Source organism: Pinus tabuliformis, chromosome 3_1 (assembly GCF_031772625.1).
Source record: "Pinus tabuliformis cultivar Carrire ecotype Pingquan chromosome 3_1, CPIR1, whole genome shotgun sequence".
NCBI classification, from domain to species: Eukaryota; Viridiplantae; Streptophyta; class Pinopsida; order Pinales; family Pinaceae; genus Pinus; species Pinus tabuliformis.
The window spans coordinates 703,186,793-703,258,881 of record NC_142301.1 but is presented as its reverse complement, the minus strand read 5'-3'; the positions used below and the strand labels follow the sequence as shown (position 1 = coordinate 703,258,881).

The window sequence follows — 72,089 nt, the reverse complement described above, 5'->3', positions numbered from 1 at the left end:
GATTTTCTCATATCACTTGGCCCTTGAGTCAAGTCACCAAGGGAGGAGCGAAAGCAAAATTATTTTGGTCTGAATCTTAACAGAAGGCATTCACAGAGTTTAAAGATTGCCTCTACACGGAACCAGTGCTTGCATTACCAGACTTGCAACAACCATTTGAGGTCGAGACAAATGCCTCTGACTATGCTATTGGGGCAGTCCTTACTCAACACAGGCATCCAGTGGCATATCACAGTGAGACACTTTCAAACACAGTCTAGAAGTATCCCACTTATGACAAAGAGATGTATTCCATTATGCAGGCCCGTCGACAATGGAAGCATTACATTTTGGGGAAGGAAACGGTCATCCACACAGACCACTGACCCCTATAGTTCATACATACCCAAGGGAAATTGCAGAATGATCGCCATCAGAAGTGGTCCACATACCTGCAATAGTTCCATTTGAATATCAAGTATAAGAAGGGTGGCACCAATAATGTTGCAGATTGCCTTAGTCGACCATCGATCATGGCGTTAACCACCGTGTTCAACTCTTGTGGGCACGAGACTTCTGATTGGCCACTTCTCTACAAAAGTGACCCAGAATTCGGCACACATACCAGACACTCTTAGAGGGTCAGCATGTTCCAGATTTTCACCTCCAGGATGCCCTGTTATGCCACTTGGGTCACCTTTGTGTTCCTTCAAGCGAGTGTGCCAAGATGATTTGGGAAGCACACTATAGTCGGGCTGCTGGGCATTTTGGGGTCGAGAAAATGGTGGCAATACTGCAGAAGTATTTCTATTGGCCGAATCTTCGACAGGATGTCGGGAAGTACACCAGATCATGCACTACCTGCACCATTACCAAACCGACCATCAAGAAGCAAGGCCTCTATACCCCGCTGCCTACCCCTAGTCGACCATGGGAATCCATCTCCGTGGATTACATGTCATGCCTTCCTTCCACTAAGCATGGAAATGACTGCGTTTTGTGGTTGTTGACAGGTTCTCGAAGATGACCATTATGGCAACCTGCAAGAAGAATATCACAGCAAAAGCCACTGCTAAACTCTTCTTTGAACGAGTGTGGGTACACTTTGGGATCCCATAGTCTATCATCTCAGATCGGGATAGTAGGTTCCTCAGTACATTTTGGTCCAATCTCTGGTCGATGCTGGACACCAAACTCACTAAGTCCACAACCTTCCATCCTCAAACTGATGGCTAGATAGAGGTTGTCAACAGGATGATCGTACACATTCCGTGCATGTATGTTATGAAACCAGCTCACAAAAAGATAGAAAATAGAGATCCACGCCTTAGAATTCAGCCTCTTCGAGGGGGCAACCTCCTTTACATTACATAAATGAACAATTCTTGGATGATACAAATGAAAATACCTCCCTTCTATATATAGGAGTCTAAGTGGTCCCAATACAATCAAAGCCTACATAACAATAATATTGTAGGGCACAAAAATAACAATAGTGGGCTTCTATGTGGCACAATAGTAACAATATGGGCACTACATGGGTACATCAATATAAATAAGGGGTATAACTACAATAGTAATGGGGTAATCACTAGTATTATAGGGACCCAACATGCCCCTCTCCTTCAAAAAAGTGTTGTCCTCAACGCTTGAGTAGTTCAGGATACTTTTGCATAAAATTCTCATCCTCCCATGTGGAATCTTCAGCGGATAAGTTCTTCCACTTGATAAGGTACTCTGAAATTGATCGATTTCGTAGCTGTCGAGTTCTTGTTTCTATAACTGCTTCCGGTTCCAATATAATTTTTCCTTCTTCGTCAAGTTCTGGCAATATTGTTTGAACTGGGAGCTTGTCGCCTATAACCTTCTTTAAGCATGAAACATGGAAAACTGGGTGCAATCGAGAAGCTGCAGGAAGCTCCAATTTGTATGCCATAGTACCAATCTTTTGCAACACCTTGTACGGACCATAATACTTTGGTGATAATTTATTATCCTTCTTAGCTTGCTTGAGGGACATTTGCTTATATGGTTGTAGCCGTAGGAATACCCAATCACCTACATCAAAACTTCTTTCACTGCGATGCTGATCTGCCTGTTGTTTCATTCTATTATGTGCCAACACAAGGTTATCCTTTAAGAGTTGGAGGACTTGTTGTTGATGTTCGATGTGATGTTCCACTGCCTGAACCTTAGAATTTTCTCTTAAATATGATGTGATGGATGGTGGTTGATACCCATAAAGTGCCATAAATGGGGTCATTTTTGTTGCTGTATGAAAGGAAGTGTTATACCACCATTCAGCCAGAGGCAACCATTTGACCCATTGTGTCTGTTTATCAGATACAAAGCAATGAAGGTATCCTTCCAAACATTTGTTTACTATCTCAGTTTGCCCATCAGATTGAGGATGATAAGATGAGCTATGAGCTAACTGAGTACCAAGACAAGAAAATAATTCTGTCCAAAAATTTCCAGTGAAAATGGGATCTCTGTCACTTACAATAATCTTTGGGTTTCCATGTAGCTTTTGAACTGTTTCCATAAATGCAGTAGAAACTGTACTGGCTTTAAATGGATGTGATAATGCACAAAAGTGTGCATACTTGGTAAGTCTGTCAACTACCACCATGATGACACTCTTTCCCTCAGACTTGGGTAAACCTGTGATAAAATCCATTGAAACCTCCTCCCAACGTTGGCTTGGAATGGATAAAGGTTGTAATAGACCCGGTGTCTTAATTGTTTCAACTTTATTTTGCTGGCAAACCAAACATTCCGCCACAAACTTTTGAATATCTGATTTAAGGCCATCCCAAAAAAATTCCTTCTTAACCCTGTGGTAAGTTTTTAAAAATCCTGAGTGCCCTCCTAAGGGAGAAGTGTGCAATTCCATAAGAATCTTTTGTTTTAGCTGGGAATTCTTACATAGGTATAAGCGATCTTTGTACCATAGCGAATCATTTTTCCAGCTAAATGTATCAGAAGTACTGGAATCTTGTTGTAGCTTTTGAATAAGTGCCCACACTTCTTCGTCGTTCTTCCATTCCTCCCTTGCTTCGTTTATCCAATCTGGTTGGATAATAGAAATGGCACACAACAATGCTTCCACATCCTCATCCTTTCTTGAGAGTGCATCTGCCACCACATTTTGCTTCCCTTTTTTGTAGATGATTTCAAAGTCATAACCCAACATCTTTGTGACCCACTTTTGTTGCTCTTCAGAGGATAATCTTTGTTCTAAAAAGTATTTAAGGCTATCATGATCCGTTTTTACCTTGAAGTGTCTTCCCATTAGGTAGGGTCGCCATTTCTTAAGTGCATGGAGTATTGCCAACATTTCCTTCTCATAAATAGCTTTTTTTAAAAACTTTCCCTTGATTGGACGACTTTCAAAAGCAATGGGTCTTTCATCTTGCATTAGAACAGCACCAATTCCATTTCCTGAAGCATCACATTCCACAATAAAGGTTTTTGTGAAGTCCGGCGTAGCTAAGACCGGTGCTTGGCACATTGCCTCTTTAAGATGTTCAAAGGCCTTTGTTGCTTCTGAAGTCCATGAAAATGAATCTTTCTTCAATAATGTTGTTAGAGGTGCTGCTATTCTCCCATAATTCTTAACAAACTTGTGATAATACCCTGTCAACCCAAGAAATCCTCGCAGATGCTTTATGGATGTGGGGATTTTCCATTCCTTAATGGCTTTAATTTTGCTAGGGTCTACCTTAACTCCTTCATGAGATACAATATGACCCAAATATTCCACCTCCTGGACTCCAAAGAAACATTTGGATCTTTTTGCATATAATTGTTTCTCCTCCAATAGTTGTAACACCCTGTCAACATGTTCAACATGATCCTTCCAAGACTTGCTGTAGATTAGTATATCATCAAAAAATACTAACACAAATTTTCTAAGGAATGGTTTGAAAATTGAATTCATCAAACCTTGAAATGTTGAAGGTGCATTGGTAAGGCCAAAAGGCATGACCAAAAATTCATAATGACCCTCATGAGTTCTAAATGCTGTTTTCGGAATGTCTTCAATCTTCATTCTAATTTGATGATATCCCGAATGAAGATCCAACTTGGTGAAGTAAATTGATCCATGCAATTCATCCAGTAATTCATCAATAACAGGAATGGGGAACTTATCTTTAATAGTGAGCTTGTTGAGCTCCCTATAATCTGGACACATGCGCCATGATCCATCCTTCTTGTGCACCAATACTACTGGAGCTGAGAAAGAACTTTGACTCGGTTGAATTATACCAGCCTCTAGCATTTCTGCAACCATACGTTCAATTTCACTTTTTTGGACATATGGATATCTGTACGGCCTGATGTTTGGAGGAACACTTCCTGGAATCAGATGAATAGCATGATCATGATCACGCATAGGTGGGAGACCTTTGGGAGTCTCAAATACCTTGGAATGATTGTCCAGGACTTTTTGGAGATCTGGAGAAATAGATGATTCCAATGTGGAAACATCTAGTGAACATAATTGTGCAATTACACCTCTTTGCTCCTTTTTTAGAAGCTTTGTCATTCCATTAGAGCTGATTATCTTTCCTGGTTTCCCTGCAATACCCCTTAATTCAACTTCCTTTCCTTCCACAGAAAATTTCATGAAAAGTTCTTGAAAATTAAAAGCTATTGTACCCAAGGATTGTAGCCATTGGACTCCTAGTACAACATCAGCACCTCCCATTGGAATGGAAAGCATTGGGCTAGTCAATACATATTCTCCCATGGATAGCTTGATATTATGGCACTTTCCGGAACAATTTATTGTTCCTCCATTTGCAATCATCACTTGACACTCTGGAGCTGGATATAGGAAGCAATTCAATTCTTTTGCTACCCTACAATGAATAAAATTGTGGGTGCTTCCTGAATCAATCAACACTATTACCTTTTTCTTCTTGATTTGTCCTTCTATCTTGATGGTTTGAGGAGTGGTAATTCCCGCCAATGCATTACAAGATATGGTCGGATTTATTTGTTCTTCATCTAGGCTTTGTTCCTAGAATATATCCTCTTCTTTTGACCTTTCTTGCTCCTTTTCTTCTTCCTCTTCACAATCTATGTAGAATAATTTCTTCTCAGCACATTTATGACCTTTTGTGTATTTGCTATCACAATTGTAACAAAGCCCTTTTTCTCTTTTTTCTTCCAATTGTTGTGGTGTCAACCTTGTAGGTTGTGGAAGACTATGGGCAACAACACTTCCTTCTTTATAGTTGTGAATGGTATGCTTCCTAGTTGCCATAATTTTGCTTTCCATTTTTCTTGCTAACCTGAATGCCTTCTCTAATGAATCAGGTTCCCAAAGGCGCACATCATGTTGGATATTATCCTTTAAAGACCCTATGAACACATCAATCCTATGATCTTCTGGAATATCTTTTACCCTTATGTTCAATTTTTGGAACTCCTCAATGTGCTCCATTATTGAACCCTTTTGTTTGAGACTTATCAATTGGCTAAAAAAAGTGTTGCTTTTTGTATCCTCATAATGTGCTATTAATTCTTCCGTAAAAATGGCCCAAGTGATAAATGGTTTACGAGAACAAAGCCATTGATACCATACAAACTGATTTGGTTCCAAATATAAAGTTGCCATACGTACCTTTTGTGTGTTTTGCACATTATTGAGATCGAAGAATTGCTCCATTTGTAATATCCATGTGGCGGGATCCTTGCCATCAAACTTCCTCATATCGATTTTTGGAACATGGTGAGTCTTTGATCCAACATTAGAGTCTATGGAATCATGATTAACATTTCTTTTGTTCTCATCATGAGTTTCCTTTACTACCTTTTCACCATTAGTGACCCTTTCTTGTAGCAACTTCTTCAATTCTTCCATGTTTGTATTCAAATCTATCTTCAAATTTGCCATCGAATCCTCCATCTTAGCTTCCATGCCCTTTATCTTAGATTCCATGCCATTTACCTTAGATTCCACGCCACTTATCTTAGCTTCTGTTAGCTTTTGTGAGCGTGACATTTGTTGCACTTGTTCCTGTAATCTTGATATATCATGTAGCATTTCTTCCTCTTCTTCATGAGTCATGCTAGAGCTTTCAGGTTCCTTACTAGGTGTTTGCATTTTCTTTCCTCGGGGCATCAGTTACCGATAATAATGTTTTACTATGCCCTTTCAATTCCGTTAAACCAAGCTTACACAAAAATTAAAAAAAACACCTTTTTTCACTTTATAGAAGCCTGATATTGAATCTGATGTATCTCTGTAATTTCGGATCATCCAATTCTGAAATTGCTACCTGTAGTAGCCTTCTACGTCCTCTTTCCAATGCCACAATTCTGAGCCAAATTGGATTCTCCAAGGAAGAGTTATGTGAAACCTCCCACGGTGACTTGCTTTTAGACTGGTTCAGTAGAGCGAAGTTGTACGACGTGCCCCGAGTCACTGTTTCGACCTTTGGATCTGAAAAACACCCACAAGAAACTACAGTCCGTCCTCTTTCTGTAACTTCTTACGAAACTTCAATCCGATGCTCAGAAAGAAAGTTATGACGATTTTCCCCAGGTCACCTGTTTTGAGTGTAATTCAGGAGTCATCAAAAAGACCAACTTCCTGAGATCATATATCTGAAAATATCACGCTAAAAGCTCTGAAATTTTGACCCAAGGTTCAACGCGATGTCTTCTCAAATGGGTTTTTTTTGCGACTTCTGAAACGTCACAGAAAAACAGTTATAGCGAAAATGCCACGATGACCTGTTTGGAGGAGCGAAACCCTAGAATCCAAAGCTCTGATACCAAATGTTATGAAACCAGCTCACAAAAAGATAGAAAAGAGAGATCCACGCCTTAGAATTCAGCCTCTTCGAGGGGGCAACCTCCTTTACATTACATAAATGAACAATTCTTGGATGATACAAATGAAAAACCTCCTTTCTATATATAGGAGTCTAAGGAGTCACAATATAATCCAGCCGACCTAACAATAATATATAAAGCACAAAAATAACAATAGAGGGATTCTATGGGGCACAATATAACAATATGGGGGTAATGGGTACAACAATATAAATAAGGGGTATAACTACAATAGTAATGGGGTAATCACTAGTATTATAGGGACCCAACATGCCCCTCTCCTTCAAAAAAGTGTTGTCCTCAACGCTTGAGTAGTTCTGGATACTTCTGCATAAAATTCTCATCCTCCCATGTGGAATCTTCAGCGGATAAGTTCTTCCACTTGATAAGATACTCTGAAATTGATCGATTTCGTAGCTGTCGAGTTCTTGTTTCTATGACTGCTTCCGGTTCCAATATAATTTTTCCTTCCTCGTCAAGTTCTGGCAATATTGTTTGAACTGGGAGCTTGTCGCCTATAACCTTCTTTAAACATGAAACATGGAAAACTGGGTGCAATCGAGAAGCTGCAGGAAGCTCCAATTTGTATGCCATAGTACCAATCTTTTGCAACACCTTGTACGGACCATAATACTTTGGTGATAATTTATTATCCTTCTTAGCTTGCTTGAGGGACATTTGCTTATATGGTTGTAGCCGTAGGAATACCCAATCACCTACATCAAAACTTCTTTCACTGCGATGTTGATCTGCCTGTTGTTTCATTCTATTTTGTGCCAACACGAGGTTATCCTTTAAGAGTTGGAGGACTTGTTGTTGATGTTCGATGTGATGTTCCACTGCCTGAACCTTAGAATTTTCTCTTAAATATGATGTGATGGATGGTGGTTGATACCCATAAAGTGCCATAAATGGGGTCATTTTTGTTGCTGTATGAAAGGAAGTGTTATACCACCATTCAGCCAGAGGCAACCATTTGACCCATTGTGTCTGTTTATCAGATACAAAGCAACGAAGATATCCTTCCAAACATTTGTTTACTATCTCAGTTTGCCCATCAGATTGAGGATGATAAGATGAGCTATGAGCTAACTGAGTACCAAGACAAGAAAATAATTCTGTCCAAAAATTTCCAGTGAAAATGGGATCTCTGTCACTTACAATAATCTTTGGGTTTCCATGTAGCTTTTGAACTGTTTCCATAAATGCAGTAGAAACTGTACTGGCTTTAAATGGATGTGATAATGCACAAAAGTGTGCATACTTGGTAAGTCTGTCAACTACCACCATGATGACACTCTTTCCCTCAGACTTGGGTAAACCTGTGATAAAATCCATTGAAACCTCCTCCCAACGTTGGCTTGGAATGGATAAAGGTTGTAATAGACCCGGTGTCTTAATTGTTTCAACTTTATTTTGTTGGCAAACCAAACATTCCGCCACAAACTTTTGAATATCTGATTTAAGGCCATCCCAAAAAAATTCCTTCTTAACCCTGTGGTAAGTTTTTAAAAATCCTGAGTGCCCTCCTAAGGGAGAAGTGTGCAATTCCATAAGAATCTTTTGTTTTAGCTGGGAATTCTTACAGAGGTATAAGCGATCTTTGTACCATAACGAATCATTTTTCCAGCTAAATGTATCAGAAGTACTGGAATCTTGTTGTAGCTTTTGAATAAGTGCCCACACTTCTTCGTCATTCTTCCATTCCTCCCTTGCTTCGTTTATCCAATCTGGTTGGATAATAGAAATGGCACACAACAATGCTTCCACATCCTCATCCTTTCTTGAGAGTGCATCTGCCACCACATTTTGCTTCCCTTTTTTGTAGATGATTTCAAAGTCATAACCCAACATCTTTGTGACCCACTTTTGTTGCTCTTCAGAGGATAATCTTTGTTCTAAAAAGTATTTAAGGCTATCATGATCCGTTTTTACCTTGAAGTGTCTTCCCATTAGGTAGGGTCGCCATTTCTTAAGTGCATGGAGTATTGCCAACATTTCCTTCTCATAAATAGCTTTGCTTAAAAACTTTCCCTTGATTGGACGACTTTCAAAAGCAATGGGTCTTTCATCTTGCATTAGAACAGCACCAATTCCATTTCCTGAAGCATCACATTCCACAATAAAGGTTTTTGTGAAGTCCGGTGTAGCTAAGACCGGTGCTTGGCACATTGCCTCTTTAAGATGTTCAAAGGCCTTTGTTGCTTCCGAAGTCCATGAAAATGAATCTTTCTTCAATAATGTTGTTAGAGGTGCTGCTATTCTCCCATAATTCTTAACAAACTTGCGATAATACCCTGTCAACCCAAGAAATCCTCGCAGATGCTTTATGGATGTGGGGATTTTCCATTCCTTAATGGCTTTAATTTTGCTAGGGTCTACCTTAACTCCTTCATGAGATACAATATGACCCAAATATTCCACCTCCTGGACTCCAAAGAAACATTTGGATCTTTTTGCATATAATTGTTTCTCCTCCAATAGTTGTAGCACCCTGTCAACATGTTCAACATGATCCTTCCAAGACTTGCTGTAGATTAGTATATCATCAAAAAATACTAACACAAATTTTCTAAGGAATGGTTTGAAAATTGAATTCATCAAACCTTGAAATGTTGAAGGTGCATTGGTAAGGCCAAAAGGCATGACCAAAAATTCATAATGACCCTCATGAGTTCTAAATGCTGTTTTCGGAATGTCTTCAATCTTCATTCTGATTTGATGATATCCCGAACGAAGATCCAACTTGGTGAAGTAAATTGATCCATGCAATTCATCCAGTAATTCATCAATAACAGGAATGGGGAACTTATCTTTAATAGTGAGCTTGTTGAGCTCCCTATAATCTGGACACATGCGCCATGATCCATCCTTCTTGTGCACCAATACTACTGGAGCTGAGAAAGAACTTTGACTCGGTTGAATTATACCAGCCTCTAGCATTTCTGCAACCATACGTTCAATTTCACTTTTTTGGACATATGGATATCTGTACGGCCTGATGTTTGGAGGAACACTTCCTGGAATCAGATGAATAGCATGATCATGATCACGCATAGGTGGGAGACCTTTGGGAGTCTCAAATACCTTGGAATGATTGTCCAGGACTTTTTGGAGATCTGGAGAAATAGATGATTCCAATGTGGAAACATCTAGCGAACATAATTGTGCAATTACACCTCTTTGCTCCTTTTTTAGAAGCTTTGTCATTCCATTAGAGCTGATTATCTTTCCTGGTTTCCCTGCAATACCCCTTAATTCAACTTCCTTTCCTTCCACAGAAAATTTCATGAAAAGTTCTTGAAAATTAAAAGCTATTGTACCCAAGGATTGTAGCCATTGGACTCCTAGTACAACATCAGCACCTCCCATTGGAATGGAAAGCATTGGGCTAGTCAATACATATTCTCCCATGGATAGCTTGATATTATGGCACTTTCCAGAACAATTTATTGTTCCTCCATTTGCAATCATCACTTGACACTCTGGTGCTGGATATAGGAAGCAATTCAATTCTTTTGCTACCCTACAATGAATAAAATTGTGGGTGCTTCCTGAATCAATCAACACTATTACCTTTTTCTTCTTGATTTGTCCTTCTATCTTGATGGTTTGAGGAGTGGTAATTCCCGCCAATGCATTACAAGATATGGTCGGATTTATTTGTTCTTCATCTAGGCTTTGTTCCTGGAATATATCCTCTTCTTTTGACCTTTCTTGCTCCTTTTCTTCTTCCTCTTCACAATCTATGTAGAATAATTTCTTCTCAGCACACTTATGACCTTTTGTGTATTTGCTATCACAATTGTAACAAAGCCCTTTTGCTCTTTTTTCTTCCAATTGTTGTGGTGTCAACCTTGTAGGTTGTGGAAGACTATGGGCAACAACACTTCCTTCTTTATAGTTGTGAATGGTATGCTTCCTAGTTGCCATAATTTTGCTTTCCATTTTTCTTGCTAACCTGAATGCCTTCTCTAATGAATCAGGTTCCCAAAGGCGCACATCATGTTGGATATTATCCTTTAAAGACCCTATGAACACATCAATCCTATGATCTTCTGGAATATCTTTTACCCTTATGTTCAATTTTTGGAACTCCTCAATGTGCTCCATTATTGAACCCTTTTGTTTGAGACTTATCAATTGGCTAAAAAAAGTGTTGCTTTTTGTATCCTCATAATGTGCTATTAATTCTTCCGTAAAAATGCCCAAGTGATAAATTGGTTTACGAGAACAAAGCCATTGATACCATACAAACTGATTTGGTTCCAAATATAAAGTTGCCATACGTACCTTTTGTGTGTTTTGCACATTATTGAGATCGAAGAATTGCTCCATTGTAATATCCATGTGGCGGGATCCTTGCCATCAAACTTCCTCATATCGATTTTTGGAACATGGTGAGTCTTTGATCCAACATTAGAGTCTATGGAATCATGATTAACATTTCTTTTGTTCTCATCATGAGTTTCCTTTACTACCTTTTCACCATTAGTGACCCTTTCTTGTAGCAACTTCTTCAATTCTTCCATGTTTGTATTCAAATCTATCTTCAAATTTGCCATCGAATCCTCCATCTTAGCTTCCATGCCCTTTATCTTAGATTCCATGCCATTTACCTTAGATTCCACGCCACTTATCTTAGCTTCTGTTAGCTTTTGTGAGCGTGACATTTGTTGCACTTGTTCTTGTAATTTTGATATATCATGTAGCATTTCTTCCTCTTCTTCATGAGTCATGCTAGAGCTTTCAGGTTCCTTACTAGGTGTTTGCATTTTCTTTCCTCGGGGCATCAGTTACCGATAATAATGTTTTACTATGCCCTTTGAATTCCGTTAAACCAAGCTTACACAAAAATTAAAAAAACACCTTTTTTCACTTTATAGAAGCCTGATATTGAATCTGATGTATCTCTGTAATTTCGGATCATCCAATTCTGAAATTTCTACCTGTAGTAGCCTTCTACGTCCTCTTTCCAATGCCACAATTCTGAGCCAAATTGGATTCTCCAAGGAAGAGTTATGTGAAACCTCCCACGGTGACTTGCTTTTAGACTGGTTCAGTAGAGCGAAGTTGTACGACGTGCCCCGAGTCACTGTTTCGACCTTTGGATCTGAAAAACACCCACAAGAAACTAAAGTCCGTCCTCTTTCTGTAACTTCTTACGAAACTTCAATCCGATGCTCAGAAAGAAAGTTATGACGATTTTCCCCAGGTCACCTGTTTTGAGTGTAATTCAGGAGTCATCAAAAAGACCAACTTCCTGAGATCATATATCCGAAAATATCGTGCTAAAAGCTCTGAAATTCAGACCCAAGGTTCAGCGCGATGTCTTCTCAAATGGGTTTTTTTTTGCGACTTCTGAAACGTCACAGAAAAACAGTTATAGCGAAAATGCCACGATGACCTGTTTGGAGGAGCGAAACCCTAGAATCCAAAGCTCTGATACCAAATGTTATGAAACCAGCTCACAAAAATATAGAAAATAGAGATCCACGCCTTAGAATTCAGCCTCTTCGAGGGGGCAACCTCCTTTACATTACATAAATGAACAATTCTTGGATGATACAAATGAAAATACCTCCCTTCTATATATAGGAGTCTAAGTGGTCCCAATACAATCAAAGCCTACATAACAATAATATTGTAGGGCACAAAAATAACAATAGTGGGCTTCTATGTGGCACAATAGTAACAATATGGGCACTACATGGGTACATCAAAATAAATAAGGGGTATAACTACAATAGTAATGGGGTAATCACTAGTATTATAGGGACCCAACAATGTACAACACAAAGCATCCGCACACATGGGACGAGATCCTCCCCTATTTTCAGCACAACTATAATCGGGCTCTTCATAGCTCGACTCGCCACAACCCTTTTCAGGTGGGCTTGGGATTCCAGCCACTATGTCCCATTGATGTGGCCATGCCATTTGCAGCTACTCACGCATATTCGGCTCATGTCCAGTCCGAAACAGATAAGGAAAACAACTTCATTGAGCACATCCAACATATTCGCCAGCAGGTCCATGACATTCTGGAGAAATCAAATGCCAAGTACAAGCAGCAACATGATCAACATCGGGTGCCACACAAATTTCAGGTGGGCAACAAAGTCTAGTTGCATTTGCAAAAGGAACGCCTTACTGGAGCCTATCGGAAACTCAGACCACTTTGATATGGTCCTTACACCATTACCAAGGCTATGGGAGACAATGCATTTGAGCTCAACATTCCCACATTCCTTAGCCTGCACCCAGTGTTCAATGTGGACTGCCTTCAGCCATACTTTCCACCATTACTAGACACATCGGACATTGCAAAACAACTCACACCCACAGAGTTAAATCCAGATTGCATGGAACAAGCTGCAACTGATCGGATCATGGACACACAAATCAAGCAAACTCTCTAACAGAATATCCAACTGTATCGATTTGTCAAAGTAGGCCAACTCCTTCACCAGGGCAAGTGGCTCACCAGGGACCAAGTTCAACAGAAGTTTCCTCATCTCATGGAGGAACTCAATGCAATGGGAACCATTGCTTCCTAAGGGGGGAGGAATGATCCAGGTGGATATTGGTGGCCACCTACCAAGTCCACTTGGACCCCCATCATTGTTTCTTTTAGCTTTTCAGTTTCCTTAATTGTAGCACAGTTTACTATTTTTAGCAGTTTTTCGGGTCCTGAACTTCCGGAGCCATTTTGAGGCCCTAAACGATGTGTTTTGGGAAAACTAGGAGCAACATGGTTCCAAGGACAGGACCATGTTGCTCTTCCCAAAGTTGTAGTTCTTGTTAACACCCAGGTTGTTCCCTATGACTCCCAAGGGAATACGGTCGGGGTAACCACTAACCAATCTTTGGATCACTGTTTCTAGCCAAACTGTGATCAGAGAGGGCTCTCTCTTTATGATTTGTCTCTGTTATGATGGTATTTTAGGCTAGGTATTATGCACAGGTTTTGTTTATGTTTTGGTTGAAGAGTTTCTTTCAGGTCTTGTGATGTAGTGTTCAAAGAGTCAAATATCATTGGGCAATGGAGTCTATGGCTGTAGGTGTCTAGAAACCTTGAGGTGAATTGGTGAAACTTACAGGGCCATTTGGATACTTCATACAACAAAATTTTTTATTTATAACATGAACAGGTGAAACAACCAGTGAAAGCATTTAAGAATTTTCACTAAAGTATTTAAGAATTTCCACCAAACTAGGTATGAGAAACGGATAGATGTCTCAGGAGCAAACTTGAATCCCTGGGAATGTCTATCACTGCAAAAGATATAGTTTTAAAGTGCAGCAATTAAGAATTACATTTCATTCACTGTATCTGAAGAAAACATGGATAATAGCTTAGATTGAGTTCAGGGTAATCAGTGATTAAATCCTGGAACTATTCTTCTACTTTGCTATTAAGTGTAAAACATTTAAACAATAAAAGAGAACAAAAGACTCGAAAACATGTAATACAGAGGTTTAAGAAAAACTTATTGTTTTATGAAACACTCTGGAATCCTGCAACATTCACCATTCATCACAATGCATCAAGGTATGCCAAGCTTCGGAAATTTCATTCACCCTTTGTATTATTTCTCTGAGAATTTTACAGCAAGTGAGATCCCCAAAATGAAAATAACAACAACCCCTTAAGCTTATGTGCGGGGCGAATATATACTTACAAAACTTACAAAAATATCTGAGTTCTAAGTTATCTCAGACTTAATATTCTCACCAACTTTTGAGATATTATTATCAGAAATTTATTACAGCATTGAATACAAAATAAAGGCGTCTTGATGTTCTGTCAGAAGATATTTTGGCTTTTGGGAGCTGCTGAGTCGGTTGGGATATTTTGATCAAATGCTGGAGAACTCGACTTTATAGCTCGTGCGCTGTATTTTTGGGTCTGCCACCTGTGATTGTGATTGCTGCTGTGGTGACTAAATAGCCCTGCTGAGTTGGCTCAGCATCTGTCTTTTCCTTGTAGATTTATCCACCAAAATTATGCCTGTGCATGACTGCTTCATAAACTGGAGAAAATTAACGCTACAGGTTCTGGCTTGATAAGATTATCTGTGTCAAATTCCTCCAGACTTCCTGTGTGGGCAATTGGTGCTTCATGATTGCCTCCATAGTTTCATCTGCTTCTGTATACTTAAAGAAATTTGGTGGTGCATCAAACAGGTGATCAATTTCATTCATAATAAAAAACAAGTTGTCCACCCTATCATACAAATTCTGCCCTGATGCTGGCCCTGTTTCTGCTGAGGTACTGGGTTGTTTTGCAATTTGTGCTGCAGCATGGGCATCAACCCTTTTGATGTAGTTTTCCAGGGTGAGCAGTCTTCCTACACTGCTTAATATGCTGGGGAGGCCTCTGTTCTGTAATGCCAGGAATCTGTCCAGGAATTTGTTGATTTCGGTCTGCATATCCTGTGTTCTCCTCTCCAGCGTTCCAACTAGGCTTCGTAGTGTCAGGACTCTTTTAACTACTGATATTGTCTCAGTCTTGTTAGCAATTCCCATGGTAGCTAGTTGAGAGCTAGTTTTGTTATTTAAAATATTGATCATTCTGCTGGCAGCATCTGGCATGTGGCCAAGGCTTGCTCTAGCTCTGTGTATTTCCCTGTTTGCCTTTGTAATGAGTACTATTTGCTCATCCATAGTCTCAATATACTGCCACTGATTGGTGATGGACCGACCAATGTTACCCCAGAGGACTGCTTTTAACTCTACTGTTACCTTTTCTAGTGAGAGCTCCTTTTCAAGTTCAGTTATCCTCTTCTTTAGAGCTTTTACTTCTCGTTCCTTTGCAGCCTCACTCTGCTTGCTCTTATCAAGTCTTTCATTTACTTTAGTCAAAGATTTTTTGACTTCATCAAGCTCTTTCATTTGAGACTCAAGAACTTGGATTTCGGCTTGCAGCTTCTGCATATCCAGACTAGGAGTCTGCTCTGTTGTTGGTGTAGCTGTTGCTGTAGTTGGTGTTGTAGGCCCTGTCTGTTGAGGAGGAGGAGTAGTTGTTGGAGGGGCTTCCTCAAGATTGATTATTTCAGGAGGAGGCTGGGAGGTTTGGCCCTCTTCTTTTTGCTTTAATGCTGTCTGTAGTGCTGCCTTTGCAGCTTCTGATTCTCCTAGTTTGTCTTGAATCCGAACCAGCTCCTTGTACAGAGATATCATTAGATCTGTGGCATCCTTTTCCAGCCTTTGCTGGGCAACCTCATCTGTTTGCGGATGGATGGTAGCTGGGAGCTTGATTTTCTTTCTTAAGGCCGCCATGTCTGCATCCCTTAGCTTCAACAGTTCTTGGATACCTTTAACATCTTTAGGATCATGTCCTATTTCTATGATTACATCTTCCAAGGACTTGATTCTGTTGTCCTTGGCTTGTGATGATGCTCTCTCCAATTCCAGCTGAGAGGCTGTATTATCAAGGCTGCTTTTCAATTTGTAATTTTCCAATGTTTCATCTGCCAAGGAGGCATACACCATTTCACCAGTTTGTTTATGCAGTTCGATTTTATCCATAGGGTGTATGTCTTTGGCCAGAATCTCCATGTTGGTTCTCAGGTAATCCGAGGTAGATTGGGGATGCAGAGTTGTGGGCATGAAGTGACTCATGATCATTTTGCCTTCACTTACATCAAATGCAGACATGAGTCTTTGCTGATTAGTGGGAGCCAGGTTCAGCAAATGATTGTACAGCTGTATTTTAATAGGATCACTCCTCCTTTTAATGTCAATAAATTGTTGTTTGATGCTTACCTGTCCTTCTCTGTGCTGGCTGGAGGAGCTGACCTCTCCTCCTATAGCTCTATCATGTTCATGCTGGAATGAACTGGCTGAAACTTCTCCGCTGGGTGGGCCCATGCCCATTGCTTGTCTTATTGCTATGTCATCCTCTGGAAAGTCATTTAATCTTTGTCTTTTCTCTCCCTGATTGATGGATGAAGTCAGGGGAGTCTCTCTATCTCTTTTCCTGGTTAAGTCCTCCTTTTGTGGGGTTTGGAGGACCGAGGTATCAAAAGTAGTTTCTGCCCTAGGAGGCACTATTTCCTGAGCCTGTTGCTCAGTGGAACTTGGAGCATCAATCACTCTTTCTTGCTGCAAGGGCTGTTGTTTGTTATATTGTACCTCTTCTTGCTGCTGCCCTTCTCCCTGCTGCTCCATTTCTTCCTCCTGCTGTAGCAATGTCTCCACTTGTTCTTCTGTCAATGGAGGTGGCTGCTCCACCTGCTTCCCTTTATCTTTGCTGGCTGTCTGCGGTGCTTTCCCGGCAGTTTGCTGCTGTGTTGTTGATGATGTAGCAGCTGCTCCAAGCTGCTTTTTGTACGAGAGGGGAACCTGTCCACAAGTTTCTAAGTCAGCTTCCTTTTGAATATTTCTAGCCTCTCTCTCTAGTAGCTCTTCATCAGTAATTTCCTCTTCTAGGGTACCTTCTTCCCAACTTAATGCATTGGCATACTGTTCAATCTCAGGTTGTCTCTTGTGTGCATAGCTACCCAATTTGTATTTTATCCTCCTAAGGGAGACAAAATGATTGGGGTCATAGGGTATCCATTCAAAGCTAGTTTGCAGTCTGAGGCCCTCTAGGATATTGTTTGCCTCTTTCCACCCCTCCTCTTTTCTGTTGTATAGGAAAGGACCCAGCTGGCTCCTTACTTTTAACTGTGACTTCTTGTTCTTGCTCTGAAAATGGAGGTAGTCTGAGTTCCCAAATTGTCTGAAATATTCCAAGGCAAAAAGCCTCATGGGGACATACCTTGGCAACCTAAAAGGGTTCAACTCACAGCCATATATTCTGATGACTGTGTGGTTTTGGTAGAGGTACCAATTACCAATGCTATAGGATTTATTCAAATGGAGAATTCTCCTCATGTCATCAGTTAGTCTTGGAGGAGGAATACCATGCAATACTGTCATGGCTGGATAAATGAATAAGTCAATGAACTCAGAGTATGTGTAAGGTGATACAGAGGTATGATGAAAAACAGAGGTCCAGAACACCACTGACCTTGGATTTCCCTGGGCATTGAGTTGCTTCAAAGGAAAAGAGAAGGTGGCTGGCTGATAAAACAAGAATAGGTGGTATATGTATGAGGTATACCTGAATAGTCTTTCCCTCTTCAAGTTCATAAACTGGTCATGGATTTTATCCGCAATGTATGTAGCATAATCATAATGTACAGCTGGGGGCTTACCAGGAGAGAATAGAGAGAGCATTGCCATTATGGTTTCATCCACATCCTTCATTCCCTTGAATCCTAGGGCATAGCTGATCAAATCCACTAACATCCTGCCCAATTCATTCAAGTACTGATATCCAATAGGAGGAGTTCTGACGGATTCAGAGCCTGGTTTTACAAACAGCTGATTGATTTTAATGAGTTGGTCACTTGACAGCTTGCTCCCTTTCTTTATCAAATTCTGAATATGGAGGGGGGTCAATTGCTTGGCAGTATGGAAGTGCAGCATCTCATTTATACTCTCTGGGGTGATATGGAACAGGACTGAGCCTGTGGGGCTGATGACAACTCTTTGGCTTGGGTCATAGCATTCCTGGCAGCTGTAGACCAACTCTGGCATAGGATTTACCTGGGGGAGATTGTAGATGGGCAAGTTTGAGTCCCAAATCCCCAAGATGTCTGCTCCACTCAGGTGCTGGGCTTTCAACTCATTCAGCATCTGAATATTATATTTGGAGCCCATAAGAAACCAGTCCAGCATTTGATAATCCATATCTCCCAGGGCTTTCCATTCTAATTCCTGGTGAGGAGCGTTGAGGGGCTTGATATTCAGAGCAATAGGAGTGTCCATGGTTTTCTTTAAGCTCAACAACTGTAAGTGAACGGCTTAAAAGGATTAGCACAGAACATAAGTGATTTTTGTAAAAACAGTTTGAGTTTCAGGTACCAGAGGAGGAATTTATACAACAGCAATTGAAATACTGTTTATATCAGGAACAGGGCTACTGTCTGGTCTCACTATGTCCTCTTCAGCAGGTGAATTCAGTAAACAAAAGTTTTTGGGAATGCGCAGAGAATACCCTTTTTTTAGTGAAAATACAGGCAACAAGGCTCAGCTGGCGTTTTTGGACTTCACACTTACAAATGGGGTATATACAGAGGGAAATGGCTGCTGAAATTATGAGTTTTATCGTCTTTTTAGCCCTCTGAGTAATTTTATTTTCAACTGCAGGCGTATGGAGGATAGAAAACGGAAAATACCTGGTAATTCACGAGCAGAGGTCGTGCACGCGTGCAAGGTTGGTGCTGTGGAGGTCGCCTTGGTCAACTGAGCAGGTTGGCAGATTTCAGGACGTAAACGGTCATGCAGAGGAAACAGTAGAGAAATGGATAAAAAATGGAAAGAAAAGGCGTTTTTTGGCTTAATATGGGCTTTTTACGATTTTGGCGCTTTTTTAGTGATGACGTCAGCATGACGTCATTGGTGACGTGGCGGTATGCTGTTGGTCCATGGGGGATGGTGCGGTGGCAGCCACGTCAACGGCGAGGTGGACAAATAACGGAGACAAGGACAAGCGGACGTGACGTGGCGATATGATGTTGGACAACGGTTGGCGGTTAGGACCGTAGCGGTTACGGTTAAGGCTAGCCGCTACGGTCTCTCGGGGCGGTTTGGGTACGGTCCCGGAAGTGTCAGGCCTTGCTCCGAGAGCCTTCATCGTGCGACGCGTGGACTGGCCCTGACGTGACGCAACGTCACGTTCTCGGGCGCTAAAGGTCCGCTGCGGGGGCTGCTCCGATATCACTGTGGATCGTCGGATCCTTAGGATCTGATCCGACGGTGGGCGGAGCAACAAAGTGCTCGGGTTATATGCGCGGGCGGAAAACTTCAGTTTATGGGTTTTTTGTAAGGTTTTTTCAATGTATTTCAATTAAATTGAACCCGCGCGCTGATGCTTGGAATAAACGCCAAGGGGGGTTTTGGACCTTGGTAATTTTTGCAAAGAGGGTTTAGGGGTGAAAGGGGTTTTATGTGTATTTTCAGCAGAGAGACTGTGAGGGTTGAGGGAGAGGATTTCTGCTCATAACCAGAGGTCAGAGCACATCCAAGACAAGGTTGACCACAGTCCCAGGTGGACTGAAGTCCCCTTAGACCATTTACTTGGCTATAATGCCAAAAGGAGAATATGTAGATATTGCTGGGATTTATACACCATGGTGTTTAATACTAGTAGGGGAAAAGGTAATATAGGGGATTTACATAGTAGAATTAGAGTTAATATGGATGAGAGGGTGAGTGGAGGGGGAAACCATTTAAGTTTATGTGAAACAAACTTGGTTTTGAGAGTAGATCAAAATGAAAAGATTTTTAGACAAGAAATGTGGCTTTTAAAGATTAAGAACCACCATGAAAACTTAGTCATTTTCATGAATCTAAGCTGATGGAGGAATGTTAGAAATGAAATTGGAGGGGAATGAGGGAAATTAGTCATGCTTCCTGCTGTAATTTGATGGAATTAACCACTTTGTCCATTGATAGATTTTGCCTTGGCAAAACACCTTTTGACATATGTGCAATGGTGAAAATACCCTTTCTGCAACCACAACTGCTTACCCAGCTATTTTCCTAGCATTTTTTGTTTCTCCTTGGAGGGTGCACTTGGACTTGCAAACCCTTACTTGCCTTTTCTTTTCATTGGCTTTTTCTTTATTCTTTTCTATCTACTTCTACCCTTATCTCTTCCAAGGTCCCAGATTGAGCTGTTGGGAACCTTTTCTTCTCTACCTGAACTACTTGTCTGCCAAGATTAAACAATTTGGACAGACTCCTTTCTCTATTCTACAACAGAAAATTTAAACATGGCATGATCCAGATTAGACTTTTGGACCATCCATCAAAACTTTGAGGCCTTACCAAGTTATTGTCACAAATCAAACTTTGTAGGAAATATGTGATGTTTGAGTCATCAAAGCAGAGCATATTTAGACCTTCCATAGCCAATCATGAAATATGAAACCTATTGGTATAGGTAGCTAACAGTTCTCATATAGATATTTCTAACGAGATATTGTGCGCGTCAAACAGAGATCATATGCCAAAGTTATGACCCCGGGAAGTTGATGTACCAATTTACCCAAACGGGGCCTACAGTTTGGCATTTCATCTTCTAGGGTTAGGTTTTTTGATGTTTAGGGTTTTCCATTGTTTCTCAACAATAAATAGGTTTTCAAGCCTCATTGTAACACAACGCAGAGGCATGTAGCTGCCACATCTCTTCTCAGAGTTAAGCTACCATCGCCGTAGCTGGTTTATTTCCATTGCTATTTGTAAGCATATTTCAGTATTTTACATTAATGAAATGAAGTATTATTTCCACTGCATCTCTGTGTTTATGGTTATCTTTGTGATTTGTTGCGTTCCTATTCAAATCCGGATCAAAAATACATGTACCCACACATAGTACAACGCAACTAATACACATGTCACGATACCGTGACTACACAATGCACATACTTAGTACCACATGCCCGTAACACAACATGTACAACATGTACATGGCACCACCTACACAACATGTACACAATCCCATATGTACACTGCACCATTGTACAACATGTACACAATACCACATGTACACAGTACCACACACACGACATGTACGCGACACCACCTACACATAGCACCACTTGTACAACATGTACAAAGCACCACATGTGCACAACACCACTTGTACAATCATACACACCACACCATATGTACATAGCACCATCTATACCCAACATTGAATATGCAACATGTACATTATATACAACCTATGCACAACAATAGTACCTCACATCCAAAAACACATTGTCTCTACCAAGAAACCTTGCTTCCATTGTCTTATCCATGCTTTATCCTAACATGTCGTAGGCCACACTGATTTCATTTCACTGATGTATCCTTCCACCTTACTTGTCATAACATAAACAGAGGCATAATATAATAATACAATATAAATTCATATTCACATGATACTGACCTCATATATTTGTCATGACTACTCTTCCCACTTGATTCCTCATAGCTAGGAACTTCTTCATGTCATTTTCTTGCATAAGAAATCATTCTGCCACAAGAACGATTCTTGATGATCTATCAAACAATGACATAGATACATGGATACATAGATAGATATATGTAAACATTAGCATAAACAATCATGATACTGTCAGACAACGATAACATATAAACATCAGTATAATCACGATCACAACAAAATTACCATATATTATAAGATCAAGGTTAAGAGATCTCCCTTTACGTGTGCAACATATGAAAAACATTGAGAACAACCGTTCCCAACATAGCCAAGGCATCTGACACCTCAGATATGTTTACTTTACCTTTTCCTGTTACCTTTCTCATGACTATACTGCCAGTGTCCATCTACACCAATGGACGCAACCAACCCAACCGACTGTCATAGTCTTACCTTCGGTTGCGCTTACTCATGCACCGAGCTTCATTTAGGTTTTACCTGTTGGGTACCATACGGATCTCCCTAAGCTCCATTAACTTTCTTCTTTCCCAACCAATTATCAAGACTCAAAAAAATAAAGGAAAGACTGAGAAGAAAAGAAGAGGAAAACCTTGGAAAGCCAACAACAATATGACACCACAAACAAAGTTCCATGATCATGCACTATACGTAACAAAACTGAAAATAAAGTGCAAGAAAATCACAAAATTCCAAAAGCACAAGGCTAACAATAGACACCATGAATCAATCCCCATGGATCCCAATGACTTCAAAGGAAAGCTCAACCTAAGCCTTCTTCAATATTTCATGGCAGTCTCTTGCCATGCAATCCCCCGCATCATACTTCCATCAACACATAATGTCAATGCATAACTAAACATCACAATACACTAGTTACCTTACCTTGTTGTTCCAAACACGTTACTTGCAACTAAACACATCCACATCATCTCTCAAGGGACTCCAATTCCCTTGGTAGATCCACCTATAACTAGAGACTAGCTAATATACTTGTCAAATACATGTTCATGAATATAGCACATACCCACATAATTCCGACGAAATCAAGGGTAAGAAGACTTCCTGTATGCAAAGCATTCATTCATTTATAATTAGGGTTTCCAAACATAGCCAAAGGAATTATTGTCCAATTCCTTTCTTTGACCTTTTTCTTGCTGCAACTGAGTGTTACTATGCATTGTCACATCACCAACTATTAGTGATACAAACACATCAACTATTACCTTGTCAAGATAATACCAACATGCTTCCTGCAACTACTCACACATGTCAACCACATGTTCCAAATATGAAGACAATCATATCTATAAATTTGAAATCAACATTTAGCAAGACTAACAATCATGTCATAATCCATAGTCAACTCATAGTCATTAGACATAATGCTACAACTATCACCTTCTTACATGAAAGTACATATCAATTGTCTCAACACATATGTATTCATACAATCATCTTAAAACAAGATCATTTCTTCATGCAACCCTCTAAACTCATACTCATATCATGCAATTAATAAAACATTCAAGCAAGCTATGAACACACCATGTCAGCTAAATCAACTAGACCACATAATCAAACAATCAAGTACCAAATATACGGCATAAGGAAACTCATACCTTGATGTATCTCAGGGGAGGCGATCTTGTCTGCACAAGCAATCTTGGTTAGCACGATACAACTTCACAACATATCAACTCAAACATAAATCATGATATCCATAACAATAAATAACTAACATGTTCACATCGTAAGCTCATAAGCATTTATCGTTCATGCATAACAATCACATATGTACTATCAGTCTAGATTAGTACGACATCATATCACAAATATGTCGGCTCATACTTGGATATCGCAACCATAACCATCTACATAGGTAAAACTAGGATGAAGTCACGAAGTCATGAAGTAGTGAAGTACAACTGACACAAGGATGGCTGACTCAAAAAGGGAAATAGGCTACTGTAGATGGCCAACACAGGCTGAGACTTCCCTTGAACACATAGCGGCACGACACAAGAATGACTTGGCAGCATGACTAATAACCACCAGGTGATATCTCGAAATGGCAGGAGGCATCGAAGCACGCTCCATATGACTGGAAGAGTAACCAGTCAGAGGAGTAAAGAGACTCATATGGATGGTACGACTCCTAAGCAAACTAAAACCCAACAGTAAGATAATGGGACAGACATGTGTTGTGTTCAAGGGTGATGCAACTAATTTTTCCATTTTGATGGCTAATGGAAAAATATGTTCCCCCCTTCTATTTTTTATAAGTTCATTTTTCGTAAAGTTGTCCCCCAAGCCAAAAAAAGAGATAAAAGTATACAAGGGGGAACCTCCTAGCCATAGTAGACTAGGGTATTCATTTTTCATAACTATTCTATCCTATTTCAGAAAAGGGTTAAACTTATATTGGGTAGATGACACTTCAGATACTTTAATGAGCGTGAAGTAGACAAGTTCACTCGGCAATCTTTTCTAAATTAAGGAGTCTGAAAAGAGCTTAAAGGAAACTCCTTTTGGAGGAAAGAGTGGTATAGAGGGTAGCATTTGGTTCCAGTAATGATGGAACTGCTCATGACGTAAAGAGGACAAGAGGTGAGCTACTAGGACCACTCACTGTAGCGGTTCCTCCAAGAAAGGGTAAACACCAAGTGAAAGTGGGTGGTAGCCCAAGAAGATGATGATGATGGAAGAGAGAAACCAATTCTCATCGTGCAAAAGTAGGTTGATAAAAAATAGCAATCACAAGGGATAAAAATGGTGGAATCCTCTTGGGGTAAAGCCAGAAATATGATGAAGAAGAGGACATGAGGATCAGATTCTAGGTCATGGAGGGTCAGAAGGAGGAATTCCAAGAAGGAGTAAAAAATGACTGCATGGACACCATCTTGGCAAAAAGGTGCTAACTAGGGTATCCATGATTAGGTAAGCTCTACCGCCAGTTTATGACATGCATAAAGGAAGTGGAAAAAGTCACAACTTGACGGAGTTACACCGAAGGCATAAATATGGCACTCACGGTCAAAATGCAATGGTGATAATGATATATGACCTACCCCTATATGCCAAGCTCAAGAGAAATGAACCTAAGTTCCAATGGATGTTGCAATAGAAGCACCACCCTGTCCTATAAAAACCATCTAGAAATACTAGACCCATGGTTAAATCACATAATGAAAGACATAAATATGAATGAGGTAAAAACATGACCATGTATTTTTTGGTTTGTTTTTTGAATTTTATAAGTTTTTGGATATTTGGCATAAATAAGGAATGTAAAATACTTGCATTACACACCAAACCAAAAAGGGGAAAGAGTCACACTACTATGTGCAATATGTACAAGCACAACACAGTCTAGTAGGTCACGTCAAAGTGTGCCCACAACTGGGCACAGGCCAAGGTTTTCCATACGTGAACTCATGGAAGGTAAATACACCATATGGCTCACCAATGTGGGTCCATGCCAAAGCAAATCAAACTGCCCAATCCAGAAAGGTTGACCATGCCAGGGACAACCTAACATAGTCGCACTCTTGAAATAATGTTGAGGACATAAAGGAGGATCAACACATAAAGGGGGAAATTCAGTGACAAGTTAAACATTAGAATCCCAAGACTTGAATCGGCTCATGGGTGGAAACTCCAAGGAACTCTAGGAAGGTTCCCCCTAAGTCGATTCAAGATTTAAGTTACTAGTCTCTACTCGTTCTTCATCGGGGAGACTAGAGGTAGAAAGAGGCATAACCTACATATGATTATCAGTGGGTAGATCCATGACCACCAAGTTGACTAACCGAGGAGGCTCATCATCAAGGGAGTCACGCAAAACAAGCAGAGGGGTGACGTGTGTGGGCAAAAGAACCTGATCATATTCCATATTGGGATGGAGTTTCTGACCAGTGTCAGGAGGTACTAACAGGACTGCCAAAGAGGAAATCTCTTCCACAACTGGTGCCGGAGGGTTCTCACTAGCTTGATCAACTTCTATAGATCAAGTGGCACCACCCAGGGATCAGGAGGTCTATGGGGTCCACAGGTGCCGAAAGAGATCATATGCATAGGAGTTGTGGTAGAAGTAGAAGGATTGTTGGGTGGAGGGAGTTTAGGAAAGACTCCCATAATGGATGATCTTTTAAATAATCCCATGCCAACACTCTCATACTAACCAAGGTTATCTCTCACAAGTGGTACAAAATTTCCAGTGGTGGAAATATGCGCTGATGGCATGCAAAAGTCAAGTTGATCTATAGTGAAAATTTTTCCTTCATGAGGAAAGCAAAGTACACAAAAAATAGATGAGACAATTGCATTCATTGCATAAAACCAACTACGACCCAGGAGTAGGTTATAATCTAATGTGGTGTCAACAACCTTGACATCAAAATGGATAATTTTCCCTTCTAACTCAATGGAAAAATTTGGAAGAACTCCCTTTGGAACAAAGTTGTGTCCATCAAAAGCTTGGAGAGTCGTGTTGGACGTGGCGAGTGTCAGAGAGCCAATAGCCTTCCATCATGATGCTGACATGACACATGTGGAAGATCCCTCATCCACCAAAGTGCGATGAATATTCCTATGGGAAACATGCATGATGATTTGGAAAGTAATCTGATGGGAATGTCGAGGAGCAGCTTTATTGGGGTTAAAAGCAATGAGACTAGATTCAGATAGGTCAACTCCACCAATGGTAGACAACAAGGCTTTGCGCTGCTGAGGACAGCTTTGCAATACCTCCAAGGTAGACATGGCATAAGGAGCCTCGGCTAGATCTTCAACAATACTGTAGTGTTGAGAAGCCCTGGTAGAAGGATTATGTGTTGTCTTCCGAAGAACACCCTTGGGAAGGTGATAGACGGGTTCCACAGGATTATCTAGAGTGAGAGGTCCAGTGGAGGGTAGTGGAGATGATGAGTCCTCAAATGGGGGACTCGACTTAGGAACATCATAAGACTTGGCTCACGTGGTCACATTAACATATTACTTGCACATGAAGATAGATGAATTATGAGAAGATGACCCCTTGTTGCCCCCTTGCAGAGGGCGAGAAAGTTGAGAAACCACTTGTTGTTGGGGTTGCGCAGGGAATGGATGGGTTAAAACAACATGCTGTTGAGTAGACAATGGTGAAATAATCCTATGGACCTCATCCATTCGTGAGTAAGATGGTCACCTTGACAAATTTTACAAGGGAACTTGACATTACGGCGATGTTCACTAGTGCCCCCTCCCTAACTCTGAGGGTTGGATTGATACTCCTAAGCATTTTGATTCTTTTTTTTATTTCACTTATTATTCTTCTGACCACCATATTGTTGATTGTTCCTTGGTTGAGTGGACTTCACCATGAAAACATCAGTGGAGGACTCAGGAGCGAGTGCTTTAGCAGAGCCAGATGCACTTGCTGGGGCTTAAGATGTAACAATCAATTGCCCAAGTTGGGCAAAAAGTTGGCTCACGGAATCGGAAACAAACCCAATCACACCATCGACATGTGGGCCAGGAACATGTTTTGGAGGGTCAACGGAAAGCCTAGGGGCGTTAGGTAGCACTTCATTAAGCATACCCTATTGTGAATAGATAAGATCCAATTGTTGGGTAGCTAAAATAGCTTGTTCCTCAGTAAGGGCTCGAAACATAGACACATCCTTGGAAATTTGAGGTAAGAGAGATCGAATGAACCATTCACGTAAGATCTCATCAGGTAACTTGGTTCTCACAAACCTCTTGTGACGGTGCCACTCATGAATATGATCAGATATTAACGTAGCATCATCTTGTTTGAAATTAGACAAGAGGTCGGAGTCGATATCATACTAAATAGGTAACTAGAAGTGTGTCAGGAAAGTTTGAGAAAGGGAGGCAAAGTCACCATAGGATGTGATATCTAACTGAATGTACCACTTTGCGGCATCCCTGGTCAATGTACATTGGAATAAGCGAAGTTTAACAAAATCATCCACTAAATAATTAGATGATAACCACAAATGATAAGTGGTAATGTGCGTGGATGGATTCTCCCCATGATTTCCTTCAAACTTGGGAATATTGGATGGTAATTTGGCGGGCATAGGTGGCCACCAAGGATCATGATGTATGGGGTCATTAGTCAGTTTCACCAAATCCAGTAAATCAAGAGAAGATTAGAAAGGATTTTGGAGCTGACTAAATGGGTCATAGGAGGGAGAGGCCCCTAACCAACCATGTGGTCCCCCCATATAAGGAGTGGAAAGATGCACCTGCTGGTGAAGAAAAGGGTTCCCCCTGACATAGGACTATTGCGGGACAACATGACTGGTAAATGGAGGTTTCCCCCTAGCGTAAGTACTGCCAGAGGGAAAAGGACCCCTAAAAGCATGGTTGTTGATGGGGTTGTACCTAGGTATAGGAAAAGGACCAATCTACGTAGTAGGACCGACATAAGGAGGATACCTTGTGTGAGAAATGGTACTGGAAATAGGGTTGCCCCCAGGTAAACTAGCCCCCGAGTAAAATTACTGGTAGGTGGTGCCCCTCCAAAAGTGAATTGTACCAAGCCTGTGACATACTAGAAGCGACGTTGCCCCCAGGCTGACCAGGGACAACGGATGATCCTCCCCACATATTATTGGATGTAACCATGCCTAACTGAGGGATAGGAACAGTTAGTTGGGCAAAGATTCCTGAACCTACAGGCTGACTAGGCTGGGGTGCCATGGTCGACATAGGAGATGGTGTGGGCATGGAAACGTTCGAGAAATTTGTAGGAGTCATAGAAGCAACTGGTGGAATGCCCCAAGAAGAAGTAAGAGGTGTGGACGGAGGAGTGGGTATAGCCACACTAAGAGGTGGAAATGGCGTCATGGTAGTTGATACTGCTGATGAAAAAGGTGAGGACGTCTCAGACTCCACCATAGCGTAAAGTACGAACAAAGGCACGTGAATTTAGGTAGGTGGAACCATTAGGGTTCAATCGCAATAACACAGGTCCCAATGGATTAGTCAAATGTGGGTTGGCAGGAGCATTAGATTCGTCTGCCAAAATCTCGATAGAAACCAAATCAGTACCAGAAGGACCAGGTATAGAATCCACGACAATGTGGTGGTCTAAGTCTTGAGCACCGATGGGTACTCTCCATGTAGGGGTAACAAGTCCACCTCGTTCAGGAGGCAAACCATGAATACGACGTGATCTTCGATGAACAAATTTAGCCAGGGTGGTAACTTATGGTTTGAGTACAATTATGTTAGTACAAACACCCTAAGGCCAAAAATACCGAGTTAGATGAAACAACACACACTAGAAACGTCCTAGAAGATATCACATGCAAACCAAAATACAAAGAAGCTGGTGATGGAACAGTTATACTAGCGACCAGCTTCCTAGTCCTTTTATCTGCGAGCTCGATGCAAGTGACCTTATTTTCCATGGGGCACCCTCTGAGAGGACTAAGAGAGTATGACTAATATCTATCCCAGGTACAGAGAAGACAAACCCTACCCTGTACCAGTGTATAAGCCCTAAGAAGATAGGCCACTATGGTCACCACATACAATAACATGGCTTGGGAGGACAGTTGCAGGACAAATCCACACGCAAGGGTAGGAAACTTAACCCCAAAAGAAGCTAATATTGAAACCCCCTTGAGAGTTGCCTCCCAAGTGGTCCCCAAGTGAGAATGACACTGTTTGTTTGCATGGAGATTCTGCTATATCGCACCACCCGAAACTAAGCGAAATGGGTTGTGTCAATTTTCCTAGACCAAGTGTGACCTCGTGCTTGACCCTTTTGTGAGGAGGGTTTCCCAGGCCGCACTATTGCAAATGGATTTAACTCCCTACCACAAGCTGCTAAGTTAATTTTGTAGCCTTGGAGCAGTTAACTCACACTCCTATCTCCAAGACCCTAGCCTGAGCTAGTGTTGGTGTACTACCAGTGAAAATAAAAGACAAATTTAGTTAATTTTATTATCGTGTTGATTTTAGTCATCGTTGTTTACACAAGCGGGATGCAGCATGAAACTGAGATGGTGTGAATGACTCTTAGTTATTCACCCTAGTGCAGCTATATGCAATTTTCAATTTTCAATTCGATGAATGCTAACTACAGGAGTGTAAGAGCCTTCTAACACACCAGTGGCTATTATGATGCACATCTAAATCTTCTTGAAGGAAAATTATCCCAAATTTTGTGAATTAATGACCCAAAACAAAACATGAAGGCAAACCAAAACAATTCAAAAAGAAACCAAAGGAAAAGACTCCCAAGCAAGAATGCAAAGCACTCTAGAAACATCACAACTAGGAAAAACAAAGCCCAATCAAAGAAACACACTGAAAGCAATCAAATTGAAAGCAAAAAGTAAAAAGGGGGGGCAAATGTCATCAAGCTAGGGCTGTAGTATAATGGCTTAACAAAGACCAATGTTCTACAAGGGTCAAAACTAGACCCTAGAGATAGGAAGGCCTAAAAAATATCATATGAGAGTGATACAAATCAATGAAAACACACTCAAAATAAATTTACTAGATGACAGCTGCACAACCAATCACAACACCACCAATTGTGATGAACACAAACAAGAGAGGGAATAGGTAACTTAAAAACAAGCGACCAAGCCACACAAAGGTAACAAAAGACCAAAGTGGGATATCAAAGAGATTTAAGTAGTTACCAAAAGCAGCCAAAAAGATCTGAAACAGAGATCCAAAGATGAGAACACTAGTCCTCAACCAAAGCACACAAAGAATTTTTCGAGAGAAACCTTGAAGAACACAAGCAATGGATGATCCCAACCAATAAATAAGAAATGGCTCAGATCTCATAAAGATTAGCAGTGATCAGCAAAAAAAAAAAATAGATCCAACAAATAGTAGCAAGTTTTGAAGAACACACCTAAAAGATCAAGAAAATAAGCCGAAAGAAAACCCAAAAATTGGGAAAAACATATAGAAAACAGGTTGATCTTTCAATCAGCCATATCTTTCTCATACAAACTTTATTTCATGTGTTTGTTTTTTTGTTTTGAGGTAAAAAATCAAGAGGATTATAGATTTGTAGTTATTTTTACTTAATTATGTATAGAAAGAACATAAATGAACAGAAAAAAGCAATTGCGTGCGAGGGCAGAAGAAAAATAAACTGCCCAATTTTCAATTGGCCATCACTTCCTCATATGGAGTTTGTTTTCAGTGATTTTTTTTTGTTGTTGTTTTGTTTTGGGGTAAAAATATGAGAGGAATTAATATCTGTGTTTATTTAAATCAAATTCCATATAGAAAATTCTAGAATTTGATTTCAATTCTCAGATTTGTTATTCCCTCATATAAAAAAATAAAAATAAAACTCTAGATCTAAGATCAGCTTAGATCTGAAGCAAGTAAAATCAAAGTAGATCAAAATGGATCCAAAAGAGTACAAAGAACTCAATGGGAATAATAGAAAACAAAAAAAAAAAACATAAAGAAGAAGAGGGTATCTCAAACAAAAAGGGCAAAATAAAAATGCTCTCATTGAAAGCACCAGTCCTATTGCAGCTAGATCTGCAAGGAGCTATTGCTCCATGATCTCATGCTCGATTGAGATCACCAGACAACAAAATATAATGGCTAATGCGATCTAATAATGGCCCCTCAATCCAAATGGTCATGCATGCAACAAGCAATCAGATCTATGCTATAGATAAGAGATCACACCTGGAATCCTTGCATGTCAGAGAAGGGTTTTGAGTTCAATGTAGATCTTGCACTCCACTCGAGCGATCCAACACGTTTGCACGAGATCTCTATCCATGCACACAAACACAACTAAATAAGGAAAATATTTGATTTTCCTCGGAAGATCGTTAGATCAAAATCAATAGATGCAATCATATAATATATTGAACAAAAATTCATGTAAGGAAGGGAACACAAACTTTTATTAACCATGTAAATGGAACTACATCAATTGTATACCATCAACACAAAGAATATCCTCTCCTCCAACTTGTAGTATGGCCTCCTCTCCCAAGGTATTAGAGCTCTCGCACTGTTGCTTTTGGTCCTCTCCCCTATTCCCTCTTGGTGAGATTATAAAGGCTCATTCCATGCTCCAGGAGAATGTATCTAGACACCTAGGGGATTGAGAAGTTAGGAAACTTCTAAAATAATGGACCCATAGCCAACTCATACACAAGTGGGTCAATTTGATCTCCTTGGGAATGACAAACTCTAGAAACCTTTTGCATAATTATGAGTTTTTTCTCAATTATCTAAATTATGAAATAAATATTATCTCATAGTTATAATATTTTGGCAAAATAATTATGAGAAATTGCTCAATTATGTAATTTAACCCTTTTAACATGGGATAAATCTCACATAAGTAAAATAAAAGGTGAAAAGGGGATGCATTTAAGCCAAACAACTAAGGTAAGTTGATATTGGGTTTCTCTCACTATAATGGAGTGGAAAATAGGGTTATAACACTTGCCTTGCATGCGTGGGGAGCTTTTTCCTAAAAAGCAAAATACATCCTTAGATTTGAGGGACCTATTTTTAGCAGCTGGGGGTTACATGCAAAAGTCGTTTTAGAAACCTCCTGCCAAGTGTCGCTTTTTCCTAGAATTATGGCATGCACGTCATAAGACTCGATCATGCCAAACTATTTATTCGACACTTTAAAGCTCATTCTTCACTTCGATCTTGGAGATCTGACATTCCCAATGCATTTAGGAACCTTCGTCACACTTATTGTAACTTTTTCCCGGTTAGTCTGCTTTTCATGTCTTTTGCTACTTTTCTGTCACTTTTTGTATTTCAGTTTGTGTGAGTGTTGTTTTCTTGGTTTTGTTGAATGCTTGTTATCTTTTTAATGCATGTTAGCTTGTAGAAGCATTGTTTCAAGTTTTTCATTGCATTTACTTGTTGTCGCATGAATGACACTGTTTATGCACTTACGGTCGTCATTGCAACGAATCGCTTCACACACCTCACTATTTTCCCATTTTACTGAATCCTGCATTCACTGATTACATGCATGTTTATTCACTCATGTCTACACCCAAATTCTCACATGCATTTAGTCCTTACTATTTTCAGTCGCTTGTTAGCAGGTCTGAGCTGCCTTGGCCTAGACCTTGCCTAGCCCGGATTTTACTACACATTTCTGGGATGGAAGGCCTTGCATTGCTCCTGGAAATTACGTAGATCCTGCCTCACAGTGGCCTCCCCAGATGTGCTCTGTGAAATTTTGAGAGGAAGTGCCTCAGTTGGCCCCCAAAATTATGCAATGCAATTTTTCTGGGTTGCAGTCATGCTGACTGAAACTGTGCATTGCACAGTTCCAGTCCTCAGTAGGCCAAGATGGACTATGCTCTACGCAGTTTTAGTAGCCAGTCAGCTCACTAGCAGTCGAGACTGTGCTCTGCGCAGTTCTGGCAGTCAGTCTCCCAGCCTCCTAGAGAAAATTGTGCAAATTTTCCAGTCAGTCACCCAGGTGTGTTGCATGTCATCCCTCAAGTTGCTTTTGGTTTTCACTGACAGTTTGCTTGCTATGAGTGTTGCTCTATCTCCAGGTATCACATGTGTTCATCAGTCTCTCAGTAATACAAGTACAATGGCTTCCAAGAGAGAAGGGTCAAAGGACACTGTTGAGAGCGCAACTAAAGATGTGGTTGAGAAAGTCTCTATTGGATTGCCCATCTACGAAGACACTAAGTTGTTCTTAGACAAGGAGATCAAGATCAAATGGCAGGACATCAATGACATCTTTTCAAGCACCTTTGAGGAGAATTTGGAGGACTACAGAGTCTATGTCAACATACACAAGTCTGGCTTGTACCGGTTTGCATGTAGGTATCTTGCATTTCCATGCACGGACATGATCCACTGGACTGTCTCACAAACTGATCCAGAGACAATGGTGTTGAACAGTGTCAGTGGAAAAAAAAAAAAGCTACCTTCAGGGCAAAGACCTTTCAAGAGATGTATCACTTGCCGTAGCTGGTGAACACAATGGATGCACCCTTCACCAATCCCAACAGCAGTGCAAACTCAAGAGACATCTTGAAGAGTTGGGTGAGAAAGCCATCTAAGTTTAGGACAACACCCAACCAGGAATACATGACAAAGATACTACGTAAGGCTTATCAGTTCTTGGTCATCTTCGCATGTCGCTTATAAGGCCAAGAAAGTACAGAGACCTTCCCGAAAAGTTGGGTGATTGTGTTGTATCAGCTGGCAAACAAAGGAAGACCTTTCAATTGGTCCGATATGTTGGCTCTCCAGCTGAAGGGGCAAGTAACAGATGGTCGGAATCCACCCAAGTGTGAGCAAGAAAATCTATTCATGTTCACCTACATTCTTGATGTCCGTCAGTAATTCCCTAGCTTGGGTTGGGCATGGACACTTTCCAAAGCCTCTATGCACACCTATTGCAGGTTGTTATCTGAGTGCAGCTTCCATGGAGTTATACTACAGCTATCAAACCACTTTGTCACCCCGGTGTACAGGATGATCTTTGAGCAGGATCTGCCTTGCATGCCCCAGGCAATGATGGAGGCATTGGTTAACATAACAGATTGGTATGCCTCATCCCTTGGCACCTTCATCCGGATGTACAACACAGAGAAGGCTCTGCATGTTTTACCAAAGTTTTCCATGGACAAGTTGGTCATGAAAGAGGTTGAATACCACATCTTGAGAGGGTTGTCAGCAAAACTTCACATGAAGAAGAAGGCACCTTGGCCCACTCTTCCTTTGCGGATCAGGTTGTATGAGATCTAGAATCTCAAGCACGCTGAGACTGAGATGGAGGAGTTCAAGAAGTTCACCTTCGGAACCAAAAGTTTCAATCCATATGACCCGCATCGCTTAGTGGAAGACTATTGTGCGAGAGTGTATCATCCTTGGATCCACAGGGCATGTCATTGGCCTAAGGAAGACCTGTGGAGATACTTCTATAACTCCTTAAGGCTCAATGAACTAGTCAGAGTGGCTATAGAATGGTTAGCAGTGCAAAAGGCAACAACATCTCAGAGGACAGCAACATCAGTAGTAGCATAGGGCAGCAGACTTACACATGACAAAGGAAAGAGAAAGGTTGCCGACAGTGCACAGGCGGAGCAAAGCTGCAAGTTCAAAGAATATCCACTTGTATTAAGAGTAACTTTGGAGATTGAGGCAAAGCTGCGACAGCGCAACAGAAGGATTGCACAAAGATAGAGGGAGAAGAGAAAATTGGAGGAGGGAGAGAAGAAGTTGTAGGAGTTGAAGCAACAACTAAGGGAAGAACAAGAGTTACGTAGAAGAGAGAAGGAAGCGCAACAAGAACAAGAACAATAGGAGGCGCAACATGCACACATTGATGAAACTGTGCCAATATCGGCTATTTATTCATCAGAACAAGTGGTAGATAGAAAACAGGGTGAGCAGTTGCAGGAGCAGGAATTTGTTTAGGAGATTGAACAGATGTTGGAACAAATGGACACGGATGTTGTTCAGCCAGAGCAAGATCAGGATATGGACCTCATGCCCAAGGACCAAGAGGTCACTCCATCGGCTTCACCAGATCCGGGAGCAGAGAAAGTCCCAAGTGATCAAGGAGATACTAAAATCCTTGAGGACAATCCAAAAGCAGACGTGCACAACATATCCTTCGACGAGTCACAACACAGAGTTGTGCAGTCGTGCAAAGTGCCCACTCCGGATGTCCATGTATCTCCTGCACATTTTTAGGAACGAGTGATCGTGTCCGATGTGTGCAAATATCCAGCTGCATTGGCTGATGCTACAAAGACATATGCCAATGCCAATAGCTCAAGTGTGAGATTCTTGATAGCTGAGAACGAATGCATGGCTAAGGAGTTACAAGCTGCCAAGAAGAAATAAAAGCAAGCTACAACATCTGCGAGAGCAGAGTTAAAGAAAGAAATACTTGATGATGTATTGTCTCTCGAGAAAATCATGTAGAAGTTGTACTTCAAGTTGGTCACCGTGCATAAGTCAGTTGTCCATCTTAATGGTTGGTAGCAACGCTGTGCTAGGAGAGCATGCATATTGACAAACATACACACTATTGTCGATCACATGGAGATATGGACAATGAGGTACAAGGGAGCTTCATTGTACTTGCCAAAGATGATGAAGCCAAAGGTAGTGGAGTTTAAGGCACACATCTAGAGTCAGATACGAAACTATGAGGAACTCCCACAACTCATCACAAACTTACAGGCTTCACATGAACGAGTGTTCAGGAGTATGGATGTGATTGTGCGCACCCATGTGATCCCATCCATTGACACACTCACCGAGGTGAAAGCAAAGAAGCAAGTCCGACTGGAGCTGGACATGTACTTCGAGCAGTTGATGTGCATAGCCACCAATGCATATTTGCATATGAGCACAGACACTATGCACTAGTATGTCGTTGGTCCGATTTCACTCAAGGCCATGATGCGCATGTTATATGACGAGTTCGAAAGATGTGCCAAATTAGTGTACTCGGATGCAATAGAGGCAAGAGTTTGCTTTTAGAAGGATGTCACCACAGAGTATGCGGACACCATAACAGACTACCAAGCTTGGCATTAGTTCGCCACCATCGATCACCAAGAGGATGTCGACGAGTTAGTATTCCCACAGCTGTGTGAGTCTTAGTGATGTTTTGCATGGCTTACTCAAGGCCATTTTTGTCTCACATGGGTACATGTGCAGATTTTATTGTAAACATGTTGTAAAGTGAAAGGCCAAGTATCAATAGTAGAATGTAAACAATCATGTGTAAGTTGAAGAATCATGAGGGTAGGCTAAGAGTCACAAAGGGGAATGTGGAGGGGCACCCCACCCTTTGCTATATATAGAACCTCATAACTCATTGTACGGCCTTTTGGGAGCTAATCTTCTGATAGGTATAACTTAGAGAAAGCATGGAGTGTATTGTAACGAGCCTTGGCTTCTCCACAGCTCAGAGCGAGTACATCTCTTTGGAGGAGCAGACATCAGTGAATTTAACGTTCTACTATTGGGGCTAGTGGTTGTCATTGTTGTATGTATGATTGGATCTTTCACTCTTTTAATATAATAGATCCAACGCGTTTCATGCATATATTGTTATTGTAGTTCGGCTATCCTGGTTACTCTAACGATGTATGTAGTTGTAATTTACGCATGTATGTATGAACTATTCTGTATGTGTTTATATGAATCTTATCGAAGCGTCTTGTTGGTATAACTCATCACTTTGGATAGTCGGCTATCCTGCTTTCCATATCGTGATGTCTTTCAGCTCGTGTGTTCCCTTTCAAGCTGCGTGCTATCACATGCTTCTAAGGGGCGCACTCTTCTCCCCTTCCGTGTGTTAGAGCCTTTCATGCACATTCCTTGATTTGGTGCAAGGCCACACCCTTGCTTCCAACAGGGACATCTTACTTACCTCTGCCTGCAACCACAGTGAAGACAATACCGTACTACCCACTGCTAGGACTCCTACTCCAAACGTTCTGAGGCCTAGTTGGAACTTCTTACCCAGGAGATCCCTTCACATGTTGGCAGGTCCAACACCGTCAAACAGGATTATAATATTAATATATAAGGTTTATAATATTAGGTTTCAATGTTAATTGAAAACTTACTCACTTAGTTGAACACTTAACTTACACTTACTTATATTAAAACCCTATACTAAAACCCTAATACTAAACTCATTACTAAAACTTTAATATTAAAATTCAATATTTTAATATTATAAAACCTAATTATTACTTATATAATTATTATAATTATATAATAATTAGTATTAATGTTAAATCCTTACCATACATCTAATAATTATTAATGTGATATGATATACACTTATTTGCATATATCAACCAAATTTAATAATGCGGTTGTGGATGTAATTAATATAAAATGAAATGATATTTTAAGGTCCACGAGACTAAAAATAGTCTATGAGACCATTAGATCCTGTTTTTCGCTTTTTACAATTCAACCCTTTTCCGATTCAAATTGATGATGAGCTGACCCAACCTTCCAACAATCCCCTGGCTAAAAAGACAATGCCAAGAAAGTGATGCTAACATGTTCTCATAACTTTCTCTAATATCTTTGAATGCATTACATTCCAAAATGAAATGTTTTTCCGATTCCACAACCCTAGTAAGTTGGTCTTTAATTGAGCAAGAACCTTTGCCCTCCACGAAATGCTAGCTCCAATGAACTCTTTTTCTTGTAGATCACACGTAGGGTTGAATTCCTCAATGTAATATTTCTTCTTTCTACCCAACTCTTTTCCCCATACCTTTTTACGAAACTTCTCCATATATATTTATAATATATCAACCATATTTATTAATGTGATTGTGTTAGTTATATAAATACCAATTATTAAAATATATCCAAACTATAATTATATATCATAAAATTGTATCAAATTTATATGTAACACAATAATATATCTAAACTTAAATAAATAATATATATATAATAATAGTATTTAAAATATTTAATCAAATTCAACACGATGTATATCTAATAATAATATATATATATGAAATGAAATTTATCCTGCAACTATGCTGGTAAGACCATTAAGTTAAAAAAAAATTAACAATTTAATGATTGATTAGAGGGGTGAAGGATGTGAAGTTGTCGTAACATTTATTTGAAATCCATGGCTAGTGTTGTCTATGGAAATAGAAAATTTAAGTCCGGCGATGCCAATGGTTTCCATTAAGAGAATGGGATAACATCGAAAAAGGATGAATGGTCTATCCAAAGCATTTGGTCGACGGGGAAACGCGTAAAATGCGGAATGGGTACACCACGAAATTACCACGCACTTGCTTTTTATGTCGGTGGATGCCACCTGTTTTGGTCGGAGACTTAACGTCTCATCACAAAGAATCATATCATGGCTGGGTGGATGCAAGCTGGTTTGCATAAACGATTGGGTCCCGGTCCAACTGAAGGAATCACATCTTTGGTAAATCAGATTTGCGCACGGAACTCAAGGACGTCCGCTCCCAGTCTCCCACTCGCTTGCTTTTTATGTCGGTGGATGCCACCTATTTTGGTCAGAAACTTAACGTCTCATCACAAAGAATCATATCATGGGTTGGTGGATGCAAGCTGGTTTGCATAAACGATTGGGTCCCAACTGAAGGAATCTTAGGTCGGAGACTTCACGTCTCATCACAAAGAATCATATCATGGCTTGGTGGATGCAAGCTGGTTTGCATAAACGATTGGGTCCCACCGTCCCGGTCCAACTGAAGGAATCACATCTTTGGTAAAGCAGATTTGCGCAAAGAAATGAACGCAGGCCTTCCAAACGCTTTACGCGTACAGGAACTGATAGATTACGATATAACTTCAAATATATATCGCCACTTGGTTTGCTCAAGGAAATGAGAAGCTCAGTGATCAACCACATTCCAGAGCTGTTTTGTTTTCAATCCTGTGCCCAACCATTGGGGTGTTGATACACAGACAATAATAGCAAAGGTGCAGCTGGTAAGTTCCTTGCCCTCCTGAATCTTTCAGACGCAAATATTGAGGCTCAGCGCACTTTCTGTTATTCTGTATCCAATGGCAAACGTTAACTTTACCCCCGCCCGTGACGGAACATCCTCCGCATCCACCTCCCAGGGCAATACCAACAGCTATGTGTATCAAGTGTTTCTAAATCACCGCGGTCCTGATGTGAAGGAAGGACTCGCTAAAGATATCTACAATCGCCTTAAAAAACTCGGATTATCAGTTTTTCTGGACCAGAAAGAACTGCAAAGAGGAGAGAAGTTGGATGCCCAAATCGAAGGGGCTATTCGAACAGCCACTGTTCATGTGGCGATATTCTCTCCAAATTATGCTCAATCTAGATGGTGTCTCGATGAACTCGTACAGATGTTGGAGTCGGGATCCACAATAATTCCGGTCTTCTACAAAGTCGAGCCCGCAGATCTTCGGTGGACGCGCGGCGGAGATCGAGTTTATGCTCAACATCTTGGCGTGCTCGAAGGGAAGAGAACATTTGATGGTCAACCACGATACGACCCCAAGACCATAGAAGAATGGAGGAATGCTCTTTCTGCTGTGGCGGATATAGTCGGTTTTGAGCTGAAGGACAAGTAAGACCCTCCAACTCTCCCTATTATTTGAGTTTTGTACTTTGCTGGCTTCATAAGTATATAACAGATTATTTATTTAGATATTTCTCGTTAGTCGATTAACTGTGATTTGAATATTGTTCAGGGAAGAGTCGCAGCTCGTCCAGGAGGTCGTCCAACAGGTTGTGGAAAAGGCTCGCAAACTGCCTCTCGACGTCGCCAAATATCCTACTGGCCTCGATGAAAAAATTAAAGATGTGGACAGAAAATTGTCACTGCAGCGGCAAAGCGAGAAGGCTACAATTTTGGGAATTGTAGGTTTTGGCGGGGTCGGGAAAACTACCCTGGCTAAAAAATTCTTCAACCGAGAGAGATCAAATTACAGTCGATCTTGCTTCTTATTTGATGTCAGATCCAGATATTTACCTTCCCTGCAGAGTAGCCTTCTTAAGGAGCTGATTAAATTCGATGCACAAATAAATAGCGTCGCTGAAGGCACAGGGATGCTCAAAGAGAGGCTCAAAAGAGATTCTCAACGGTCTCTTATCATTTTAGATGATATTGATAATATTGATCATCTGAATGCATTATGTGCACCAGTTATAGATACTATTCATGTAGGTAGCTTAATTTTAATTACATCTCGTAATAAGGATGTGCTTAGAAACTTCGGTATTGATGAGTCATCCATTTACACACTGAAAGGTCTCAATGTAAAGCACTCGCAAGAGCTCTTTTGCTGGCATGCCTTCGGTCAACCCCGTCCTGTTGTAGGATTTGAAGAAGTTGTTGAGAAGTTTTTGAATGTCTGCGATGGTTTGCCCCTGTCGCTTAAAGTGCTTGGGGCGCTTCTTCGTGGAGAAGATGACTTGAAGCATTGGAATGCGCAATTGCGCAAAACCTCCGAAGTACTTCCGGAAGATATAGGGAGCACACTTAGAATTAGCTATGATGCTCTAGATAAGGAGGAAAAGCAAATATTTTTAGATATCGCCTGTTTCTTTACAGGGAAAGACAGGGATGCCGCTATAAGAGTATGGGATGGATCCAACTGGGAAGGGTTGCTGGGTCTTCGGAAGCTGGAAAACAGATGCCTCGTGGAGGTGGACGGTGAAAACTGTCTCAGAATGCACGACCACCTTCGAGACCTAGGCAGAGATATAGCTGAAGGTCTAGAACATCCCCGTCGTCTTTGGCACTTCACAGAGAGGGCTCGTCCATCATTTGTAAGTATTCTGAAGCTTTCGACGGACTTTCAAAATAGCTTCGTGTTATCAAAATTGTCTGTCAATTTTTAAATCTTAAAACTAACAGCTGGGGTTGAACAATTCAGGTGCGTGGAGTTAGCAGGTCCAATCGAAGCATGTTGCACCTGTCTGGGATTGCAAGTGACTCTGTTGAAGGAATATTCAGCAGTGAACAGTTACCGCCGCTTGTATATCTGCACTGGGAGTACTGTCCGAAGTCCTCTTTAGCTCCCTTGATTCGATTAAAATATCTGCGCTGGAAGCACTGTCTGAAGTCCTCTTTAGCTCCCTCGATTCCATTAAATAATTTAAGTGTGTTACATATAGAGGGGGGCCTACTGAAAACACTCTGGCAACATGAATTTCAGGTAGTCATTTGTTTTCTTAACAGATCTAGTTACCTTTTTTAATAGTGTATGAATTGTTGTACTAGCGTGTTGTTATCGTATGACACAATGCGAAAATGCTGTAGAGGCTCAAACTCACTTTAATAATGCATGTGAACATTGCAGGCACCTCTGCAATTGAGGGAGTTGCATATTGATGCTCCCCTTTCAAAGCTTCCAAAGTCCATTGGAAAACTGAAGCATCTTGAAAAAGTTTTTCTGAGAACTCGTTATCTTAAAACTATTTCAAATGAATTTGGGAAGTTATCAGGACTCCAAAGTCTTCACTTGGAGTGCAAGCAGCTGCAGACGCTACCAGAGTCGATTGGGAACCTGTCGGGCCTCCAAAGTCTTCACTTGACGTGCCAGCAGCTGCAGACGCTACCAGAGTCGATTGGGAACCTGTCGGGCCTCCAAAGTCTTCACTTGACGTGCCAGCAGCTGCAGACGCTACCAGAGTCGATTGGGAACCTGTCGGGCATCCAAAGTCTTCACTTGACGTGCCAGCTGCAGACGCTACCAGAGTCGATTGGGAACCTGTCGGGCCTCCAAAGTCTTCACTTGGTGAGCGAGCAGCTGCAGACGCTACCAGAGTCGATTGGGAACCTGTCGGGCCTCGAAAGTCTTCACTTGGTGAGCAAGCAGCTGCAGACGCTACCAGAGTCGATTGGGAACCTATCGGGCCTCCAAAGTCTTCACTTGAGCTCGTACTTCAGTCTGCAGACACTCCCAGACTCAGTGGGGAACCTGTCGGGCCTCCAAAGTCTTCAGTTGACCGAGTGCGGCAGTCTGCAGACACTCCCAAACTCAGTGGGGAACCTGTCGGGCCTCCAAAGTCTTCACTTGAGGGGGTGCTCCAGTCTGCAGACACTCCCAGACTCAGTGGGGAACCTGTCAGGCCTCCAAAGTCTTCACTTGACCGACTGCGGCAGTCTGCAGACACTCCCAGACTCAGTGGGGAACTTGTCGGGCCTCCAAAGTCTTTCCTTGAGCTCGTGCTGGAGTCTGCGGACACTCCCAGACTCAGTGGGGAACCTGTCGGGTCTCCAAAGTCTTTACATGAGCTCGTGCTGGAGTATGCAGACACTCCCAGACTCACTGGGGAACCTGTCGGGCCTCCAAAGTCTTCACTTGAAAAGGTGCGGGAGTCTGCAGACACTCCCAGACTCAGTGGGGAACCTGTCGGGCCTCCAAAGTCTTCACTTGACCGAGTGCGGCAGTCTGCAGACACTCCCAGACTCAGTGGGGAACCTGTCGGGCCTCCAAAGTCTTTATTTGAGGTGGTGCTCCAGTCTGCGGACACTCCCAGACTCAGTGGGGAACCTGTTGGGCCTCCAAAGTCTTCACTTGAGGTGGTGCTCCAGTGTGCAGACACTCCCAGACTCAGTGGGGAACCTGTCGGGCCTCCAAAGTCTTCACTTGACCGAGTGCCGCAGTCTGCAGAGACTCCCAAACTCAGTGGGGAACCTGTCGGGCCTCCAAAGTCTTCACTTGACCGAGTGCGGCAGTCTGCAGAGACTCCCAAACTCAGTGGGGAACCTGTCGGGCCTCCAAAGCCTTCACTTGAACGGGTGCTCGAGTCTGCAGACACTCCCACACTCAGTGGGGAACCTGTCGGGCCTCCAAAGTCTTCACTTGAGGGGGTGCTCGAGTCTGCAGACACTCCCACACTCAGTGGGGAACCTGTCGGGCCTCAAAGACTTGACCTGAGGTGGTGCTCCAGTCTGGAGACACTCCCAGACTTAGTGGGGAACTTGCACGACTGATCCCGCCCAATTTAGCCAGAGACGCTGCCAGAGTGATCCCGCCCAATTTAGCCCAGCAACTAAGCGAACGCGAACTATCAGAAAGGCAAGAAGACCCGGCGAGTGAAGAAAGGTGCTCATAAAGTGGTCAAATGCTCAATGCACGATGCTTATGATGTACATTTTCCTGCAATTAAAATTGTTTTCAAATATTTCATTTATTAATGTTAAGATGGTTCATTTTATGATGCATAAGTACAACGATAAGTGGTTCAAACGTCCACATAAAATCTGATAAGTGATTTTATTGGAATTTTTTTTTATTAATCATAAATCACAAAATTCACATTTTAAGGTTACAAAATATCATTATTTTAAGTTATTAAATTATCTTGGTAAAATTTAATGTAAATTAACATTCGAAATTTTTTTGGTTAAATTAAATTAAATTAAATTTAAAAAAATTACATTAAAATTTATTAGTATTATTATATTTATAAATTTATTAGATTGATATTTAATTGTACCAAAAAAATGAATTTATTATTAAAAATCTATCTAATATTTTTTCAATTACTTATTAAGAAATTTAATTAAAAATATCAAAAAAAATATTTTTAACTCTAAAAATTTTCTTTATTTTTTAATTCTTTATCTCTACAACTTTAAACTCTTTATTATTTTAAAAAATTTAAATAAAAATTTATATTTATATTTTAATTTCCAATCTTTGAAGCTCTCAATTTATATTTAAGTACTTATCATTTTAACAAATTTACATTTTAATATATACATCTATCAAATGTATAAAGACAAAATCAAAAGTTTTCAATATGTAGAATTTATGTGTATTTTAAGTTTATTTTAATTTTTAATTATTTTTTTAATGTATATTTATATTTTTCATTATTAATGGTCTAAATAATATAGAAAGCTTTATAACATTATATAAAGTTTTTTTTAATTTTTTAATTAAAAATTTTGTGTAATTTATATTAAGTATGGTATTTTCAATCTATTAAAATTGGTGTAAGTTTAAATTTTATATTTATTTATATATGTATATGTAATTAATTTAATAGATATTTATGAGGTGTAGATTAATTAGATTGTGTGGGCTTTAGTTCTTATTAAATACTAGTTCAAATTTTATGGGGAGAAGTTGATCGAACCACTTGCAAGAGATAAAAATGTCTCAATTAGTAATATTGATGGTGCATTTATATCTATTTGGAAAAATAAATTCATTATGCATATGTTGTATTATATTGAAAAATATTTAACAAACAATGATTTTATATTTAACAATTAAGTTAGTGAGAGCTAGATTTTCATGTATGGTGTTATCTCAAAATCAGGCCCTGGAAGGCTGCAGACCAGGAAGACTTCAAGTAACTGTTTCAAACCTACTTTTGGCTGAGGTTTAGCCTCCCCAACCTGAGAGGGCTCTCTCAAAGGATTAAAGGTTTTCGATTATGATCAAGATGGCTAACTCTTGTGAAACAAAGGTAAAATGTGAGTGGTGGAAACACAATTAGAAACTATTCATTGGGCCATGGAGTCAAGGTGTGTTTCAGTGCAACAATGAGATTAAATTCACATGGAAGTCAGGGCATAGAGGGCTTTCACATAGAAGTAGAACAGAGATATAGTGTATGAACACAACCCACAAATACATGAAGGAAATTAGAGCATCTTCAAACGAGTTCTAAGTAACATGTATCTGTACTACTGCAAGTAAGTATAGGAAAGAGACCATGAAGAAAATCAAACATTAAAAAACCCTTGCTGAAACCTGAGTAGTGAAATCAACTCCTTATATTATCCTGAAAACATACCGTCACATACAATAACACAAAGTTCTCTCTTTCTTTGAGAATTTCCTCCTCCTGAGTACATTGTTGTTCCTGCTATATATAGAATTCTTTACAAGACTGAGCTTCCTCCTCCAGCCCGAGGGGAACTCCAATTCTGCTTGATATGACACCTATTCAAATTCTAACTACCTATTAAATGTAACAAACTGCTAACTGGACTTTTTAAGAGATCTAAGTCAAATAGGAGTCTAACTCCATATCATGCTAATAATAGCCTTAATTACAATCATTCTCACTCTTTGAAAAGTGGTATTTTTAGTTTTGGCTGAGGTAGGTGTTTGTAGCTGCCTGCTTGCCCTTAATGTCACATCTTCTCCATTGCCCCTGAAAGGTAGGAAATTGCCCCTATTTATCTGCCTTCAGTTTTCCTCAATGATATTTGAAACCAATGAGCCATGCCATTCTTTTTTGATTATGAAAAAATATATCAAAATGCCACGTCCTTGATGTGCTGTCAACACTTTCCATGTGTGAAGACAAGACCCTCTCCAAGTTGTCTGACATATCTTAAACCATAGTAATTTTGGTCACTTTATAACAAAAAAGTTTAGGGTTCGAATATAAGCTTCTGCCACCTGTTTCTTCCTTTGTTGAATGTTGGCACCTGTTATATGATCCTTTGAAAAGATTCCTTTCTCAAAAATTTCTCCTCAGTCCCTCAAAATTGGTTGACTGAGTTTTAATTATGTAGCTACAACAATTTCATGGCACGTTACGAAACTGCTGTGCGTTGGGCATTATTTTCAGCAGTTTTGTAGCACGCTACGAAACTGCTGTGTATTCACCAAACCACAGTCTAATGCATTATCTACAACATGACTTTATGTTGAGATATGTCAAAGCAACAAGACTTCGAGAAATTTTCAGCTCCTTCAAGTTTGTAAGCCCTTTTGGATGCACCAATCCACCATGAATCCCTGAGCACATCTTCAAATCCAGAATTGTCAAGTTCACAAGACGTGCTAAGGCACGCAAGCCTGATGCAGTTTTTTGGTTTCCCTGTACTACCTCTTGTATATAAAAGGAACAGTGGATCTTCTGCATCAAGCCATTCAACTTCACATTCGGTCATGTATTTTGGAATTGTATCATGCCACCAGATATCTCTTCCTTTCTTCCATGGTGTGTTTTCTTTATTTAATGCAAACTCATTTGCATATGTCAAACAGACACCTACAGAAACTCCATTTTTAGATGATTCCACCTGTGCAGAGTCTACTATTTCTTTCAGATTAATAACTTTAGCACCCTGGCGGACAACATTACAAGTTAGCAGTGCTTTAGGTTTGCGGTCTACAATTCGTTGAGCAAGGGACTCTGCTGAAAATCCAGCAAATACAACCGAATGAACAACACCAATACGAGCACAAGCAAGCATTTCTATCGGCAGTTCTGCTAACATAGGCAAATAAATCCAGCCCTGTTTTTGCATCCGGAATCTCAAACATGGCATCTGTCAAAATGATCTCGAGGATAGAACGCAAACCACGGGCTCTAGTACTCTTGACCATTGCCTTCTGTGCAATCTGCCTAAGGGCATCCTCAGTGAAATGTAACTTCACATTGTTCATCTCAAACATTTTCTTGTATTGCTTTCCTAGTGCATTTTTAGGCTCCATGAGCACCTGAACAAGTTGGTCTTCAGTCAACGCTGAGAGGCTAACAAGCACAAGAAATCGTCCAATGAACTCTGGTATTAAGCCATATGCAATAAGATCACTACTCTCAACCGACTCTAGCAAGGATGATGTCACCGCAGCATTTGTCAGGCCACCAGCCCTCATATTAGCTCGTACAGGCGCTCCAAAGCCAATAGAAGAATCTTGCCGTCTCTCAGAAATCGTTTTCTCTAGATCCACGAAAGCCCTGCCACATATAAAGGGAATATCCTTTGTATCGATCTGAATATGATCACCACAAGGATGTTTGCGAGCTCCCTTTTCTGGAACATGTACAACTGTTCCTTCTAGCATTTTAAGTAATGCCTGCTGAACAACTTTAACATTAAAATCAGCAACCATGATTAATTTATACAAAATAGACTGCACAAGTAGTAAATCTGAAGTTGCCTTCATTGGGGGAAAGCGTGATCTTGGAACATTGACACCAATTGCACGATCAAAAACTTATAGCAGCACTTGCAGCCGTTTCAAGCTGAAGCACCTTTACTACATTTACTTCCTTGAGATTTGGAATTATCTTCTTCTGGGGGTTTTTCTATATTTTTGTTCTTCAAGACATTTTGAAAATTAGAAACAAAGGAAGGTGGCAAGAGCCCGTTCTTCCCAGAAGTCATATTGCCAGATTGATCACAAATCGAAACCAGAATCAGAAGTTTCGGTCTTAATAGAGAATTTTCAGATTTGGTTTTGGATGGAAATCCCGATTTGAATAGTACAGGCAAGAATCAAATTTGAAGGCTACAGAACACGCGTCAAGACCGACATGTAAGACCTTGCACATGCTATCCCCGTAAACTTCTTACAGGAAATATGACAGCTCGGGTGAGATTTGCTATGGATCAGCACGAATTCTCGATTTCGTAGCGCAGTTAGTGAAAAATCGGTGTTTTGCGCTACGAAATCACCTCGACCGAGGTTTCTGCGCTATGGACTTTGAAATAGGATTGACATATGGAGCTTAGGTGCAGTGTGAGACCAGTGATGGACTAAAATAGAGAATTGACCCCATTTGACATACTAACAAGACTCTTAACAAGACTCTAAAGCAAGATTAAAAGACTAGGCCCAAAACTGACACCAACCCTTTGACAAATTTAAAAAATTGATGTTCAGAATTTAAACTATTTTTTCTTGAGTGATAACAGGTGGCATCTTCAGTCTTTGTAGAATAGAAACTACATGTAATTTTTCATATATATATATATATATATATATATATATATATACACCCACTTGTAAGTGAGAGAGATATTACTCACAACTCAAAAAGAGTTTTTAAAAAACAATTGACTCATTAGGAGTGATCGGCTATAAGTAAGATTTGAGCTTAGTGGAGAGGATAACAATTTGTCTTTTGAAACCAAATTGAATATATATATATATATATATATATATATTTCCAACTTTACAATGTTACAAAATTTCCATGTAACCATCTCTCTTCATGACCACATTTGAGTAATAGTAAAAAAATTGCACTTCTCTGTAGACTTGATTTTTTGGGTTTCTATACTCATTTCAATTCAAATTAAATCACAATATGTGGGTCAGAGTTTACGCACAACTCCCTTGTCATTGGGCCCATTTGAGGTATTACTTCAATAACACAAAGTTGTGACTCCTCCCTTTGAATGATTGATCCAAAGAACTCTTTTGAAAGTTCCTTTGGATAGAAAGGAAATAGGTCATTGGGTTATTTTTAAGGATCACTAATTGGGCACTTTTGAAATATTTGCCTAATGGAAGGAAATATGTCATTAAGCTATTTTAAAATATTTCCTGTAAGGATATTTAAAAGATTAACCCAATGTAAGGAACGCTACGGGAATTTTGAGGTATAAAATGGACCTCCTAAGGAAATTATAAAATAATAGTAAAATTAATAAAATAATATTAGATTACATCATCAAATATTAGAGAGAAAAAAGAAAAAAACTATTTTTTCAACTCGTATTTTCGACTTATATCCCTAGGGGTTTAATCAAATTTTGAGGAGAAACACTCATTGGATGCATAATTTGATTCCTTATTCAAGGAGTACCCATGTTCCATACTTTCGATAGACTCTGCTACACAAAAAATGAGAAATACATTAAAAACATGATTGAAATCACGATTGTTCATGTATTTCTCATTTTTTGTGTAGCAAGGTCCATCAAAAGTATGCAACTTGGGTACTTCTTAGATGAGGAATTAAATGTTGCATCCAACGAGTACTCCCGCTCAAAATTTGAGAAAAACCTTAGGGAAATAAGTTGAAAATATGAGCTGAAAAAAATAGTTTTATTATTTTTTAATCCTTTTATTTTTTACTCCAAAATGGTGAATCATCCCTCATGGTTGACATCATTATATTGAATCCTATTGGTTGTTACAAAGTTTATTTTGGTTGTACATTTTTCTTAGGAGGTCCATTTTAGACCTAAAAATTACCTTAATGAAAGGTCACTAGGTCATTTGAAAGATTGTCCATCAAACACTTTTGAAAGAGATGTGAAGAAAAGGACCATGAGGCCATTTTTGAAAAATCATCCATTGGGCATTTTCTAAAGGTCTACAAAATGCAATGAATAAACCATCACACTATTTCCAAAGATCATGTATTAGGTGCTTTATAAATATCATCATGATGGAGGAAATGGACCACCAAGTCATTTTGAAAGATCCCTCGTTAGATGCTTTCAAAATCTCTCCTTGACACAAGGAAATAGGTCATTTGGTTGTTTTGAAATATTGCTCATTAAATGCTTTTGAAAACTTGGCCCTCTATATTGAGCCTCTTTGAAGATGTGATCATGCCATTTTGAAAGATGGAACAAGCCATCAAGCCTACTTTGAAAAATCATATCACCTGATTTCAATGTATCACTCAATTGGATTAAATAAGATAATAGGCTCCTAAAAAACAAAGGTCATTGGCCTTATTTGAAGTGAGTACTTTGAATTTCAATATAAAGAGGCTTATACTGCTTATTTGAAGAACACCTTCAACGGAAACAAAATGACCCCAAAGTTGGTGAAAAGGCTTTAGACAATATTCACAATTAAAAAGTTTGAAGGCATATTCAATGTAATGTGCTCCATATTGGAATTTGACATGTAACCATGCATATAAGCACAAATGATTTGAATTGGATATGGCCATAACCATAGAACTTCCAATGTGTACCTTATATCTAGAACAAATAAACTATAAGACAACTTCAAATATAAAAAACATGCAATGACTTCGTGGGGGACCTGACGGGCCTTCGAAGTCTTGGCTTGGGCATGTCATCCACTCTGTAGACGATCCCAAACTTATTCTAGAACTTGACAGGCCTCCAATGTCTACAATGTCTTCAACGTCTTGACTTGGGCATGTGCTCCACTCTATAGACGCTCCCATACAGTCTAGATCCTGACATGCCTCCAACATCTTCAATTGGGTTGGTGCTCCACTTTGAAAATTCTCCTAGAATTCTCCTAGATCCTGACGTGCCTCCAAACACTTGAATTGGATGGGAACTCCACTTTGTAGATGTAACAGTCGTGGTGAAAATTCCATGTAATAAAAGTTAATAAAGGAAAAAATACTAAACATGGTTGATGGGACACTTATTCCAAGTTGAATGTTGGGCAAGGCATCCTAGTGGATGTTCATTTGATTGTTTATGGCTAAGGAAATTGGCAAAGGCAATGGCTAAGGATTTGGAAAGCAAAAATGGCATTTTTGGCACATTTATTTATGAAAATAACGGAAATTAGGAGAAAATGGAGGTGAAAGGTCACATGTTGCATGTGAGGAGGAAATTGAAAGAAAATAATGGAAAATGAAGAAAATAAAGGCCTCATTCATAAAAAGGCTTATGAGAATCAGTTGGTAACTTTTTGTTAGTTGAGTTTTGGAGCTTTCTCATTATTCTCTCTTTCTCTCTCTCACTCTTGGACACTTAGAGTTTTCTTGGAGCAATTTTGGCATTGGAGCAAGAAAGGAAAAGAAGGCAAGAGGAATCAAAGATTACGCAAGGAAAGGCAAGGTCAAACAACTACAACAGGCTTCATTACAGTTATCGACTTGCATGTGTATTTTTCTTGCTAGACTTGGCATGCATGACATTGCATGTGGTTCTTTTCTATCATGGCATGGCTTTTGTCAGGTGTAACAGTGTTTTTCAGCCTAGCCTTGCCATTTCCGAATAGCCATGGTGTGATGGGGTTCTCATGTTTTGGTTGAGTTGGATTACTGGATGGATTCGAAGTTGAGTGGGGTGGATCTCTGAATGATAGAGCACATGGCCTAGTGGTCCTTGAACCAGATTATGGATCACGGTAAATCCACTGGCCTAGTGACCCCTGAGCCAGACTATGGGTTGCGATAAAGCCATGATTATGTTGCCTCGGTGGGTCTAGGAATCCTTTCTGGTGAATGGCAGGATATACGGTAAAGCCAAGAGGTGGTTTTCTCTCTGTTGGGCCTAGTAATCCTGGGTTTGGGATATGTGGTAAAGCTTGGAGAGTGGGTCTCAGTTTAGGGCCTAGAAATCCGGGTTTGGATTGCGGTAAAGCTTGGGAGGCTAGGAGACAGGAAAATTCCTCATGGTGTAGGTGGATAAATTCGATGGCATCCATGCTTGTTTGGCCTAGTGACCAAGTGGAGTTCACGGTAAAGCCTATTATGATGTGTTCATTGTGCTGGCCTAGTGATACAAAATGCATTACAGTAAAGCCTGGTTTCTATTGATGAGGGTGAGGTGGTTTAGCCTCGATATGACCTGGTTGGTTATTTTAGTTTGATTCCCATATTCATGCTTGGAATATGGTACGGGGGTGAATGGTTGAAGAGAAATTTGGCTCAACCATTCTATGGTCGGGTGGATCGTGGTAGTCCCATCTTCGGTTGGTTTATTGCATTCATTAATGAGAAATTCATTCCCTTGATTTTCATGTGTAAATGTACTGATGTATATGTGGACTCTATGGTTGATATGTTTATGATATTTTTGTCCCTATTATGTTGGGTATATGTATGTTTTATGACAGTAGCTATGTATGGCTCTCAACATGCTTTTACTTGTAAATGAATGGATAATGTATCTAAGGCCTAATAGATGATAATTCAACAAATGACATGAGGGAACAATGGTTCATAGCGATTCTCAGATAAGTATGAGATCCACACACTTAATTCTGTTGTTTACACTTGTAGGTTACATGTTGATGATATGTTTGGCGAAATTCCTGTCATAGCTAGTAGGGGTCTGGTTAAGGTCTTGTTCAAATTATTTCTTTGGCATCATTTTTTTCCTATACTTTTAATGATTTTAAGCTATCACTCCATTTTGGGTAGTGACCTGGGATCTGGGCCTGAAAAAGTGGCTTAAATCCCATGTTCGCTGGCACAGAACTAACAATTTTAGTCTCTAGTCGCTGGTAGGCAAGCCTGTGTGAGCGACTTTGGGTTTCTCAACACTCTTTTTCCCATAGCATGGGAGCGACTGAGGCCTAAGATGTCCATAACAGTAGTGGGACCTAGTGATAACTTGTCTGAGTGGATGACTTGTCTCCTGAGGATTCTAAAGCTGATGTGGATAACTATGTCTGATGTTTTCGTTGATTCCACTTCCTTAAGGTCACATAGGAGGTCAAATCCAATCATAGTAGCCTCTCGTCTCATGTTTACTCCAATTGGCTAGTTACTTGGGTAAATGTGGGAGGAGGGTGTTACAGAGTGGTATCGGAGCATGGTTCACCCTTCAGACTGGATGAGCGGTGTGCATTGGTCATGTATGCATGCCAATTGCGTGTGTGTCTCTTACACTTACATTCCATGTGCTTGTTATATTTTCTTGATGATTGATTATGGTCAAAGTAAGGTTGTCATGGAGAATTTGATGATTTATTTTGTGGAATGCATCGTCATGAGTATATGAATGGTTACAAATTGTTAGATGTCGCTTACATGTTGATTGTATGTCACCTACTTTTATCCTTGTATGTTAGGTGCATTCTTGAATGTTTTGATTACATGTGTTAGCCTTGTAGGTTGATTACAAGAATTGATCGTTTATGCTCCACTACATGGATTATGCATTGCTTATGCATGTTGATGGTTGCATGTGGCAATGCGTACAATGGAGTAATGGTTGTTGTCATGCATGAGGTCATAACATGCATTGTTAATATGGTTTTGCATTGATGACTAGACCCTAGCTAGAATGATATTTATGTGTTAATGCACTTACTTGTTATACGGCTATATGATGTTATGATTATGTTATACATGTATCATGCTGATTTTTTGATCTAACATACGAGGTATCTTCCCTGGATTATGCTAAGGTATGTTGATTTATTCTGATTTGTTTTATCTGACATATTATACATTGTACGAAAAAGATCAAATGGCTAGCAAGGTGGTAGACTGCATAGAATCCCCCTATGCATCAGATGAGTGGCTTGGTGTGGAGGACACTTCTGATTTGGCAGATACACTAAGAATCTTGAACGAAGAGATAAGGAGTTGTAAGGAAGATAATGACCAGAGCATACAGGCACAAAGGAAACAAACATAAGTCAATGCTATACTTATTCAAAGTTTGTTAGACTTGCAGTGATAAGGGTTACTTTAGATCATCCATGGACATGAGGATAAAACTAATGGGGAATATGCAGTAGGTCTCCTGGTAGACAAAGGTCAGATAGATTTGATACAGTGAGAGATGGAAGATTATTGGACACTCTGGATAAAAGGGGCGATGAGTACATGTACTATTCTAGTTCTGGTTTTGATAAACATCATGATCGTCATCACTATCATCCTTATAAGAGGAATGATAGGGGATACTTACTAGATGAATTTAAGAGAGAAAAACCACCTACTTTTGATGGATATGTGAAGAATTCAGAAGCTGCAAAGGCTTGGATAATTGGGATGAACAATTTTTTTGAGTTTCATGAGTACAAAGATAACATGAAGGCCAAAGAAGCAATCTTCGGCTGGAAAGGTAAAACAAACATCCAGTGGGAAGATGTTAAGCGGGTTAGAGACATCATGACAGAAGAATTGAGTTGGCGGGAGTTCAAGAGGCTTTTCAGGAAGAAGTACTTGTCAGAGAGGTACTACAAAAGTAAGGCCAAAGAATTCTATGAGCTAAAGATGAGATTAGTGGCAGATGAAGAGTACATGACCAAGTTTCTGGAGCTATTGAGGTATGTATCGTATCTTACTAATGAGAAGGCTAAAGTTCAGCGATTTGTTAGTGGTTTTCCATTAGCATTTAGAGATCGGATTGAGTATGATGAGCCTCGGTCACTTGAGGAATTTATTAGGAAATTGAAGCATTGCTATGAACAGTCAAATTGTAAGAATGAATCTCAGCAAGGATGGAAGGGAAAAGACAAAGGCAAAGGTAAATGGTAGCCTAAGAGGACAAGGCCACTGCATGCAGATGAGAAAGAGAATGTGGCACCGAAAAATAAGTTTAATGCAACTAGACATGGACACGGGTCACAACAGCAAAAGCATAGAGGTGAGGGCACTGGTTGGTTGGAATATATTACATGTAGCAAGGAACAAATTAAGAGATATTGTCCACAAAATTAGGATGGTAGGCCTAAGATATACAGTGCATAGGAGGCGGAACCTATTGGGGATGTTGGTCAGAGTATTCCACGTATCTATACAACAGTTGACAACAGGTAGGAAGAAAAACATGCATCTATCATTGAGATGGATGGTAAGATTTTTGATCAATTTATTTCTATTTTGAATGACCCTGGATCTAATTATAGCTATGTTAGTCTTGACTTAGTGCATAATTGTGGTTTGAGTAAGGACTTTCATGCAGAGTCTTGGTTAGTGCAGTTGTCTATAGGTACAATGAAGTGAGTTCATCATTGGGTAAGAGCTTGTGCACTTTATTTGAATGGTATACCTACTGCAACACATCTAAATGTATTACCATTTGGATCATATAGTATGTTGTTGGGAATGGATTAGTTTTATCTTCATAGAACCAAGGTAGACTGTTATGACAAAGCCATTGAGTGTGTTGATGACAATGGGGAACCAAGAGTCTTGCAAGGCAAGAAGAAAGCCACATCAGTTAGGATGGTGACAACTATGCAAGTAAAGCGTAGCCGTAGGAAAGGGTGTAAGTTATTCGCAGTGCACTTTTCTAGTGATAAGGGTAAGGAAGTTGGGGATATGGATGTGTTGAGAAAGTACCCAGTTTTACAATAGTTCAAGGATGTATTTCCTGAGGACATTACAGAGTTGCCACTTCACAAGGAGGTATAAATTTCTATTGAGTTAGTGCTTGGGGTAGCTCTAGCATCAAAATAACCTTACAAGATGAGCACATCTGAGTTGGTTGAGTTGAAGTTGCAATTGAAGGAAATTTTGGACAAGGGATACATTAGGCTAAGTGTATCACCATGCGGCGCACCGGTATTGTTTGTAAGGAAGAAAGATGGTACTATCAGATTATGCATTTACTGCAGGCAGTTGAACAAAGTGACTATCAAGAGAAAATACCCTTTGTCGAGGATTGATGACTTGTTCGATCAGCTGAAGGAAGCAACAGTGTTCTCCAAGATCGACTTGAGATCGGGATACCGTCAGGTACACATAAAAGAGGATGACATTTACTAGACTACGTTCAGGACGCATTACAAGTCTGTTGTCATTCCATTTGTCTTAACTAATGCTCTAGCACATTTATGTGCTTGATTAATATTGTGTTGCGTCCATATTTGGATAAGTTTTTTATTGTGTTCATTGATGATATACTAGTATATTCTAAAAATGAGGAAGAGCAGGCCGAGTATTTAGCAGCAGTGTTGAGGTTGTTGAGAGAGAATAAGTTGTATGCTAAGATTAGCAAGTGCAATTTCTTTCAGACTTTGGTGTACTACTTGGGGAATGTTGTCTCCAAGGAAGGCTTTGCAGTAGATTCCGAGAAGATAAGGGCCATAATGGAGTGGGTAGCTCCTAACAGTGTGGATGAGGTGAGATCTTTCATGGGTCTTGCAGGATATTATAGGAGGTTCATCAAGAAGTTCTCATAGATTTCTTATCCTATCACATCACTGTAGAGGAAAGGTAAGAAGTTTGAATGGACAAAGGAGTGTGTGGCTAACTTTGAGCAGCTTAAGTAGTTATTGATACATGGATTAGTGCTATAGATTTCATATCCGGACAAAGAGTTTGTGGTATGAATAGATGCTTGCTCGAGAGGACTTGGTGGATTTCTTATGTAGGATGGACAGGTGATGTGTTATGAGTACCGAAAACTAAATGAGCACGAGTAGAACTACCCAACACATGATCTTGAGTTAGTAGCACTCATACATGCATTGAATATGTAGAGGCGCTATCTTCTTGGCAGGAGGTTTGTACTTATGAGTGACAACATTAGGTTGAGGTATTTGTTTGACCAACCGAATCTGAACTCCAGGCAGGCTAGATGGTTGGCCGCGATCAGTGAGCTTGATTTCGAGATTAGGTACATCAAAGGTAAAGAGAACAGGGTGGCATATGCTCTCAGCAGGTGGGTACAGGTAAATCACTTAGCAGATATGAGCTCATATGGGACAAATCTAAAGGATAGGATCTTGCAGGAAAGTCATCATGATGTTAGGTATATGGAGATTGTGCACGGGTTGCAATAGGGTATTGGTAGAGGTACAAGTGGTAGTACACATACAGGTACATGTGCAGGTATAGGTACAGGTGCATGTGTATAGGGTATGGATTATTGTCTTACAACGAATGGTATCGTTAGATTCAGAGACATGATATATGTGTTAGATAATAGTGAGCTCAAGAAGGTGATCTTGAGAGAGTTTCATGCGGAACCTTATTCAGGTCACCCAGGTTATCAAAAGACATTGACTACCGTGAAAAAAATTCTATTATTGGATGAATCTGAAGAGAGATGTAGCAAAGTTCATGGCTAGATGTTTTGATTATCAGGGAGTGAAAGCAGAATGTAAACATCAATATGGACTTCTACAACTGATTACAATTCCAGAGTGTAAATGGGAGGTCATTTCCATGGACTTCATTACAATTTTTTCGAAGATAGTGAGACAGCATGATTCCATAATGGTTATTATGGATAGGTTAACGAAGGTTGCACACTTCATTCCAGTGAAGTATACATTCTCAGCTAGCGATGTAGCATAAGTATTCATCAGAGATGTGGTGAGATTGCATGGTGTTCCAAAGAGGATTGTGTCAGACAGGGATGAAAAGTTCACTTCCAAGTTTTGGAAGGAGTTATTTTTAGGTTTGGGCATAGAGTTTGCCTTCAATATAGCTTATCATTTGCAGACAGATGGATAGACAGAGAGGGTCAACTGGATATTGGAGGACGTGTTGAGGATGTATGTGATGCACCAACAATGAAAGTGGGAGGAGTATCTTCCTTTGGTAGAGTTCGCATACTGTTATCACTCAGGTTGTCCCTCTTGACTCCTAAAGGGATACGGCCGAGGTAACCACAAACCAACTTTGGACTGCAGGTCCTAGCCTACCTACAGTCAGAGAGGGCTCTCTCTTTATGATTTAGCTTTGTTGAAAGGGATGATTTTAGGCTAGATATGATGCACAGGGGTTTTGATTGAGTTTTGGTGGGAAAACTGACACTTTCAGGTAGAGAGGCAGTGTATAGTCTGAATGTTTCAAACCACTGGGCGTGGAGTCCAAGAAGGGAACTGCCGGGGTACTTCCTTAATAACAGTGAGGGAACATGGAGCAAGATAGCTGAGGTTGAAGCAATTTTCAAGTTGAAGGGGTGAACTGAATGCTAAAGAAAGAGAGGCAGTTAAGAATCTCTCCAACAGATTAGTAGAGAAACAACAAGGCGCTACCTAGGGGCAGTTAAGAATCCCTAGATAATTGGCCAATCACAGGTGAATTGGGGTAAACATGAGCCAGAAGGAATTCAATGTTCATAACCAATTCTTTTAGAGGAAAACATCAAGAAACAACATAAATTGAGCATAGGGAGTATTTAAACTAATTCTAGGCTATTCTTTTTTTCTGCTATTTAGATAATGGAAAACACATAAACAGAGATAAGAGGCACTTATTGCTTCAGGCCGCAGTGCATGAATTCCATCTTCAACTCTTCAAACATTCATGAACAACGGACAGTTCGCTCTCCAAGATTTAAAGCAATCTTTGATTACAGAAAAGTTCAGGTATACACAGCGAGTCTCTAGTGAAAATTCTCAATTAACCAACCCTTAAAACTATACAGAGGGTGGTATATATAGGGCAAAACTTTCTATCTACTGCTTTTATTACATCTTGACCTAATTAGGTCATAAAAAATGACTACTTGACCTAATCCTATCCTGAAATAAATGCAAAAATATATTTTGAGCGGTGCTGAGGGCCGTTGTATCAAAACTGAATAAATGATGCTGTCCTTGGTGGCTTGCTGCAGTGTTTCTGCAATAAATGAGTATGGGTTTCTGCCTCCTTGCTCTCATGGTGCTTTGAATGCCTTAATGGTGATTTGAAGGCAAGGATGGGCTGATGCTTATTGATTGTGACTTTCTGGGGGCTTCATCAATGTTCAGGTGCCTCGAGCCCCTAAAAAAAACTTGCATGATACTCTCTGGCGTCCTTTCTTCAACTGATACTCTCTGACAAAATCTGGACTGCCGATCTGATGTGATGCAGGTCTAATCACTAATAAATGGCCGCTGCTCGGCCTCTGCATCTTCCGAAATGGTCTTCTGATCCTTTTGGTATGCTCTGTGAAGAAAACAGATCATTTTTGCGCCTTTTCGGGCTTCCTGGGGCCGCATGGTGAAAAGATTCCTTAAAGATTCCCTGAAGATTCTCCATTTTGGCCTAAAAGATCGTGCGATGAAAACTACCTCAGAATTCGATTCCGGGGCTCCGAAGTGCGACTTTCGCGCCTCTGCGCCCAAAAAAGTGCTGATGACATCAGCATTGTACGGCGGGTGACGTCAGCAGGGCGATGTGGCGGGATGACGTCAGCATGACGTCATCATGTACGGACGATGACGTGGCAGGTACGGTGGCGGGACACGTGGCAGTGACGTGGCAGGAGGCCACGCAGGGGGGTGACGTGGGTGGTGACATCACAGGGCAGTAAGCGCTATTGTGGCACACCGCTCATGGGCATAGGTGGTTTCAGGGGAGGGGGCTCCTCCATGCCTCAGAGCCTGACGTGTGGCGGGAGTACGACGGCAAAACCATCGAACTCCCGGACGCTAAAGCCCAGGCACGTCAGGGATGAGGATGCCCGCCAGCCGTTGATCTGCGGGGCGGGGGATCCAACGGTCGGCGGCGACGGCGAGGTAATGGTGGGTTAGGGCGAGGAATATTCGCAGGAATATTCCTTTTTTAATATGCGCGCGGGTGGGTTTAAACTATGGGAAGGGGGTTTAGGAGGTTAATAAGCTGCGGGTTTAATATTTAATGCCAAAACTTTGGGTTGGGGCGAAATACGGGCTTTTTACAGCGGTGGGGTGAAAATTTACAAGGAAAATATTGGGATAAAGGTGAAAACATGGGTTTTTGGGCTGAGGAAAAGGTTACTAGTTGACCAGGTGTCAAACTAGCTCCTTGATGACTCGGATGGGCTAAAGACAGCCCCAGATGGACTGTGATTTCCCAGACTTAGTTAATAATATGGCTATAATGCCAGGGAGGGGATATTTACATAGGGGAATTTATATACATGGTTTTTAGTAGGGAAATGGGAAAATTGTTAGGGAGTTATACAACAAAGTTAATAGTTAATATGGAGATGGAAAGAGGGCGCTAAGGTATGAGACCTTAGGCCATTTTGGGGAAGAGAAGACTCACAAACACTGAGTGAGCAATCCTTGAGTGAAGCAGATCTTCACCAAGGCACATGTCATGGAAATGGTAAAACTGAGAGGCTCAAGCAGATCTTGACCTCTTGGGGGATGTTAGTAAGTGACTTTGGGGTGATGATAAGAAGGGGGAGGTTAGTGAATTCCTGCCTGAGTACCTCCAACTGAAAAACTGCCTTAAACAAAAATGGATCGCTTATCAAAATTGGAACACAGCAGTGGCACTTAGACTAGCACACTCTTACGGACACTTCTTTGGCCATCTGTAGCAAATATGGAGCATTGCAGCCTGCATAGTACGATATATTTGGCATGTGAAAGTGTCGATCATGAAAGATGATTAACCTGTTGCAGCAGGAGGCTAACAGTGGCTCCACTTGGGGATGGCTTTTCCTTGTGAAATGTCAAGAACAGCAGGTCAGACTGCCTTGTATTCAATTGTTGCTATGTTCTGCAAATTTTCCTTGGCTGGCTACCTTATTGATCTTACCTTCCTACCTACCCTAACCAGTACTTACTTTGCTGTTAGGTGAAGTGAAATAGCCAATGCAGCCACTTAAGCAATAATAACATGAGTGGGCTTTGCTGCTTGTGCTTGCTGGTGAGACCAACTGAGATTTTGCAATTTGTTATGGCTTTGTCAATCTTTGAGAAGATCAGGAAGCTACTGACCCCCTTTGCGGTGTCTAAGTACTGTACAAAACTATCCTGCAACATATATACACAATTTCTAGGCTGAATTAAAGAACTGTACAAAGGTTCAGGATCGCTACCATGCCTTGGAGTTGGGAGATCATCGACAACTCGATACTGAGCCTTGCAGCCTGTTACTGGAGAAGAGCACTGATCTCTTTCATCATTCTGCCTGCCAGCGGATAGGTCATTCAGAACTTGCAGAGGTGCTTGCAATTTATTACAATCTGGCTTAAATAGGACTTGACTGATCTTTGCAGGCTGCTGGTCTTCTTCTTCTTTGAACAACTCAGATGGCTGAAAACAAAGAGGCAAGGGATCCACATGGATCATTTGGTCATATGCTGCTGCTTCTGGGTCCTCCTCAATCTGATATTCAATGGCTCTTTGGGGCTGCAAAACTAGAGGCAATACCTTTGGAATAATATCTTGATTAACCTCCAGACGGTTAATGGCCACACGCGGTGACACTTGATCATATATAGCATGATAGTTATCCTTGATAAATTGAAAAGATTCAAAACAAAAGGGTAAAGTTCCTTCACTGAAATCCACACACTCTGCGTTTTCTTCCTTTTCTTCATAGCTGAGATGGGCATGCTGATCATTGGGTTCAGGTTGCTGAACCTGAACACTGCTTCCTGCCAAAATAGGATCTGATTCCTCTGCAAGGCTGATTTGGTCGTAAGGTTCATAATCATCATCATACAGATCATATTTGGGCAGACCGTTGAAAGAAGAGAAGCTATTATATTCACACAGTATATCAGGAGACTGCTCCACCATGTATGGCTGAATGAATATGTCATATGTTTTGTGGCAGGTTTGTTCGTGAACGTCACTACTTTCCTGTTGCGAAACAGATCTGTTCTGGTGCTCTGAACTTTCCACTTTCATTGTGATCAGCTGCATCATTTCCTCTGTCTTTTGTAACACACTATGAAATCTTTGTTCTTGCTCTGCTTTGCGCTGTTCTTCCCTCCTTCTTAGATTTGCCTCCACGTCCACAGTTATGTCCTGCATCTGTTTCAAAGTGGACGGGCATCTTTATCTTAAACAGAACTCCATCTCTGTGTCAAATGCTCTAGGATATTGCAATAGAGCTAAATCAAGGGGAGGTCTTATACTTAAAGGCATGGACTGATAAACTTGATTGAATCTGTCTGAAAACTGCTGAACAGATTCATCTAGACGCCTTTCTAAATGATTGTACTCTTCGATGAGCATGAAGATATTACCTTTGATCATCCATTTATCAAGGAAAAGCTTGGCATACTGCTGAAACTTAGAGATGCTCGCTTCAGGCAATGCTTTAAACCAAGTCCTAGCTTAGCTTTGCAAAGAAAGGGCAAATAGTCTAAGACTGACATCTTCATCTTCCACTTCAAATGTATTAAGATAATCTTCAAAATCCTGGATATGTTTCTGGGCAGTAATACCATTCTCTCCATCAAATCTAGGGAGATATTCGGGATGATTTGCAGGCAGAGGACCAAGCACCGAAGGCAAAATGAGCGGCTTATATCTTTCAGGAACTTTACGAGGCACGAGAATATGTACAGGAACTAGAAGAGTGGGCTCTATTTTTGGTTCCTCCTTGACTGTATGATGATCTTCAACAGCATTTGAAAGCTGCTGCCCTGATGTGCAAGGAGGCTTTTCAACAACCTTTTCCAAAGAAAAAACACGAAAATCTGACATAAAATCGTCTTTAAAGTACAATATGCACAACAAAATCTGGTGCAAGAGAAAGAACATGATCTCTTGGATGATAGTCCAAGTCAAGAGCCTGATCTGCTTATATAATTCCTTCGGGTTCATTTCTCCAGCGGAGTCTTTATTATGAGGATGATGTGGAGTCGCCAGGTGGACGAATTAATCTTGAAGTGCCTGATCTCTGTCCACCGTCACAGGTCCGAACTGATCATGAAAAACCCTGAAGAAAAGGAACACCTTCTCCAGAAAACGAGGCGAACTGGTCAAAATTGGGGATTTACACTAATAAACACATGATTCATTCCCCAGTGGAGTCGCCATTATGTTATCACTCAGGTTGTCCCTCTTGACTCCTAAAGGGATACGGCCGAGGTAACCACAAACCAACTTTGTACTGCAGGTCCTAGCCTACCTGCAGTCAGAGAGGGCTCTCTCTTTATGATTTAGCTTTGTTGAAAGGGATGATTTTAGGCTAGATATGATGCATAGGGGTTTTGATTGAGTTTTGGTGGGAAAACTGATACTTTCAGGTAGAGAGGCAGTGTATAGTCTGAATGTTTCAAACCATTGGGCGTGGAGTCCAGGAAGGGAACTGCCGGGGTACTTCCTTAATAACAGTGAGGCAACATGGAGCAAGATAGCTGAGGTGGAAGCAATTTTCAAGTTAAAGGGGTGAACTGAATGCTAAAGAAAGAGAGGCAGTTAAGAATCTCTCCAACAGATTAGCAGAGAAACAATAAGGTGCTACCTAGGGGCAGTTAAGAATCCCTAGATAATTGGCCAATCACAGGTGAATTGGGGTACACATGAGCCAGACGGAATTCAATGTTCATAACCAATTCTTTTAGAGGAAAACATCAAGAAACAACATAAATTGAGCATAGAGAGTATTTAAACTAATTCTAGGCTATTCTTTTTTTCTGCTATTTAGATAATGGCAAACACATAAACAGAGATAAGAGGCACTTATTGCTTCAGGCCGCAGCGCATGAATTCCATCTTCAACTCTTCAAACATTCATGAACAACGGACAGTTCGCTCTCCAAGCTGTAAAGCAATCTTTGATTACAGAAAAGTTCAGGTATACACAGCGAGCCTCTAGTGAAAATTCTCAATTAACCAACCCTTAAAACTATACAGAGGGTGGTATATATAGGGCAAAACTTTCTATCTACTGCTTTTATTACATCTTGACCTAATTAGGTCATAAAAAATTACTACTTGACCTAATCCTATCCTGAAATAAATGCAAAAATATCTTTTGAGCGGTGCTGAGGGCCGCTGTATCAAAACTGAATAAATGATGCTGTCCTTGGTGGCTTGCTGCAGTGTTTCTGCAATAAATGAGTATGGGTTTCTGCCTCCTTGCTCTCCTGGTGCTTTGAATGCCTTAATGGTGATTTGAAGGCAAGGATGGGCTAATGCTTATTGATTGTGACTATCTGGGGGCTTCATCAATGTTCAGGTGCCTCGAGCCCCTAAAAAAAACTTGCCTGATACTCTCTGGCGTCCTTTCTTCAACTGATACTCTCTGACAAAATCTGGACTGCCAATCTGATGTGCTGCAGGTCTAATCACTAATAAATGGCCGCTGCTCGGCCTCTGCATCTTCCGAAATGGTCTTCTGATCCTTTTGGTATGCTTTGTGAAGAAAACGGATCATTTTTGCGCCTTTTCGGGCTTCCTGGGGCTGCATGGTGAAAATATTCCTTAAAGATTCCCTGAAGATTCTCCATTTTAGCCTAAAAAATCCTGCGATGAGCGATTTGCGCTAGGCTAATCAAAAACTGCCTCAGAATTCGATTCTGGGGCTCCGAAGTGCGACTTTCGTGCCTCTGCGCCCAAAAAAGTGCTGATGACATCAACATTGTACGGCGGGTGACGTCAGCATGATGTCTGCAGGGCAATGTGGCGGGATGACGTCAGCATGACGTCATCATGTACAGACGATGACGTGGCAGGTACGGTGGCAGGACACGTGGCAGTGACGTGGCAGGAGGCCACGCAGGGGGGTGACGTGGATGGTGACATCACAGGGCGGTAAGCGGTATTGTGGCGCACCGCTCATGGGCATAGGTGGTTTCGGGGGAGGGGGCTCCGCCACGCCTCAGAGCCTGACGCGTGGCGGGAGTACGGCGGCAAAACCGCCGAACTCCCGGACGCTAAAGCCCGGGCGCGTCGGGGATGAGGATGCCCGCCAGCCATTGATCTGCGGGGCGGGGGATCCAACGGTCGGCGGCGACGGCGAGGTAATGGCGGGTTAGGGCAAGGAATATTCGCAGGAATATTCCTTTTTTAATATGCGCGCGGGTGGGTTTAAACTATGGGAAGGGGGTTTAGGAGGTTAATAAGCTGCGGGTTTAATATTTAATGCCAAAACTTTGGGTTGGGGCGAAATATAGGCTTTTTACAGCGGTGGGGTGAAAATTTACAAGGAAAATATTGGGATAAAGGTGAAAACATGGGTTTTTGGGGTTTTTGGGCTGAGGAAAAGGTTACTAGTTGACCAGGTGTCAAACTAGCTCCTTGATGACTCAGATGGGCTAAAGACAGCCCCAGATGGACTGTGATTTCCCGAACTTAGTTAATAATATGGCTATAATGCCAGGGAGGGGATATTTACATAGGGGAATTTATATACATGGTTTGTAGTAGGGAAATGGGAAAATTGTTAGGGAGTTATACAATAAAGTTAATAGTTAATATGGAGATGGAAAGAGGGCGCTAAGGTATGAGACCTTAGGCCATTTTGGGGAAGAGAAGACTCACAAACACTGAGTGAGCAATCCTTGAGTGAAGCAGATCTTCACCAAGGCACATGTCATGGAAATGGTAAAACTGAGAGGCTCAAGCAGATCTTGACCTCTTGGGGGATGTTAGTAAGTGACTTTGGGGTGATGATAAGAAGGGGGAGGTTAGTGAATTCCTGCCTGAGTACCTCCAACTGAAAAACTGCCTTAAACAAAAATGGATCGCTTATCAAAATTGGAACACAACAGTGGCACTTAGACTAGCACACTCTTACGGACACTTCTTTGGCCATTTGTAGCAAATATGGAGCATTGCAGCCTGCATAGTACGATATATTTGGCATGTGAAAATGTCGATCATGAAAGATGATTAACCTGCTGCAGCAGGAGGCTAACACATACAACAACAATTAATAGGGTTCATTGAGGATGAGTCCTTTTGAGGCATTGTATGGGTAGAGTTATAACACTCCTATCAGTTGGAGTGATCCGATTAGCAGGGTATTGATTGGACCAAATATGTTGGTAGACATGGAATGGGAAATGCAGGTGATCAAGAAGAATCTAAAGGCAACATAGGATAGGCAGAAGAGTTATGCAGATAGGAACAGGTTGTTCAAGGAGTTTCAAGTCAGGGAATAGGTGTACTTGCGCATCAAACCAAAGAAGAGATCCTTGCAGATTGGATCATGTGCCAAGCTGACACCATAGTTTTGTTGACCCTTCAGTATCATTGAGAGGATTGGGCCAGTAGCCTATAACCTTGCACTGCCTCCAATAGTGAAAGTCCATGATTTTTTCCATGTATCTTTGCTTAAGAAGTATGTTAAGGATGTTGATCATGTGATTGACCGGTCTGTATTGTAGATGGAACCGAATGGAGAATTCCAGCCATAGCTTTAGTGTCTATTAAAAAAAAAGGTGTTCGTGCTCAAGAACTGAGCAATTAAGCAAGTTAAAGTGCAATGGAAGCACTTTGGGCCCGATGAAGCTACATGGGAGATGGTGGATCAGATGTGGGCTATGTATCCTTCCTTGTTTGCTGGTTCAGGCAAAGCAGTTTTGGCTTGATGTTTTGGTGTGATTTTGGTATATGTTCTGGTATATGTTTTGATGATTTTTCTATATGCACATATGTATAAAGATGTAAATACTTCCATGAGCTAAGTTATAAAGCTCCAACTAGTGGTATGCGTGTCATGTTATTACAATGTCATGTTATTATGTTGTCATGATGGTTTTATTTCAGCAGTGTGATCATTGTAAATATTGCATCGAGCTATGTTATAAGGTTCCATTGGTAGTATGTTTTCTTTTCAACAGTTTTGCTAAGGTCTTGGTGTGGTATAACACCGAGGATGGTGTTCCCCAAGGGGGAGGGTTCGTAACAAATTTGGTGAAATTCCATGTAATACAAGTTAATAAAGGAAAAAATAATAACCATGATAGATGGGACACTTATTCCAAGTTGAATGTTGGGCAAGACATCCTAGTGGGTTTTCATTTGATTGTTTATGGCTAAGGAAATTGGCAAAGGCAATGGCTAAGGCTTTGGAATGACAATATGGCATTTTTGGCACATTTATTTATGAAAATAATGGAAATTAGGAGAAAAGGGAGGTGAAAGGTCACAGGTTGCATCACTACTACAAAATGGGAGATTAGTGACTACGCGACTAAAAAAGTTAGTCACCACAATTATTTCAAGTGAATTACTATTAAATTTGAGCAATTTTAACTGACTAAACCAAAAATGACTAACTTAAATGACTAATTTAGTCTAGGGATAAGATATATGACTAGATATTAAGTGACTCAACTAAAAACGACTAACTTAAATGACTAATTTAGTCCAGGACTAAAATATATGACTAGATAATAAGCGACATAATTAAAAACTAAAAATGATTATTGTAAATGACTATTATAGTCCAAGAATAAAAATATGACGAACTAACAAGTGGTTTAGACCAGTAGGTTTACATGGGGTTTAGTCCCTGCCTGGTCACAATTTTAAGCATCATGGGGAGGGGCAGAGGAGTGGAAGCCACTTTGGGGGAATTAAACTTCCCAACGGTGTCCAGGCTTGACTAAAGCCTCGCACAATCCTGGTGATAAGCATCCCATTCTGGGTGTACCGATCTTCTTACAACCAATAAGTAGGCTGACCCCAGCCTAGGCATTACCTAGTTACTAAAAAAAAATGTTTGATTACTTAAAAAACTAGAATATCATCATGCTCAAAAGCATAAGATACATGGAGGTTTCTCTATGCTCCCAGACCTTAATGTGCGAAGAAAGGATGAGAGGACAAGAAGGGCTTATCAACAACAAAATTTAAAAATTAATCTAGTACCTGATGTAAATTTTGTTTTTGTTAACAAGTTACTAGAAATTTTATGCATTACTAAATAATTTTGATCCATCTTAGCCTAGATCCATCTTAACTCTAGATTTACCAAATATTTAGAAGGATCAAATCTCTTTTCACTCTAAATAAAATTTACACCTCAAGAAATTAGATCCTTCTTAGCACTTAGTAGATCTTGAGTTAAAAAAGATATAAACTACTATAGAAAACAAATATTCCCAATTTCAACTATTATAATATGTTTGACATGCAAACTCTTTACCTTTATGACATTATACCTTGTAATATATAAAAAAAAAAATACTATATAATGAAGGTTTCCAATTAAATTACATATATATTCATTCTGTTAATTAAACATTTTAAAATATTATTTTAAAATGATTTTTTACAAAATAAAACTTTTTCATATTTAGGCACCATGTAGTTGAAATATGAAATTAAGTCAATGCATAGATAAAGCATAAGCGTGCTAGCTCTAAAATGTTTATTAATCTTTGGATCAAGGGGAAAATGAAGATGCAGTGAATTTAACGAGATGTGCGTATGGTTTTTGCTTCTTTCTGTTGTTGTTTCAGGGTGTTTGGTGAAACTAATGAAAATGCTTTGACCGGATTCAGTGTTAGGGAAACTGCTGTTTTGGTTTTCTTGTGCTTGACATGATCTGTATTTGATCTGGTTTGAATAAATTTGGTACGGAAAATGGTCAAGGATAATTGATGAGCTATAGGTATAATTCGACAAAATTTTCAGGAGGAATGCATCACATTTAAATCCAGTCCACACATTGAGAGAGGTGATGGCACAGGTGGAGAAATGGCAGATTAGCTCTTGAACACACTTTGTTCGTAGTTAGGTCTTGTTCAGGTACTGTGAAGAATCAAACCATTTCTCCTTCGTTTGTTTTCTTGCACTAAAAATTAATGATATAGGAAAAGGTTTCTATGTTGGAGACTCGGTGTCATGATCATCCTTGTAAATGAATTTACTGCAGCAGTTTTGTCGTCATTTGTTTTATAAATTGAAAATGGTAAAGAATTATTTGGATGTGAAGTAGGGGTATATACTGACCTCATGGGTGCACTTCCTTTGTGAGGTGACAAAAGGGGGAAATGGAGGACATTGGAAAAGCACATGGCCAGAATAATATTTCTAGAGATCCTGACAGTTTAAAAGTCAAACTTGCAAGATCATAGTGAAAAGTCGTTCTTCCTCAAAGATGGAACAACCCAACATCACAACAAATAAAAAATACATTTGAATGTTTTTGCCTCAACAAGCAAACATTTCACTTATAATAATTTTTCTTTCCAAATATTGAATTCTATAGACCTACACTTTTTAAATCTCTTTGTCTAAACAAAGTTTTAGGTACTATACAAGTGCCATAAACCGTACATTGTTCAATTATTTGCCTAGTCTAATCTCATAAAGGAGAGTGACTTGCACATTTATCCTAAGGATTTCACCTCCACATCAAATGTTATTTGATTTTTTTCTTCAATGCAAAATGATTCTTTAAGGTTCAATAGTATTGGTGGTCATCTCGTTCCTTTGTGGTCTTTGGCTTGAAGGAACCCAGAACATTTGATAGTTCTCCTTTGTTATGATTTATAATATCTACTTTGAGTTGCATTTACAAGTTTATAATACAAGTTTAGTGTCACTTTTTAACCAATTATCATGAATTCCTGGGAACAGAGTTTGAATGGTTGGGGAGAGGAACAATAGTAATCATGAACACAAATGTTGGGAATGTCGCAATGGAAATTCTTCAGTCACTGATTATATGCAAGGGCACCACTTTAAACTCTAACATGGTAAGTAGAAACAACTTTTGTTTCAATCTTTTATCATCGTTCAATGTCTTCTTTGAATATTGAAAATAGATTGATTATAAAGACCAACTTTACAATAAACAATGAATGTTGAGTTAGACAAATAGCCATTTTTTATGGTTTAACAAGAATATTTTTTTAGTGAATTCTTCCTCTTGCACTCTTTCATTTAATGTTATTTCTAGGATAAAATCTCTAATTATTAATGGGTAGGGAACCTTGTTAGGATTCATGTTTTTTGGCTTATTTTTCTCTGTTAGAAGTTCTTCCCAAAACACACCCCGAGGCACTACACTAAATAACACATACTTCCATTGATTTATATTCCAGATGTGAGGAATATCTATTCCACAATTTGCATGCATGGCTTCAATTTGGTTGCATCTCTTTTGAGCATGCCATTTGAACAAGGCAAAGCACAACAAGAATGGAATTCTGGTAAATAATTGAACACTCTGTCAATCTCAATAGTGAATCAAGGCCTTGTTAACTCTATTAGGAATTTTATACACCAGATCCAGCTATCAGTAACACCATTTGAGGGCATCAATGAAGAGTAGTAAGGGGATAACAAACTCCTCCCTGGATTGCGATTCAAATCTACATAGCACTAAAAAACCAGACCTGAATCTTTTCTCTCCATGGAAGAGAAACCCAATGTGATGATAGTCACAAGATGCACAATTGGAGGTATTAACTACATGTTGGCCCTTGGGTTGCTTAGCAGAAATGCTGAATTGTAGCCACGACCCGATCCTTGGCATTGAAAAGCATCTTGTTGTGCACTTGTTGGATGGTGATGAACACTCAGACTAGAGTGTAGCCAACGCAGTGTGGACTGAGATTAACAAATATGGGCACATAGACCTCCTTGCCAATAACATTGGCGTTTAATGTGTCGAGCCCTTTTTCAAGTTTCCATTGGCTCTCCTCCAGTCCACTTTCGGGACTAAGGGCCAACAACTATCAAAAGATCGAAATCAAATTTCTGTAGACCACATTTTGTAGATATGAAACACCCCACTTTAGCTTTAAATTGAGACTCTAGTTTACTACCCAACCAGGCTCCAATGGGATTAAGTTTTCTCGGTTTGTTGTTTTATATTTTGGACTTTTTTGGGGTTAGCTGGGTTGGAAGTTTTATGCGTTCAATTTCAAACACGAGGAACTAGTGCCAGAAATTGCATCGTAACTAGAAGAATTACATAAATAAACAAACGAGCATTCATTTCAAGCTTGGTTTCCCAGTTAGTTTTGAGGTTTTTATCGATCATAGAATTGACTTCTCAATAGTTGATGAATTGCGGCGGGGCTGATAAAGTTAGGGGTAGCAATTTTTATCTTTTTTGATTGTTTGCATCATATTAACACTAGATTGCATTAACAAGATTATAGCACCACTGGAACATGTGCTATGTGAAAGGCACTGATATGTGAAGATACAGAAAACAAATCATTGTTCCCTCTCTTACCTAGATTGTAAAGAAATATTGAACAAAATAATATATGTTTGGTTAATAAACATGTTTCCTGCTATAGATATTAGGTGAAATCTACTACATTGATTGGATCTGTAACAATAGTGATTTTCATGATGATGATCCAAAATCTAGCTCACGTAGTAGTAATGATATAAGCTTTGAGAGGCCAACCATAGATGGGGATTCTGAATGCTCAAATTCTAAGGGAAAATGGTTGCCTAATGTTGAGGGGAGGGTTGCAAACAATGCCTGATTTATTCTTGACAGTCAAAGAGATAAAAGTGTGCTCTACATGCAAAACTTGTTTTCTTAAAGCTACCTCAGTGGCTTCCAAAATGCATACAGTTGATCCCTAGCCAAGGACACGAATTGTACGATGTTGAAAATCAAGTGCTTGTGTTCCATAACAATAGAACCAAATGGTTGGAGTAGTAATGAGTCTAGGTCTCTTTTCCAAAGAGCTCCCAATCATCATTCTTTTAACATGAAAATGAATGATTTCCCTTAAAGAGACATGGGTGCCCCATACTAAAGGTATGGTCCAATACTAATGAATACAAAAAGGGAATATCTTAACAAATAGCTTCACCTCCAGGCTTTTTGCTACCAAGAAAAATACCCAGAATGGACCTTTTCCTATTGCAATGAGTCTCTTTACAAATTTCCATTCACTTCTTCGGGAAGAGCTAATCAAACATATTTAACAATCACAAATAATGGTTTCCCCTGGAATATGTGCAAGAAATTCAGAGACTGTCTACAAAAGACTATTACAGAATGAATCTAGAGTGAGGACAAGTGGCTATCATGAGTCATGGCTACTCAGAGATGGGGCTGTTGATGCTCAATACTTTAATATTATCCTTATTTATCCTAGAAATCTGCAACCCTTTTTTTATTGAGGGCATACGATTTTGTACAAGATTTGGCTGCTTGCAAAGGCTTAGCCTTACCCTACATCGTTGGATTTCTTGTCCTCTTATATAAATAGGGGAAGGAGAGGGACCTCTTATACATTGTTTTGACCATATTATCTTAGAGATGGGTAGCACATTGGACCTGCTCCTTCTCTTGACACTCTTCATCACCTTATCTCCATGTCCTGGAGTACTAGGTCTTAGAGTAGTGCACAATTATACTAGGGATAATATTTGATCTAAAGGAGGTAAGAAAACTTGTGATTGTGACAAACCCTAAAGGATCAGAAAGCATTGTTATTTTAACTCATGTGAGAGAAGAACACTAGATTAGAGGTGAGGAAACATCTTGAACACTTATGGAAGACCCCCCTAAAAAAAAGCCAAAGGGTGATGGTGTGTTACAAGTGGTATCAGAGCTCCTAGGTTCAATGCTCGGACCTAATGGGCTCTATTGAAAAATTGAGTATGATTACATTTCATTGGTGTTATGTTATCTTAGCCTCTATAGGGTTTTGTATGGAGAACATCATAGTGCACAGGAATGTGAATAAATTTTTGGATCTGTGTATATTTATAATAGTAGCTTGAGAGATATAGCTTTGATAAAAGT

At 40.2% G+C, this 72,089-nt stretch overlaps 2 protein-coding genes across 2 annotated transcripts in view; both read left to right on the top strand.

Annotated features, from left to right (window-relative positions):
• The window catches only part of LOC149189100 (toll/interleukin-1 receptor-like protein), a 25,640-nt gene extending 6,505 nt beyond the window's left edge, over positions 1 to 19,135 (top strand). Inside the window, exons 3-4 of the mRNA XM_089410126.1 lie at positions 18,798 to 18,924; positions 19,036 to 19,135. Coding sequence (XP_089266252.1) covers positions 18,798 to 18,924; positions 19,036 to 19,135 — 227 coding nt within the window. The remainder of the gene's footprint in view (positions 1 to 18,797; positions 18,925 to 19,035) is intronic.
• A 19,918-nt stretch (positions 19,136 to 39,053) lies between these two features.
• On the top strand, positions 39,054 to 43,526 carry LOC149189099 (disease resistance protein RML1A-like). Its single transcript, XM_089411762.1, has 4 exons — positions 39,054 to 39,948; positions 40,073 to 41,153; positions 41,261 to 41,542; positions 41,687 to 43,526. The coding sequence occupies exons 1-4, from the start codon at positions 39,410 to 39,412 to the stop codon at positions 43,268 to 43,270; spliced, it is 3,486 nt and encodes a 1,161-aa protein (XP_089267888.1). The 5' UTR covers positions 39,054 to 39,409; the 3' UTR covers positions 43,271 to 43,526.
• The last annotated feature ends 28,563 nt before the right edge of the window (positions 43,527 to 72,089 follow it).

What these genes read in the sequence shown, in the direction of transcription:
- LOC149189099 (XM_089411762.1), top strand. Translation starts at nt 39,410, where the DNA reads ATGGCAAACGTTAACTTTACCCCCGCCCGTGACGGAACATCCTCCGCA. An exon ending in GGTTTTGAGCTGAAGGACAA is followed by an intron (nt 39,949 to 40,072) that starts GTAAGACCCTCC and finishes AATATTGTTCAG; the next exon opens with GGAAGAGTCGCAGCTCGTCC. An exon ending in TCTGGCAACATGAATTTCAG is followed by an intron (nt 41,543 to 41,686) that starts GTAGTCATTTGT and finishes TGAACATTGCAG; the next exon opens with GCACCTCTGCAATTGAGGGA.